Source organism: Pinus tabuliformis, chromosome 7 (assembly GCF_031772625.1).
Source record: "Pinus tabuliformis cultivar Carrire ecotype Pingquan chromosome 7, CPIR1, whole genome shotgun sequence".
NCBI classification, from domain to species: domain Eukaryota; kingdom Viridiplantae; phylum Streptophyta; class Pinopsida; order Pinales; family Pinaceae; genus Pinus; species Pinus tabuliformis.
Genome location: NC_142293.1, coordinates 1426231847 through 1426303935, shown reverse-complemented (window position 1 = coordinate 1426303935; position 72089 = coordinate 1426231847).

Sequence of the window (72089 nt, the reverse complement as noted above, 5' to 3'; positions counted from 1 at the left end):
AGCTACAGCACCAACTACAGCGCCATCCACATCAACAACAACTACAACATCGGAACAGGCTACTAGTTTAGACATGCAAAAGCTGCAAGCTGAGATCCAAGCCATGGAAACTCAAATGAAAGAGCTGGATGAACTTAAGAAAACCTTGGCTAAGGTAAATGAAAAGTTTGACAAGAGCAAACAGAATGAGGCAGCCAAGGAGAGAGAGGTAAGAGCTCTTAAGAGGAGAATTGCTGAACTAGAGAAAGAGCTTGCACTAGAAAAAGTGACAGCTGAAATGAAAGCAGTGCTATGGAGCAACATTGGGCGGTCCATTGCCAACCAGTGGCAATATATTGAGACCATGGATGAGCAAATGGTGCTCATCACTAAAGCAAACAGAGAAATACAGAGAGCCAGGGCAAGCCTTGGACACATGCCAGAAGCTGCTACTAGGATGATCAATATTCTGAACTATAAGACTAGCTCTCAATTAGCTGTCATGGGAATCACCAACAGGACAGAAACAATTGCTGTAGCCAAAAGAGTCATAACATTGAGGAACTTGGTTGGAACACTGGAGAGGAGGACACAGGATATGCAGACTGAAATCAACAGATTCCTGGAAAAATTCGTGGCACTACAGAACAGAGGCCTTCCCAGCATTTTAAGCAGTGTAGGAAGACTGCTCACCCTAGACAATTACAATAAGAGAATTGATGCCCATGCAGTAGCAGAGATTGCAAAACCGCCCAGCACTTCAGCAGACGCAGGGCCAGCCACCGGGCAGACTATGTATGACAGGGTGGAGAACCTATTTTTCCTCATGAATGAAGTTGAGCATCTGTTTGATACACCACCTAACTTCTTCAAATTCACAGAAGCAGATGAAACTCTAGGGGCAATCTTAGCACACCAACTGCCCACACAGGATGTCTGGAGAAATTTGACACAGACAATTTTGTCAGGCCAGAATCAGTAGCGCTAATTCTCCAGGCAAATGAGCATACATGCGCAGGCACAATTTTGAAGAAAGATATCTACAGGGAAGAGGCAGAGGCTGAGCCAACTCAGCAGGACCATTGACTCACCACAAGCAGCAGTCACAATCACAGGTGACAAGTCCAGGATACAACGTACAAGCCTTAAAGACAGGTCTTCCAGCATTTATTCAGAATATCTCGACCGACTTAGCTGTTTCCAAAGGCTAAAATATCTTCTGACAGAGCATTAAAATGCCTGTACTCTGTAATCAATGCTGTATTAAATTTTGGTCATAATATCTTAAGTGGTTGGTAAGAATGTAAAATCTGAGATAACTCAGAACTCAGATATTTTGTAAATCACCGCAAGTATATATTCACCCTTCACAGCAGTTGAAAGGGTTGTTGGAATTTCCTTTTGAGAACTCTCTCTTACTGTAATATTTTCAGAGAAGTAATACAAAGGAAGAATGGAATTTCCAAGGCTTGGTGTACTTTGATGTATTGTGGTGAAAGATGAATGTTACAGGATTCCAGGGTGTTGCATAAAACAATAAGTATTCTCAAATCTCTTTGTTATATGTTTTCGAGTCTTTTGTTCTCTTTTGTTGTTTAAATGTTTTACACTTGATAGCAAGGTGAAAGGATAGTTCCAGGACTTAACTCATGATTACCCTGGACTCAAACTGAGCTATTATACATGTTTTCCTCAGATACAGTGACAGAATTGTAATTCTTAATTGCTGCATTTCAAAACTGTGTCTTTTACTGTGATAGGCATTCTCAGGGATTCAATTTTTGCCCCTGAGACCTCTGTCTTTTCCTCTCAAACCTGTCTGTTGGGAATATATAAACAATAAGTGAAAATTCTTAAATGCTTTCACTGTTTGTGTTACCTGTTTCCAGTCATTTAATCAAAAATCTGTTCTATTAAGCACTCAAATGGCCTTGTAAGTTCCATCTTTCATCTCAAAGTTTCAAACACATACAGCCACAGACTCCATTGCCCAATGGTACTTGACTCTCTGAAAATCACATCACAAGAGATCTGAAGGATATTCTTCAACCAAAACATAAACAAAACCTGTGCATAATAGCTAGCCTAAAACCCTATCATAAACAGTTACAAATCATAAAGAGAGAGCCCTCTCTGATCACAGTTTGGCTAGAAACAGTGATCCAAAGATTGGTTAGTGGTTACCCCGGCCGTATTCCCTTGGGAGTCATAGGGAACAACCTGGGTGTTAACATAAATGGCGACTCCACTGGGGACTTAACATTTTGCAATTACTAACTATCTTCCAAAGCTACCATCAAGCCTGAAACTAGCCAAGAGGCCTTAGGATTGTTTCTCTGATACAGGGACAGCTTTAGGGAAGAGCTAGCTAGGGAAACTTCATCTTAGCTTTGAGACCTATATAGTCATTCCAGAATGCTTGTTCAGTCCTTGTACATATAAAACTTCTGTATAAAGTTCTAAAAGAATACTTAGAAGCTGGCTCCCAAAAGAAACCCAAGGCACACTAGGGCAAACCCTGACCCTAATCAACCCATCATTGTCGATAACCCAAATATCATACCAAAGAACATAAGGAGACAGCAAAAGCAGGACAAGCCTGCTGATTCAAATATAAGTTCGGACCAACCTATCCTCATTCCCACTCCTTGCAAAGTTCTTTTCCGTTCCACACCCAATTCCCCCAGTTCACCATCAACCCCTCAAAGTCCTCTCCTTCCATCTTCACCATCTGCACATACTCCCTCAACCAGTTCCCCACTTATTACCCATCCTCTTAACCCGGTTACACCTGTAATCCCTGTTGTCCCATTTGTTCCTATTAACCCTATAAACCCCATAAATATGGCTAACAGATATGCACCTCTGCAGATACCAGCCAATGCTCCAGCTCTACCCCAAGACTACCAAACTAGACTCTCATTTTTTGACTCCCATGGCCCTTTGACAGCCATCCAGCATGCTAAAAAGATGCAAGACCACTTTGAGACCTATGAAATAGATGATGACAGTGTCAGGATGAGAATCTTTGTTCAAAGCTTAACTGGGGATGTCAGAACTTGGTTTAGATCCTTAAATGCAAATTCCATTGCAACCCCTGAAGTTCTATACCAGGAATTTACCAACAGATGGGAGAAAAAGAGAGATCCGCACCATATACTTGGTGAATATAACACTATTAAAAGAGGTCCCCAAGAAACGGTTTTGGAGTATTGTGCTAGGTTTAACAACATATACAATGCTATCCCCCAGAACTTAAGGCCCCCTCCTGATTTGGCCCTTTATAACTTCCCTGATGGTTTTGATTCTGATATGGCCTATCAGTTGAGAGAAAGAGACCCTCCAACCCTTGCAGAAGCCCAAAGGGTTGCAGTCACTGTAGAGGCCAACCTAATTGCCAAAAGAAACAGGGCAAAGCTGGAAAAGAAGACTGGTTTCAAAGAAGAACCCTCGGGTTTTGATCAAAAGTTAGATGCAATACTAAACAGCATGAAAAGACTAGGTGAGAGAGTGGAATCAGTAGAAAGGAAATCATCATGGGAGGCACCACAAAACAACCCTCCTAGAAACCCAAATTTTAGGAGAGTCCAGAACCCCAATATAGGAAAAACAAGTGCAGACCAAGATATCAGACCCCCTTTTCAAGAAAATTATGCAGAAACTTCCTCAGCTAATCAGCTCAATGAAGATCCTGAGATCAACTTAATAGGTCTGGATGGTAAAAGCCAGGTTTTCTTAACACAAGAAGACCATGAGGAGGATGAAAGCAAAACATTCCAAACTCAATCAGGAGAATCCTTTGACTTTAAACAAGGATATGATACTGCTGTCTATGAAGTCCATAAGCAATACAAACTAAGGAGTAGGACTGTGAACGTGAATCAGCCCGAAAAGATAAAGGAGAAACAACAATCTAAAGAAACCTTAGTCACTGAACCTAATGACAAAACAAACTTGCCTACAAAGGAAGTAGTGGTTGAGGAGGTCACTGAACTACTGTCCCCACCACAACAGCCCATGGCAGCCTCGTCCTCTCACCCTAACCCAAACATTAACCCTCAAGACATCAATATAAGGGGCAGGTTCCAAAATCAGGATGAAATCCACCAAGAAGATCTAATGAACAGAGAAAGAACTGCTACCCGTGACTCCAAAATCCAAATTGATAAACCCTTTGACCTAGGAACAGAGATTGGCAAGTTAAAGATAGCAATTCCCCTTTCAGAGCTAGCCAAGCATGACATATATAAGCAACAGATCAAAAAATCCCTTCAGCTCACCAACAGCAAAGATGATGTAAATGTGCTAGATGACACTCCAGAATTACTGTTTGGCCCAGAGGTAGATGGAAAAACAGTAGTCACAGGGGTTTTACCTTTTTATGTCAGCTTGCATGTTCATGATAAAATACTGCATAATGCAATGTTTGACTCAGGTGCATCTCACAACCTTATGCCAAAAGCTGTCATGGAAAGATTAAACTTGGATATAACAAGACCATACAAAGACCTGTTTTCTTTTGATTCTAGTCAAGTCAAATGCTTGGGCCTAATTAAGGATTTATGTGTGTCCTTGGTTCAATTTCCCAACAAAACCATTTTAATGGATGTTGTTGTTGCTGATATCCCACCCAAATATGGGATGCTCTTATCAAGATCATGGGGAGCGAAACTCCAAGGCTCCCTGCAATTAGACATGTCATATGCAACCATCTCTGTCTTTGGACAACCAAAGAGACTTTATAGGGAAACACTCATGAAATATATGGTCAGCAGTGAAGAGAAACCCCAAAATTTCCCAATATACGCTGTTCATTCGGACATAGACTCCTTTATCCTCTTTAATGACAGTGCAGGCCTCTCAAGCAGTGATATTAAGACGGTGACACTTATACAAGAACAAAACCTTGATCAAACAAGTAGCACCTGTCAAACATCAATCAGTTCAACAAGACACTTTAGCCCTCCTCTAGTTGTCAAAGATTGTCAAACAAATGATGAAATTATCCTAGGAGACAAATGGGAAAAGAAACCTCAACTCATGCTCACATTGCCATCCCATGAAAAGAATGTTAAATCTCCTATTCAGCAAGATAGTCTGTGGGTCCTAGAGTTTGATGGCTCAGTTAACAAGTTAGGGGCAGGAGCTGGAGTATGGATACATAACAAAGAGAAAGGCTATGCAGAAGGCAGGGCTTACAGATTGAAGTTTAGATGCACTAACAACATAGCAGAATATGAAGCGCTGCTATTGGGTCTAAAGCTAGCAAAATCACTACAAGCTCCTAAACTCTCCATCATGGGAGACTCTGATCTAATAATTCAACAAGTGAAAGGAAATTTTGTTACCAATGACAAAAGATTGAGGTCCTATAGGTCTGCTGTAATTGAAATACTAGAGACTTTCTCCGAGTTTGTTATCACAAAGATTCCAAGGGGCCACAATCTCCATGCACACAGCTTGGCAACATTTGCCAGCACCTTCAAATTCCCACTACAACCCAACAATTGTTTCACGGCAGAGGTCAAATATAGGCCTTCTATTCCAAACAATGTCAAAGAGTGGCAAGTATTTGAGAATGACATGCAAATAAACAACTTTTTAACCTTGCAACAAGAGTTTACAGGATTAAATATTGACCTTGAGACAGCAAGTCAATCTCAAATAGTTGATGGAGCAAGTCAATCACAATTACAGTTTCAACAGTCTGACCACCCAATGTCACCTAGAACAGCCAAACAATTACTCAGTCCAACCATTTTCAACAAAGAAAACATTCAGCAAATTCACCAAATTGACTGTGAAGAGCTGAGCAACGCTGAAGATGAAATCATACAACTCAAAGACAATCTTCTTCCAGCAGGCCTTACCCCACTAGAGGATATTTTTGACTCAAATGATGTCCCCAGGAAACCAAAGATGCAGCCATTAGATGCAACAATTGAAGAATGTAACATTGGTACCACTGACAAGCCTAAAATAATAAAGCTATCTGCTGCTTTGCCCCCTGACCAAAAATCCAAATATATTGATCTCTTTAAAGAGTTCCAAGATGTCTTTGCCTGGGGTTATGAGGACTTGAAGTCTTATGATACCTCTGTTATCCAGCACACCATTCCCCTCAAGCCTAATCAAAAACCATTCAAACAGAAATTGAGAAGAATCAATCCTGTGCTCCTTCCTTCCATTGAAAAGGAATTACAAAAAATGTTCAAAGCTGGTATCATAGCACCAATCAGGTTTTCTGAGTGGATTTCAAATTTGGTCCCTACAAGAAAGAAAACTGGTGAGATTAGACTTTGTGTAGACTTAAGGAATTTGAACCTAGTGTCACTCAAAGATAACTACCCCTTACCCAAAATGGATCACATCCTTCAGAGGGTAGTAGGGGCCTCAAGAATATCATTGTTGGATGGTTTCTCAGGCTTCAATCAAATCTTGGTACACCCTGATGATCAAGACAAAACTGCATTTACTACCCCATGGGGCACTTTCAAGTATGTGAAGATGCCCTTTGGATTGAAAAATGCAGGGGCAACGTTTCAAAGAGCAATGGACATTGCTTTTGCAAAGGAAATTCATGACTTCTTGGTCATTTACTTAGATGATCTTACACCCTTTTCAAAATCTGACCAAGAACACTTGAAACATTTAAGACAAATCTTCATAACATGCAGGAAATACGGTATTTCCTTAAACCCCAAGAAGTCATTATTTGGCTTGGAAGAAGGGAAACTTCTAGGGCACATCATTTCGAAAGATGGCATAAGAATTGATCCAGATAGGATACAAGCTATCCTACAAATGCCTCACCCAAGGAATGTCAAGGAGCTGCAAGGATTCTTAGGAAAAATCAACTTTTTGAGAAGGTTTATCCCAAATTTAGCAGAGTTAATCAGATTACTAAACAACATGCTAAAGAAGGATTCAAAGGTCAAGTGGACCGTTGAAGCAAAGCAAGCCTTTGAAAGTATAAAATTGGCCTTGACTCAAACCCCAGTGTTAACTAACCCTCAGTTTGACAGAGACTTTATTATTTTTTCTTTTGCCTCCCAGCATACTATTGCTGCTGTATTATTACAGAAAGATGACCAAGGGAATGAAAAGCCCATTGCTTTTTTCAGCAGAGCTCTTAGAGATGCTCCTCTAAAGTACCAAATAATGGAAAAACAAGCCTATGCCTTAATCAAAGCTATCAAAGACTTTAGGATTTACATCCTTTACTCCCATGTTGTGGCTTATGTACCAAGTCCTATTGTCAAAGACATTCTCACACAAGAAAACTTAGAGGGTAGAAGAGGAAAATGGATTGCAAACATACTTGAATTTGACATTGAAATAAAGCCTACAAAGCTGATAAAAGGGCAAGGTTTGGCCAAGTTAATGACAGAAGCAAATTTCCAAGCCTTAGATATCAACCAACTGGACAGTGAAACAGAGCTGGCGACTCCAAAGATCAATGTAGCCTTTGAACAATCTCCTTGGTATTCTGATGTCTGTTATGTATTACAAAACCTGTGTGCTCCCCCAGGACTGTCCAGAACTAAGTCTAGGTTCCTAAAAATGAAAACATCTAAATTTTGTGTGATAGATGAGAATCTACTCTGGAAAAACCATGAAGGTATTTTGCTGCACTGTCTTCTTGAGAGTGAAACTGACAATATCATGCAAGAATTCCATGCTGGAGACTGTGGTGGACATTTGTACTGGAAGTCCACTGTAGACAAGATATTAAGGGCTGGTTATTACTGGCCCACTATGTTCTCTGATGTGAAGAAATTCACAACATCATGCCACAAGTGCCAGCTGTTTGAAGGCAAAAGACAGTTGCTGCCACTTCCTTTGAGGCCCATTGCAACAGAGAGACCTTTTCAACAATGGGGCTTGGATTTCATTGGAGAAATTCATCCCTCATCTTCAGGACAACACAGATGGATCTTGACAGCAACAGACTACTTCACCAAGTGGATTGAAGCTGTCCCATGCAGACAAGCAAATGATTCAGTAATCATTCAATTTTTGGAAAACAATATACTGGCTAGATTTGGCTGCCCAGACAAGATAATAACAGACAATGCTGCTGCCTTCAGATCCAAGAAAATGGTGAACTTTTGCCATAAATTTCACATTACTTTGGGCCATTCTACAGCTTACTATCCTCAAGGAAATGGCCTTGCTGAATCCTCAAACAAAAGCCTGATAAACATCATAAAGAAAGTGCTGGAAGAGAACAAAAAGAACTGGCATAAGAAACTAGTAAATGCTTTATGGGCAGACAGATTAACCACTAAAAGATCAATTGGGACCAGCCCATATGAGTTAGTCTATGGATTAGAGGCCAGATTTCCTTCATCACTAGGAGTGCCGGTTATGAAACTTCTACAAGAAAGCCAAGCAGAGCCAAATGACATGCAAAGAAGGATTAACCAGATAATCTGTTTACAGCAGACCAGAGAACAAGTTTTCAGCAGAGTGCAGATATTACAAGAGAAACTAAAAAAGGCCTTTGACAGAAGAACTAAAGCAGAGGATTTCAATGTAGGGGACAAAGTTCTAAAGTGGGATGCAAGAAGAGAAGAGAAAGGAAAACATGGGAAGTTTGATTCTTTATGGAAAGGACCATTTTCTGTCCAAGCAGTACAAGGTAATAACACCTACTTCCTAAAAAGTTTGACTGTAACTGAACTGGATGAAGGTCCTGTCAATGGCAGGATGCTGAAGCACTATTTTGACTGTTCACTATGATAGAAATACAGAGGTTCATTGTATATATGCAGCCTTACATATTATCTTCTATTTTAGAATGTAAAAAGATGGTTTTCCCAAATGCTGCACCTAGCAGCAACAGGCAGATAGAATCAGAGGTCTTCCAAGAAAGAAGCACACTATTTTGACAGATTATATGCAGCAAATTTCAAAGATTAAGATGGGCAGTCAAGGAATAAGGCAATCTGACCTGCTGTTCTTGGTCTTTCAAAAGAAAAACCATCCCCATGTGGAGCCACTGTTGGATACCTATAGTAATAGGTTTCATATTTCATGATTGACTATAGAAAATCCAAATATGCTCTGCTCTGGTATCCCAAAGATCCCATATTTCCTAGAAAGCAAGAGCTGGGTAAAGTGTTTCAAGTATTGAGGACCTTATTTCAAATTTTGTGGATGATTCAACAGTCTAAACTGGATCATGCCATGTTTCAATTTTGAGTTGTAGAATAGAGAAAGAAGTCTGTCCAAACAGCCTAATCTTGGCAGACAAATAGTTTAGGTAGAGAAGCAAAGGTTCCCAACAGTTTAATCTGGGACCTTGGAAGAGATAAGGGTAGAAATAGATAGAGAAAAGAATAAGGAAAAAAGCCAAAGAAAAGAAAAGGCAAAAAGGGTTTGCAAGTTCAAGTGCACCCTCCAAGGAGAAACAAAAAATGCTAGGTAAGCAGCTGGGTAGGTAGTTGGGGTCGCAGAAAGTGAGTCCTATCATTGCAGAAATGGTGATGATGGGCAGCAAAGTAAAAGACTACAGCAGGAGCATGACTAACTTCCCTCTTCCCCTTTATTCCATTACTAACACTCCCTTTCTTTCAGCTGAGATTTATGGAGAGAGATCATGGTTTTATGGTGGTTCTAGTTCATTCAGAATCCACATTTCTTGTCTAAGATCTTTTCATTTTGATCTACTCTCAAAACCAAGTCAATTTCAGATAAACTCAGTAAAATCCCTTTCATTTGCCCCCTTCATTCATATTAACCTCTAATTTTACTATATAACCTCCCCTATCTTACCCCCACCCCTAATAATACTAACACTAAGGTGTATAAAACCCCAAATCTTATGTATATTCCCTCCCCTAGGCATAATAGCCGTGTATTTTTCAAAAGGGACCAAAATGGCATCTGGCCACTTTGGTGAACCTATTCCACCCTGTTCCCCCTTTGCTGCAAGTTAATTTACCCTCAAATCACCTCTGCATTGATAAAACCCCCTCTCCAAACCCCTTTTGCCTATAAAAACCTTTGCAAAGGTTAATACCCGCCTCTGGCACGTTCCCCAATCCTACCACATTATTGGTTAAGCGAAAACATTTGAAAAACCCATAAAAACCCACAAACTTTAATCTTTTCCGCCCGCAGTATGAAGCGCGCATCTTTCTCCTCCGCCAGCCGTCGGATCAAGCCCATCAGATCCGACGGTCCACATTAATATCGGAGCGCATCCTATGGCGGCACTTTAACCTCCGAGAAAGTGACGTTGTGCCTTGTCACACCTCCTCCACGCGTCAATCGATTAACCATCTCGGAGCCGAGTCTGACAGCTTCTGCGCCGTACCTAAACCGCCCCGAGAAACCGCGGCGGTTAAGGCCTTAACCGTGACCGCTGCGGTTTGACTGCCACCTACCCGTCGCTGACTCGCCGCCACATCCTTATCTGCTCGTACCTGCCTTTGTTATTGGTCCACCTCACTGCTGACTGGGTTGCCACCTCACCGCCCCTTTGACCAGTCACCCACTGCCACGTCGCCCGATGACGTCAGCAGAAAAAAAAAAAAAAGCGCCAAATTGGTAAAATAACCCATATTTACCAATTTTCCCGTGTTTTTTACCACTTTCACTGTTATTACTGTTGGACGCTCTGCATGACCATTTGCACTCTAATTTTCGCCAACCAGTCTATTAGCCCGGGCGACCTCCTCAAGCAGCAACTGTGCACCTTTGCTTCAACCTCTGCTCATCGAATTACAGGTATTTAGACCGTTTCGCCCTCCATACGACCTTCATTAAGCTTGAAATTGCTCAGAGGGATAGTAGAACCATAAAAACGCTATTTGCACCGTTCATTTCCATTTGTTCATCCACCATTGTCATTGTGAGGGCCAAGAAGTACCTGCAGAGCTTTAGAAACCTGCAATTCACATAAAACCACTGTAATTCTGCGTTTTCCCGGCAGAGTTCCTAATAGATATAATTCACCCGATTGGAGAGTTCAGTTAGACCACAGAGAAGTTCTGTCACTAGACTCCAGTAGTATTTCAATTGCTATTGAGAGAATTCCCCTTGGATACTCAAAACATCAACTGTTTCCACAGAGAACTGCCTCCAGACTGTGTTTTTACCATTCCACCTGTCCACCTGCAATTCTTGCAACTTGAAGAGCTATGGAGACCCCTATTGCACTGAATATTAAGCCCATCAATGCTCCTCACCAGGAATTAGCATGGAAAGCCCTGGGAGACATGGACTACCAAATGCTGGATTGGTTCCCCATGGGAACCAAGTACAATATTCAAATGTTGAATGAATTAAGAGCCCAGCACCTCAGTGGGGCAAATATCTTGGGGATTTGGGAGTCAAATTTGCCCATATACAACCTTCCCCAAGTCAATCCTATGCCAGAGCTCATTTATAGCTGCCAGGAATGCTATGACCCCAGCCAAAGAGCAGTCATGAGCCCCACAGGCCTAGTCCTGTTCCAGATCACCCCAGAGAGCATAAACCAGATGCTGCGCTTCAAAGCAGCCAAGAAATTGACCCCTCTATCCATGCAGAATCTGATTAACAGAGGGATCAAGCTGTCCAGTGACCAGATTGTCAAAATCAACCAACTGTTTGTCACACCAGGCTCTGAAACAGTCAGAACCCCTCCTATTGGGTACCAATATCTAAATGAGTTGGGCAGAATGTTGGTGGATCTAATTGGCTATGTCCTAGGATTCAGGGGGTTGGAAGATGTAGATGACAGCATAATGGCAATGCTGTCTATATTTGCCCCTGGTAAGCCTCCAGCTGTGCAGTATGATTATGCAACTTACATAGCAGAGAAAATCCATGAGCAGTTCATGAATTTGAAAAGGGAGAGACTGTTCAGGTACACCTCCTATATATATCACTTATTCCTTTTCAACCAGCCAGCTACCTTCTCTGTTCCTTTGAGGCCACTCAATGCCCAAGGAAGCCCAAGATCAGTTGTTTTCTAGACCTCTGTTTTTCATTCTACCTCAGTATCACCCTATACATACTGTGAGTTTATTGATTTATTTGTTCATCCAGCCCTAACAGCGCTGCAAGGTACTCCTCCTCCTAGATTAACCGATGATATGAAGAGGATTCTACATTTGAACAAATCTTACAATATTGGCAACTGGTACTTCTACCAGAACCACACAGTCATTAGGATATATGGCTGTGAATTGAACCCATTTAGGTTGCCAAGGTATGTCCCCATGAGGCTTTTTGCCTTAGAATATTTCAGGCAGTTTGGGAACTCAGATTACCTTCACTTTCAGAGTAGAAACAAGAAGTCACAATTGAAGGTAAGAAACTAGCTAGGTTCCTTCCTATATAACAGGAAAGAGGAAGGGTGGAAAGAGGCAGACAGCATCCTGGAAGGCCTCAGATTGCAGACCAGTTTTGAATGGATTCCCTATGACCCCAATCATTCTATCTCCCTCAGGAGAATTAGATACAAATTGGGCAACTATGCACATAAAAGACAACCTGAAATTGAACAGTATGCCAATGCACTAGATTGGGAAGAGGGTACACTAGTAGAACAAGTCACTAAGGAAGAATTACTTGAGAAAGAAGCTAGGAATGTGCAAAAAGAAGCTGACTTGGAAACTTGTGGACAGGTGCCCTTCTCCTACAGAAAGCAAATTGGAACAGCTGCTAAATCTTCAGCAGCACAGCAGCAAACTACTGAGAAGACATCCCAGGCAGCAAGCAAAGACAAAGGAAAACAGGTGGAACAGCCACCTATATTGACAGAAGAACAAGTTGACACCTTGCTACAGCAGCAAGAAGAAATGGAACAGCAAGAACTGGGGCAGCAACAAGAAGAAGCACAGTCCAGTGAACAGCAGCCCTCGCAGCAGAAAAAGGGGACAGATCTACCTAGTCACACTGAGCAGCAGCCCCAAACAGAGGTGCCTCCCAGGACAGACACCAATGTAGACACCTCAGTCCTCCAAACACCACAGAAGGAGGACTTGACCAGGAAAAGGGAGAGAGAGACCCCCCACACCTCATCCTTCATCAGAGGAGAGAAGAGACAAAGACTGAATGACTCCCAAGAGGAGGACATAGCAGTAAGGCAAGCCATGGGCATGGGCCCACTCAGTGGAGAACTTTCGGCCAGCTCATCTCAGCGTGGACATGACATGACTATGGGAGGAGAGGTCAGCTCCTCCGGTCAACATAGAGAAGGGCAGTCAAGTATAAAGCAGCAATTCATTGACATCAAAAGGAGGAGTGATCCCATAAAAGTGCAGCTGTATAATCACTTGTTAAACCTAGCTCCTAGCAACCAGCAGAGACTCATGTCTGCTTTCGATGTGAGCGAAGGCAAAATGATAATGAGCCACTTCATGCCCACAACTTTGCATCCTCAGTCCACCTCGGACTATCTAAGAACCAACATGGAGGTTCTTGCCAAAGACATACACCCTATGGACAAGATTGAATTACATAAACAAACTGGTGAAATGGTGTATGCCTGCCTGGCAGATGAGACATTGGAGAACTACAAACTAAAGAGCAGCCTGGATAACACAGCTTCTCAGCTGGAATTAGAAAGAGCATCATCACAAGCCAAGGACAATAGAATCAAGTCCTTGGAAGAGGTAATTATAGATATAGGGCATGATCCTAAAGATGTCAAAGGCATCCAAGAACTCCTGAAGATAAGGGATGTAGACATGGCGGCCCTAAGAAAGAAAATCAAACTCCCGGCCACCATCCATCCACAAACAGATGAAGTTGCCCAGCAAAGGCAAGAAAAGGATACTACAGACCTGCTGGTATCCCTATACAAAGAGCTGGTTAGGACTCAAGACCAGCTAGGACAAATTGAAGCTGCAAAGGCAGCACTACAAGAAGCACTGAAGCAAAGAGAAGAGGGCCAACCCTCCCAGCCTCCTCCTATGATAATAAATCTTGAGGAAGTCCCTCCAAAGACTACTCCTCCTCCTCAGCAAACAGAAGCTACAGCACCAACTACAGCGCCATCCACAGCAACAACAACTACAACATCGGAACAGGCTACTAGTTTAGACATGCAAAAGCTGCAAGCTGAGATCCAAGCCATGGAAACTCAAATGAAAGAGCTGGATGAACTTAAGAAAACCTTGGCTAAGGTAAATGAAAAGTTTGACAAGAGCAAACAGAATGAGGCAGCCAAGGAGAGAGAGGTAAGAGCTCTTAAGAGGAGAATTGCTGAACTAGAGAAAGAGCTTGCACTAGAAAAAGTGACAGCTGAAATGAAAGCAGTGCTATGGAGCAACATTGGGCGGTCCATTGCCAACCAGTGGCAATATATTGAGACCATGGATGAGCAAATGGTGCTCATCACTAAAGCAAACAGAGAAATACAGAGAGCCAGGGCAAGCCTTGGACACATGCCAGAAGCTGCTACTAGGATGATCAATATTCTGAACTATAAGACTAGCTCTCAATTAGCTGTCATGGGAATCACCAACAGGACAGAAACAATTGCTGTAGCCAAAAGAGTCATAACATTGAGGAACTTGGTTGGAACACTGGAGAGGAGGACACAGGATATGCAGACTGAAATCAACAGATTCCTGGAAAAATTCGTGGCACTACAGAACAGAGGCCTCCCCAGCATTTTAAGCAGTGTAGGAAGACTGCTCACCCTAGACAATTACAATAAGAGAATTGATGCCCATGCAGTAGCAGAGATTGCAAAACCGCCCAGCACTTCAGCAGACGCAGGGCCAGCCACCGGGCAGACTATGTATGACAGGGTGGAGAACCTATTTTTCCTCATGAATGAAGTTGAGCATCTGTTTGATACACCACCTAACTTCTTCAAATTCACAGAAGCAGATGAAACTCTAGGGGCAATCTTAGCACACCAACTGCCCACACAGGATGTCTGGAGAAATTTGACACAGACAATTTTGTCAGGCCAGAATCAGTAGCGCTAATTCTCCAGGCAAATGAGCATACATGCGCAGGCACAATTTTGAAGAAAGATATCTACAGGGAAGAGGCAGAGGCTGAGCCAACTCAGCAGGACCATTGACTCACCACAAGCAGCAGTCACAATCACAGGTGACAAGTCCAGGATACAGCGTACAAGCCTTAAAGACAGGTCTTCCAGCATTTATTCAGAATATCTCGACCGACTTAGCTGTTTCCAAAGGCTAAAATATCTTCTGACAGAGCATTAAAATGCCTGTACTCTGTAATCAATGCTGTATTAAATTTTGGTCATAATAACTTAAGTGGTTGGTAAGAATGTAAAATCTGAGATAACTCAGAACTCAGATATTTTGTAAATCACCGCAAGTATATATTCACCCTTCACAGCAGTTGAAAGGGTTGTTGGAATTTCCTTTTGAGAACTCTCTCTTACTGTAATATTTTCAGAGAAGTAATACAAAGGAAGAATGGAATTTCCAAGGCTTGGTGTACTTTGATGTATTGTGGTGAAAGATGAATGTTACAGGATTCCAGGGTGTTGCATAAAACAATAAGTATTCTCAAATCTCTTTGTTATATGTTTTCGAGTCTTTTGTTCTCTTTTGTTGTTTAAATGTTTTACACTTGATAGCAAGGTGAAAGGATAGTTCCAGGACTTAACTCATGATTACCCTGGACTCAAACTGAGCTATTATACATGTTTTCCTCAGATACAGTGACAGAATTGTAATTCTTAATTGCTGCATTTCAAAACTGTGTCTTTTACTGTGATAGGCATTCTCAGGGATTCAATTTTTGCCCCTGAGACCTCTGTCTTTTCCTCTCAAACCTGTCTGTTGGGAATATATAAACAATAAGTGAAAATTCTTAAATGCTTTCACTGTTTGTGTTACCTGTTTCCAGTCATTTAATCAAAAATCTGTTCTATTAAGCACTCAAATGGCCTTGTAAGTTCCATCTTTCATCTCAAAGTTTCAAACACATACAGCCACAGACTCCATTGCCCAATGTTACTTGACTCTCTGAAAATCACATCACAAGAGATCTGAAGGATATTCTTCAACCAAAACATAAACAAAACCTGTGCATAATAGCTAGCCTAAAACCCTATCATAAACAGTTACAAATCATAAAGAGAGAGCCCTCTCTGATCACAGTTTGGCTAGAAACAGTGATCCAAAGATTGGTTAGTGGTTACCCCGGCCGTATTCCCTTGGGAGTCATAGGGAACAACCTGGGTGTTAACACCTGCCAAGACACAAACTCAACAAGGATCCAGGTGTCATCTAAGCTACCTACCAAGACACCAACTCAACAAGGATCTAGTCTTCATCTAGGCTACCTACCAAGACACCAAATCAACAAGGATCCAGGTGTCATCTAGACTACCTATCAATACACCAATAGGGATCTAGATATCATCTAGGATACCTGCCAAGATACCAACCCTAAGAACCATCAGACGGACTAATTATCTTAAGGTACAACAACTCATTATCATGATTTGGCTGGTGCCTTAACCTTATGCTATACAAATTAGTACAAATTCATCATTATCAAGTTCAAACTTCATAGAACATCTATTCTCAAGGAGTACCAGTCTCATATGGTTATGCATTTCTTTGGTCCTTGTTCTCTCCTCATGGTCATCACTGGACGTACGATTGTTAGTCCTGGCCTAGTTCATGACACATGAAGTAGATAATCATGTCCATCATCAATCCCTCTCAACCAAGGAGGATATACAAAGGGGAATATATATCCAAGCTCCCTCTGAACTAGGGAGATGTTTCCAACATCAGCTACTTTGTTCTTTCAATGGATATCATAGTAGTAGAAGTTACACAAGATCCTTCTTTAGCATCATCACGTCATCGGATAAATTCGATCAGCCTAATCATCATGGAGTCATTATTTAACACTTGTGACATGGTTTAGGTCATTAATCTTACGCATCGTTTTCATCTTGTCATCATCAATGAAAAAATTATATTGATCCTTTTCAAATTTCAATTTGATCATAACTTCCTTATGAAAGTGATCTCCTTCAAGTTATATTCTCCCATTGCTACCTTTTAATACCTGGATGAACATATCTTGTCTTCATAGTTTCCAAATATGTTGATATTGCCTCAACATTATTTATATATTGCTCATCATGATAACCTTCTTATAAATCTTCCTTCATGCATCAGAGTACCCAAGGATCAATCTTTATTATCAAGTTGTAATATCTTTCTTGGAGTTGTAAAGGTTAAATTATTTTCTTCATGATTTAGTTCCTTCTTTCCATTATGCTCATCATCAACAAACAAAAGTGTGCTTTGATTCGATCTTTCATCTTTCTCATCGTGCTTCGTTTATTATGTACCCACAATATTCACTGACAAGTAAAACAAAGAAAAATGTACAAAGACAAGAGCATGAAGTTGATCAATCTAGGGTTATCATTACAAAAAGTATGCATCTATGGTTTTGGTTGCAAACCCTATATATCCCATCACCTAACCCTTATTAGGGTTTTTACTTTGAGCATAATATTCTACACTTAGGGTTTTTACATTCAAGTGTTAGGTTTCACTTTTACATCAACCCTTGTTAGGGTTTTGTTAGATATCCTTGATTCTATTTGAAATCACTAGAAATCAAAAGCTAGGGAAAATAATAAGGATTTAGGGGTTTCACTAGAATAGGGCTTTCAACATAATTTCTTGTGAACAAATACATAAAAATGTTGAAGGCATGGCGCAACACTCTGGTTTCACCCGCAGCTGATCTCTTGACCTCCTGTTGAGCGCCTTTAACCCTACCTGCTTGTGTGTCAATCTCCTCTCAGCCTCTTGTTGAAGTTCCCCTCCCTTCCCTCTTGTTTTCCCTCAGTTCTTATTGGTCTTCGAGAGCATATCTTTTTGGTCTGGGCCGTGATGTGGTGCCAGCCCAGGCGAAGCCTCTACTGGTCGATATCGTTGCGTTCAATTCCTTAGTGGCATCATCTCCCAAGTTTCAGAATAAAGGTGCATCAAAGTTTGTAAAACGGGTCAAAGAGATCCCAAAGATAGAGATTAGCGCCCCTCAAGCACGCTCTCGTGCTTTTTAGCTCATTGATTGAGGGTTTATTATCCAGTTTATGGGCGTTTGGCCATCTCCGTGGATAGTTAAATCCTGGATAGAGAAGGATTGGAAACCCCTCATCAAAAGGTGATATCTTCCTTTTGTGGCAAAGTTTTTTATAACTTTTATTTTGAGAACAGATTGGGAAGAAATTTAGTGTTCAGAAGTAATCCATACTTCATGGGGGCCCAGGGGATGTATTTGGATCATTGGAGTCCAAGCTTTAATCTGGAAAGTGACATGCCTTACTTGGTTCCAGTGTGGGTGAAGTTGTCGTATCTCCCCCTTCACTATTGGAACGATGCTACTTTTAGGTTGAGAGGCTCCCTGGGAAAGTATATCAACTGTTCCGAACCGAAGTATGGAATTTTCTCATGTGTTAGGATCTTTGTGTAGGTCAACTTAGAGAAAGGTCTCCCTGCAACAGTTAATATATGTATGGATAGTTGGACGCATGTGCAGGAAGTCAAATATGATAAACTCCCATTTAAATGTAAGCTTTGTCATGAATATGGACACTTCGCTAAAAGTTGCCCAAAAATCTAGGATAGCTTGGAAAAACAACCAGGAGAATCAAATGAACAATGGCAGCAAGTAAAAAGAAAAAAGGGAAACCCAAGGCAGAATAATGGGCCAACCCCAAGTCACAAATCGACCTCCAAGGATGTTGGTCCAAGTCAGAGTGCCCCCTCCCCCCCCCTTTGGGTCCGCCAGTGGTGGGTGGTTCGGGTCATGAGGAAGAAAATCGATTTTCAGTCCTGGCTTCTGCTCTCAAGGTTGGAATCTCTTCCACCCCCCAAACACCCCCCCCGCAAAATAATCCCCGCGGATAATGCCACTGTGACCGCCATTCCCTCCTCTTCCTCGAAAAAACAAAAGGAAATAAGCTCTAGTCTGGAAACAGCTAGCAGTACAGAAGAATCTTCGGACGAAGAGGAGGAAGAAGAAGGTTTTTTATCATCAAAGGAAGTACCGGGAATGGAAATACCTTAGAGCTCAGCAGATGAAAAGTTAGAAGGCACAAGGGCCAAGGAAATGGATAGGAAGGTTAGAAGATTAGGAAGGAAATCAAACAAAGAAATAAGGTGAAAAAAATAGAAAAAGACAAAGAGTTGGGATTTCAACATACAATACCTCACCAGCTAGCTAGCTTGGGGAACAAAGGAGGAAAAAAAGGAAGTAATATGGGCCCTGTCAAGGGGGCGGCATCCACAAAAAAGTGATTTATGAATATAATCTCCTGGAACTATAGGGGACTAGGATATAGGAAAAGAATATTAGAAGTGAAATCTCTAATCCAAAAGGAAAGACTAGTAGTCACTCTCCTTTAGGAGACAAAGTTGGATGAGTCTAACCTTCACTCACTCCACAATAAAATCTGGGGCCGCAGTAATTTGGTAGAAGTAAGCTCGAGAGGAGCATCAGGAGGGATATGTATGATGTGGAATCCAATGAAACTTCAACTGGTAAGTTATTTAAAAACCACCCACTAAATAGAAACTTATTTTAATATTATAGATATGCAACAACACCATGATCAACATTTACATGTCGGCACATTTTCGAGAAAAACAAGAATGTTGGAAATCTTTTATGGAGTTAAAAGGTTCAGAGTATGGTCAAAAATGAATATTGGGAGGATATTTTAATACCACAATGGGCAGACATGAGAAAAGGGGAGGCTCAAATGTAATAGATTCCCTTCAGGAGAATATGGAGGATCTTATCCTAAATCTAAACCTATTTGATGTTAAGCCTCATAAATTTCTCTATACCTGGAACAATAAAAGATCTGGCACGGGTCACATTGCTGCTAGGTTGGGCCATTTTCTAGCCTCAAACAACCTTTAAATTTTAAGCATTTGCCTAGAGTCTTCCATTTTTTCATGGTGTGGCTCAGACCATCACCTGATTAGCCTCCTAATATCCTCATCCCTTAACTTGGTCCCTATCCCCTTCAGATTATCCCCTTTATGGTTGGAATCTTCTAGGTTCTTGGGTGTGGTCTCCCTCTCTTAGTCAGGGTGGGTCAAGGGAAGCCCAATCACTATTTGGGAAACAAAAATCCAAAGGTTGAAAGGAGACGTAAAAAAATGGATAAAAGAAAATAAATCTGAAAGACAATATAACATAAGGGAAATATAAGAAAACCTAGCATTAATAAAGGGACAAATGGAAACCTATCAGGTAAATCTATCAGACATCCAAAAATAAGTAGAGACCTTCAATGCCCTCCACACTAATATTAGAAGGGAAGAAGAGTAATAGAGACTAAAATCAAGAAACAATTGCCTGTTGGTTGGGGATAGGAACACAAAGTTCTTCCATAAGAAAGCTCAGTTCAAGCAAACCAAAAACAACATCACTGAGGTCAATTTTGGAGGGCAGTCCATAAAGAATTTTGAAGAAATAAAGAGAGCATCCCGGTTATGGTCTCAACGAACATGGACAAATCATTGGTCTTTACTCCATCGGTTGAGGAGATTAAGGAAGCAGTCTTCTCCTTCCCCCCTGATAAGGCCCCTGGCCTAGACAGGTTCTCAGTCAGCTTCTATTAGAAATTATGAGAGGTAATTAAGAAATATCTTTGTAGAATGGTTGGATACTCCTTAAATAGATTCATTATGGGTGGGGGAATAAATACTTCCTTCTTAGCCTTAATCCCCAAAGAGTCAAATCCTTCCCCCTTTTCCAAATTCTGTCCTATATCCCTCTGCAATGTTTCTTATAAAATTTTCTCGAAGCTACTAGCCTCAAGGCTCAAATTGTTGGCATTATGATTCTGATATGCCTCTATGTTACATATGTTGTACTTGATGGCAACACCCTCAAGTGGCAATGCTCTGATCAGGCTCTCAAAATGTTGAAAATTAAGAAGTACGCAGGAGAACAGTTCAGAAGATGCGTACACGCAGGTACACCGTGAAGGGACCGCGCCCAGACACGCAGGTCACCTGTTTAGAAGGTGCGTACCCCCAGTTTCACTTACTTCAAGGCAGAGAAGTGCATTCACGTGGGGTTTCCTATGTTTGGCCTGTAGTATTTAGCCCGCCGCTCTTGATTCTATGGTTTTGGCCCGTGGTATTGTTATTATTATTGAGCCCCATGTTTGGGCCCCTTGTATTGGTTATCTATGGTATTGATCCATGATTTTAGGAGGAGCTTGCCTATATAAAGCAAAGGAGATCACTTGGCTAAGTATCCTTTTGCAATTGAATATCTTAAGATCTGAAATATTGGGTTGTTGTCTTAAAAGCTTGATCTATATGTAAGTGAAGTTGAAAGTGAATCTGTGAAGGGTGATCTCTCGAGCGCATGATCAGATCTGGGCATCTGACTAACTATGCCACACTGGTGGACTGCCAATTCGGCCCTAATCAGAAGTACGCAGGTGATTAACGGTACAGGTGCGTGGGTACGCAGAGCAGAAACAGGAGAGCTGCGTGGGTATGCAGAGCAGAAGAAGGGGTACTGCGTGGGTATGCAGAGCAGAAGAAGGAGAACTGCGTGGGTACGCAGCGTGACAAAGGTTCAGGTGTGTACGCACAACAAAAGTATGCGGCGCGATAGTATCTTTGAGTGCGTGGCTTTGGTAACAGTACGCGGCGCGATAGTGTCTCTGGGTGCGTACCTACAGTAACAGTACGCAGCGCGATTGAAGAAGCAGTGCGTGGGTACGCGGTGCAACAGAAGGCTCTCTGCGGGTATACGCAGGGAAGCAGAAGGTGAAGTGCGTAGCGACGCAGGCCACAGAAAGAAAAACTGCGTATCTGTCTTAAGATCTTCTGTTGACTGAATTTTTCTGTTGATAAGGTGTTCTGGGTTAGTTCTGTTATTGTTGATCTGGTTACTGCAGTTGACTGTGTAATTTACATGTACTTGATGATCATCTGATGCTTATGGATCCAGTTTGAAAATTTATGAAAAGTTGTCCTTGTAAGAAAAGAAGTAGGGGGTTGTAGCTCCCTTCCAGGAAAGACTGGAAAACGAGAGAGAGTTGTAGCTCTCTGCAGGTTGCAGCCTGTGTACTGGTAAAGGACTGCACTAGTACAAAATCATTGTAAAAGGAGTTTCTAATTTGAAAGAAGATAGAGACATATTGCCGCAGGTGGTTTTCACCCACATTGGGTTTCCACCTTACATTTGGTGTTCTTTGGTGTGACTATCTGTTTTTCTTGTTCATGCTCATTATTTTATGGTACTGATATGCAAAACTAATTCAAAGTATAAATAAGGAAGATTTGTTAAAAGAACTAGATAATACTGATTCACCCCCCCCTCTCAGTATTATTTCCAACACAAATCTCTCTTGCTTAATTTGATATTGGCCAACCAAGGGGGGTTTGTTCCAGGGAGGAATTTTTTTGATAATAATATTCTGCTTCAGGAGACCATTGACTTTAGTTGGAGAAGACGTGATATATGAATGATCATAAAGCTAGGCATGGAAAATTCTTTTGACAAAGTCATGCACAACTTTCTATTAAAAAATTTAGAAAAAATGCAGTTCGATGAAACTATCATTGGGTGAACGACCCCTTGTATTTCTACTCCTTGGATCGCACCATTAGTTAATGGTAGAGTGGTCGATTTCTTCAAAGCCTCTAGGGGTTTGTGCCAAGGAGGCCCTCTCCCCCCTTTCTTTATATCATGATGGCAGACGTGTTGAGTAGAAAATTGGAACAAGATCGAGATTCTCTTCTCCTTCTGGGATCAGATATAAAGATGGAATCAGAAGTATTAATCACGGACATTTTGTGGATGACATAACTTTGTTGGGAGGTGACTCTATTATTATTTCCAAGTGATTCAAAGGAAATATCGATAGGTTCCTAAGTGCATCATAAGGTGCCATCAATGACAGCAAAAGTCATATATAAAGTTGGAACATCTCCCCCCAGAAAGAAAAAAAAAATAGAAGAAATTTTGGGGTTCATATCAATAAGGGACTAGAAAGACTTTAATTATTTAGAGGTTCCTATTTTCCTAAGACGAGTTTCTCCCTATGCCTTGAAAATACTCCTTAACAAAATCAAACCTAAAATAGTAAATTGGGGAGGAATCTGGCTCAACCATGCAGGGAGAGCAACCCTGGTGAATTTAGTGCTTTCAACAATCCCATTGTATCAGTTCTCTTCCCTGCAAGCTCCCAAGTATGTTTTGCATCAATTGGGGATTTATATTAGAAAATTTATGTGGGAGGGAGGAAAGACAGAAACCAAAAAATACCATTTGGTAAATTGGAAAACTGTTAGAGCACCTAAACAACATGGAGGGCTTGGAATAAGGGACCCAGAGATGATGAATATGGTGATGGGGGCCAAGCTCTACTGGATCATGACCACGAATCCGAATCAATGGTGGACACAGGTGATGAGAGAAAAGTATATAAAATAGTAGAACCACAGAGAGGTGAGAATGGAGGTGGCTTAGGATTCTCCAATCTGGAAACTGATGTGATCCTCATCAGACATTATAGGGAATAATTTATGTAAAATATAAAGGAAAGCAGACACTACAGAAAATTTTTCAGACTCAATTTTGGGGCTTCAACCTCTAGGTTTGGACCATTCCCTATTTCCTCTTCATATCTATTTGGGACAAATCAGGGTGGTATATTTAGACCAAATTTCAAGGTAGGATCTTCAGGGTCTGTGGAAGGGGTGGAAGCTAGATAACATCCTGGCCAATTTCTTACCATTAAGAGAAAACCTTATCAAAAATTTAAGAGGTTCATCCCCTATTATGTATTCAATGATGGAAAAGTGGGGACAGAAAAATGCCAATTTTACGCTTAAAGAAGGATACTCCCACCTGTTATTCAATGCTCAAGTCCCCCCAAAGTCCTTAATTTGGAATAAAATTTGGAAATCAAATTTTATTCCAAACATAATTTTTTCTATTGGTTGTTAGTATAAAAAAATTCTCACAGCCGAGAACCTTCATAAATGAGGTCACATTGGGCCATCCAAATCTCCTCTATGTGAAAAGTACAAATATTCTATTCCCCATCTCTTTCTCCATTGTTAGGTTGCAAAGGAATTTTGGCCGGTGTCCCTTGGTCTGCTTTTCCTCATAACAAATTGGCCTACTGATCTCTTTCAATTCTTTAACTCTTAGCCCAAATTATATTCGGGCTCCCTTCAGGCCAAAAGCACCTTCAAGGAGATATGGACCGCTCTACCCAAGTATGTTTGTTGGAAAATATGGGTAACAATTAATAAAGTGATATTCAGAATGTCATGCATGACAGCTAGTACCATAGCTCTTAAATCCCTTTCGTCTCATATGGAAATGCATCACCTAAAAATAGACCCCTTTTTTGGATCAAGTAGAAACAAAATGGATTGCTCCTTCAGTTTACCCTCGAGCTCCCCAACCGTCTGCAATAGCCTCTCCTTCATGACCTTCCTAGATTCTTATATTTTCTTCTGAAGGGCTTGTGGATTGGATGTGATCATCGAAAAATTGAACTCTCCAATTTTATGGAACATCAAATGGAAATCATGGGGTGGTAGGAAGGGGAGGAATTTTCATTAATCATGAAGGAATCACAGAAGATATATTTGCTTGGGGTTTGGGAATGAAGACAAATAATCAAGCTCAGGCTTATAGGTTTTTCCTTAGGCTTTCTCTGGCCCAAAAAAAGGGAATCATGGATACACATATCCTAGGGGGCTCCATGTTGATTATAAAGCATATGAACTACAACTCAACCGCTCAAAACATTAAATTGGACTAGATCATCAAGAGAACTTAGGGAATGATACCTCTCTTTGAACACATTAATTTTGCCATATCCGAAGAGGTAATAATAAGGAAGATGACAAGCAAGCCAATTTGGCCTGTAGGATGAAAGAAGAAAGCAACGAGGTGAATGGCATTGTGGGATCAATTATCATCCCCTAATGGTTGATATGAATCTCAAAATTTTGATAGTTAAGGTTGATTTTTGTAGGAAAAAGGGTTATAATAGGAGTGAAAGAATGGATTTCATTTCCTCTATCCACCCTAGATTTACTTTGTCCCCCCCTGCTTCCCCTTTCATCCCCTATAACTCTCCTCCCTCCCACCCCTCTGCCTCCCTCCCTTCCACCTCATCCTCCTCTTCTCCCTTCACATTTCGCCCCAACCACCTTGTTAGCCATTTCACCATCCCCCTCTTCCCTTCTCTCCTTGCCCCTATCCCATCAGCCTTCATATCCCCTCACCCCTCTTCTTGGTTTGTGGTGCCCCTCCTTAGAGTGATGTTTGGCTTATGATGCCGCATGACTATTATCCTTGGGCTGGTACTCGACTTGGAATATGGCAAAGTTTATGTGTGGGAGCCCTATTAATTTCTCCTCGTATTAGTTGTGGAAGTCAGTGAAATTGAGATGAAACCATGAAAAATTATCATGAGTGCGACGATAAATTAATCCATCTGGTCTGGGATTGTCAGTTCACATGAGGGAAGATGGTGTTGGAAAATTTGGTTGTCATTTCCATGATCAGAAGAATTATGGAAGAGCATTAAGATTTAAGAGGAATGAGTACTACTCAACTACTCTACATCAGGATTTAGACCATAATTCTCGATATAAGAAATAGTAATGGTATAATATTTTGTCACAATAATCAACTTTTTTCTTTCTTAGGGGTTCCTAGCCTAAGGACCCAGTGATTGGGTCAGGGTAGTCTTAGAAGTCTGGGTAGTGGTAGAGTCTGTGTAATTTGCATCGTGGTGGTTTCAGAGGGTAGTCGTGGGAATGAATTGGTCATTGTTGAGGGTGGCATAATTGGTGAATTAGGAAAAAGAATTTTTTGGAATTGGTCGCCACGAATGGTGGTGTAACATATTTTGTGAGTGTGAATTGGTTGCTATTGAAAGTAGTTCACTTCTTTCGGTCTTGTGTAGTCTTATAGAAGCTCATTACATCCTCTCTTCATTTTGTAGTCCTTTTTCTCCCTTTTGTCGCAGTTTTGGTCACCCCCCACTGTCAATATGGAAGCTTTGAGTCTAGCAAAGGAGGGTATATCGATTTCAAGTTCCTGGGGCCGAAATTGGCTTCATTCCGAAAGAACATCTGGGCGCATTGTGAATGATCGAGGGAGGTTCCACCATGCTTGTGGTCTCTATGATAAAGAGCATGTGGAAATAAAATAAGGGTTGGCGATAATTCAAAGGTGCATTCATCAACAACAGAAGGAGACACTTGAGATGCAGGAACAATATTTAGAAGAAAATGAGAGAATTCATCAACTGGAAGACGAAGTTGACACTCTGCATCTGCAAATTGAGCACCTTCATCTCAAGTTGGTTGAGAAAATCCCAAGGTCGGATGAAGAAAATACTGAAATTGATCTTAACAATATGGCGCCAATGCAGGAGTAGACAGTACCATGTGCCTTTTTTTTCTTATTTTATGATGTCAAATTATAAATGTAAATATTGTTTGAACCATTTCTGTAGGATTTATAGCAATAGTCAAGAAGTTAGGGAGAATTTTATAATTTTGGGGATAAAAATTTTTGGCTTGGTAGAACAGAATGAAAATTATGACGCGCATAGGTGGCTCTAAACTAAGTTTGCAAATCTCCTAGTTTTTGGTCACGTACGGGAATGGATTAATACATAAATCCTACTCTTTTCGGTTAAAAAATAAATATAGGTCTTTCAAATTCAATTCCCACCTAGGGATTATGAACCCTAGATGCCAAAATTGGTGAACTCTACAAAGCCTAGAATTCAATTTCATTTCAGTTCTACATACTAAAGAGTTAATTGTAAAACCCTAGAGATACCATGCCCTCTATTCATGAGATTTTGCTAAAATGTGAGAGGATATTTTAAATGTTAGGTATTTCTATGTCAATTTTGCAAACATTATATACATGATATGATAAAAGTATATGTACCTTTTTTTATTTTTACCTTGTTCATTTCTGCATATATCTTTGATTGTCAAATTTCTTCATTGAGCACATCATTAGAGGATTGAATTAGTGTTTTCCATGAAGCCTTTTCCTAATGACTTCAGTGTCAAACACCTACTTCATATTATTTTTTATCATAACAAGGTGACTTAATACGTCAAGCATCTATTTTTGCTACGACAAACACCCTCCAAAACTTGGTCTACACTTGAATTTTAGAGCCTACTATGGATCTTGTGATCGTTCATTCCATAATCACTTTATGGTTGATAGATTCTTTTTTAAGTATTCCAATATTTTTCTTAGTTTGTAAGTGTCAAAGTCACCTTCTCACACATACTCAGTTCACAGTGAGTTCATGAGCGCACTCTTTTATGCAAGATTGAATAGGCATAGCGCAAGTCTATCAAGATAGTGCTTGTGCTATGTTCAACCTATGCCAACATGTTAGTGTGCACTTTCATCAATAGTCTCTCACTTTTGGTTGTGATTGTTCTTCTATTTTCGGTGTGTTTTTCGAACTATTTCTTTTGTGCACCTTTGTTCTTGCAAGTATCACTTTCATGTTTATGACTGCCTCTTTTTCTTTTTTTCACTTTATTAAGTGTCATTTTTATGTTATCATCATTTTGGCATGTGTCTCTTTCAATGCCATTCACGTTTTGCAACTTTCTTTTCACTTTCCTCTTGTTAACGCAAGTGTCGTATTTTAGCATGGAAAGCATCACATATCACACAAATGTAGTTTTGGTTTTTTTCAAGGGGTAAAATTGGTGGTAATGAGTCATTCTTATCATGTAGACATGTATCACACTCATTCCAAAAGTTTCAATCATTGTCATACAAGTGTCATTGCAAAGTGTACCTTTAGTGTTGCACTTGGGAAAAGTTGTCACAATGTCATCACATTGAGGGAAGCATGTTGTTCTTGTGTTCTGAGTGATCAATGTTGTGTCATAAACTATTCTAAGTGTTTGATCATGCTTAAGTTTGATAATTTTTCACTTTGGTCTCACTGATCCCCCACTTAGCCAAATCAGGAAAAGTTCTTTCCCAAGCAACTTGGTCTCACTCACCCTTCTTGAATTGTGCACTGTGTAGTCTCAACCTTCAAGCTTCAACCTTACCTCTTGGAACTGTGCAATACATAATCTCTACTTTCTAGAACAATGCACTCTGCAGTCTCAGTGCTATGTCTCGACCCTCCAGCTCCAGAACTGTGCAGTCTCTACCTTCAGTCAACCTCATTTGTGCACTGCATAGTCTCAAGCATCAAGCCTCTAGCTTGAGTTCTTGAACTACACAAGCCTTGTTGAAAAATGCAACAAGAAATTCTCAATCTGATTTTTCCTTGATTAAATTGAGAAAATTCAAATTTCCACATCAGCAGACAACTTGGATGATGTTAACTTGTGTGACATGGATTTTGTCACCCAGTTTACTTAGTACATTCAAGTTGGAGGAGTTATACTTTAGTTATGCATGTGTGATTTCTAATTTGTACTAATCATGTTCTGTTATCTTAGGTTGTTTTCAATTAAACTAGTTCCAACTTTTGAAGGAACTAGTGGAAGGTCAGTTAAGCATTGGGACTTCAATCAAACTCATTGATCATCTAGTTAAATGATCAATCAGCCCAAAATAGCTACTTCTTGAGAGAATTCGAGTTACCCAGTTGAGGTGGATATTATAAGGCAATGTAACATTAGTTGTAGACTAGGCTTGAGTGTACAGGTGTTGCATGCAGTCAGAGGATCAACCTAGAGGAATTGCACAATAAATTTGAGGAATTTCATAAATAATAGGGGCATAATTCCTCAAGGAGTAGCGCAAGGAAATAGGAGCTCAAGAAGAGGAAAATTTTGAGTAAGTTTGGGTCAGACCCTTTTAGTGAGTAGAGAGAGAGGTTATGCACTTGTAGGTTGTGCTCAGTTGAGCAAAGAAACTGTAATACATATATATTCTTTTGTTTTAATGTAAGTAGGCATTGGGGTTTTTAACAGTTTGCTTTCCCCTGGAAAAATACTTGTTACATGTGTGTGATTTCTTATTGCATGTCTAAATTTTTTGTTCTAGATTGTGAATTACTTTCTGCAGAGCAGTAGAGTAGGTTTGTGTCTTGTGATCTTGGTTAAAATTTCATCATTAGCTGCAAATATAGAGCGTAATTTATACATGGTATTATAGAAGGATTCACATTATATAAAGAATTTGAATTTGATCTTAGGAGGTCCAATTTTGGAGCTCAATGCAGTAGGATTTATTCAAATTTGATAAGGTGGCCTTCAATGGACTCAGGCTAGTGTATGCCTTGGAAGGAACGTCTAATTTTTTTGCATGGAAGGATCGCATGCAAGCGGTATTGGATGAAAATGGATTGCTAGAAGACATCAAGATAGATGTTGCAAAACCTCAAGCATCTAATGCCCAGAACCTTGCTCAGTGGAAGAAAAATGTATCCAAGCTAAGGAGAATAATATTTGAGGGATTAAAGGATCACATTGTCTCAAATCTCCACAGAAAAGAAACTAGATTCACAATGTGGAAAGCACTAATGGAATTTTTCAAGAATAATAGTGACCACAGGAATTCGGCACTCAAGGATAAACTTCAAAGTATTAAGATGCAGAAGAATGACAATTTTTTTTAGTATCTGAGCAAGTTTACACAATGTCGTGATGAACTTGGTGGGGTCAGTGTACTATCCCTGAATAAGACTTGGTAATCCTAGCCCTTTTGGGACTTCCTAAGAGCTAGCATAGCTATCAATATTTGGTGAATGGAAGGGAGAAACTATCAGATTGGGAACGCTTATGGCCTGATTTGGTACAGGAGGAAATAAGGTGGAATACCACAGATGGGACTTCATCCAAGGGCGAGGATGAAGAAAACTTTGTATTGGCTAGAAAGAAAAAGAAGGGAAAAGAGAATAAATCCCAATCCAAACCATAATATAGTTAAGGGAGAAAGAATAAATATTTGTCCAAAATTAAATTCTTCCATTGCCATGAATTCGGGCACTATGCCACGAAGTGTCCACACAAGAAGGAAAGTAAGAATAACTCCATATGTTGTGGGGAAAAGTATCCGATGCGGATGACCCTATCCCTACTCTAAAGGTGACAGTCTTTAGCAACAACTGAAAGTAAAGTTTTGATGATTTCCTTTATGAAAGTACAGAGAGAATGAAGAAAGATTAACCAACCTGGTGTCTTTCGCTTAGTCGATCCTTGTCCTCTCTCTTTGTCTCTTGTTCCCAGCTCCTTGCTCTCTTTGCCGGTCCAGCTACACACAGATCCTGCACAAAACAAGAGAGGAAACTACAAGATACATGTACTCATAACTGATGCATGGATTAGAGTGAATCAAATATACAAGTAAATACAATACATCAATGCAATACAAGTATATAGGAGAACATGCAAAACTTTATTGATAGAAGTAACAGGGTTCTGAGAAGGTTACAACCAATGATGGCTCCAATCCAGCAGCACCTCCCCAACAGCAAGAACTCTCCTCTTCACCTCTAGTAAAACAATCACCCAATAGCTCTAACTGTAAACCAACAGCACCTCCTTGCTTTACACAAAATTCCAGCCTCCATAGACCTCATAGAAGAGCTCTATATATAGGATAGAAGAAGAAAGGATGAGTCAGCTTGAGACTGACATGAAGCTGCCTTGTGTCCTCTCCCTCTTCAGTTAATCTTCAGTTCTTGAGTCCACTTGGAGATCCTTGCTTACACATGGTGATCAAGTACCTCTTACTCATCACAGGGCGAATCTCATGAACCAAGTGTCAGTTTGGAAGCTTCCTGGGCAGTTGACACCTTGCAGAATGACTGTGCCACTTGGCCAATCTCGCCCAGCGCAGGTAGCCTTCATTAGATTTGACTTCCAGCGCAGGTACAAGGAGGATCAGTTGCATTCCAGCGCAGATGCTCAGTGGAGCAGCTGACATGATCCAAAATTAGCCTGTTTTGAAGTGTTTTCAGGTGGAGAACTGATTGGAAGTGCTGTGGTTTGATGACCTTGTTCTTTTAGGGGTAAGAACAACATGTTTAGGGACTGAGGATCCTTGTAATTATTGACATTTCATGCTCCATGCTGCGAGGCACAAAAATGTCTATAACAGTTGCCCCCTAAAGTATGAGGCCATTTATCGGGTGAAATGCTTTATCTAGAGGGTCCGAAGTTCATTCCAGTGCTGAGGAGGCGCCCTGTAATACAATACAATACAATACATTATTTTTCATTCTGTTTTCATGATCTAGCTGAGGCGAGCATTCCCATGCTCAACTTTATAAATACATTTTGGTACATAGAACAGACGATCGTCTGATGGTAGACTGATAATTTCCTGCTGAAATTATCATCCTTTGAGTAGGATGATCATCTGCTGCAATGATGTACATGACAAATGCTTTTATATTTCCTGAATATGTATCGCAGCCCGGATGGATGAAACTAGATCCGGGGTCTTCAAACTCGTTCGATCTTCACTCTAAGTACAAGTCGATCCATGTGAGAATTTCGCTGAAGTCGAACATGGAAAGACATCGCTTGATTACCGGTCAATGATGAAAACCGTTAACAAGCGCGAGAGGAATCACCGATAATGATAATGACCCTCAAGGTACTGCAGTACAATTCACGTGGCGTGAATAAGGGACTTGGCGTCGAACGCCACGCAAAATCTTCTGGTCGAAGGTCATTGATGTATACCTGTCGCCGGAAGTGAGAAACTTGCCATTGAGGCATGCAAGCTTCAAAGTACTGATGGGGGTGTTCCTAGATCAACTTCTTGGATAATGAGCTGAAGTCGACAAGAAGCGATCCGTCAAAGGAGGGCCTTAATGAATCCCACATCAATGACACGGAATGGAGCTAATGATTTTAGTGGAGGTGAAAACAAACTGTGATATATGATTCAGGGTGGCGATCATGAATGGATGAAGGATAATGTATGGTAGTGGATGGGACACGGTTGACACTTTTAGAATGACCCCTCTTGAACATATAACGACACTGATGTGATGGATCGGTAACATTACCCCAAATGTGGATGGTTTGGCGAGGACCATGGTGATGAGACCGGTGAATGAAACAACCCAACCCGATGTGGTACGGAGGAAAAGTGTCATGTTCAAGAGTGACTTGCTACCTTTAAACTTTGATGTTCTCCCAATTTTTCCCCAGTCATTTCTGACCAGTACCTCTTTATTTTTGTCAAGCTTGAGGAGGATAACATATGCTTGTTCTATAACCTGCCCTTCGGGCAAGCCCATCGCTATGATTTAACGAGCCTAGCGATAGGGAAACTCGTTCTCGTCTAAAGACAAGTTTGTCGCTATTTAATCATTTTAACGAGTCTAACGACAAAGAAAACTCGGTCCTTTTCATTTTTAGAGAGTCTGAAAAGGTACGGAAAGTTAACTCTATAATTCCTTTTTCGTCAGCAAATCCCTTAAGTCCAAAAAAGTATAAAACAATACAGAAGGGATGGCTGTTCGGTACTTTTAACGAGCCGAACAAGACAAGCGCTCGATCCTTTTGTGCAATAATCCCTCAGGTCCAAAAAGATTAAAATTTAGAGGAGGGATAGCGTTCCGGTCATTTAACGAGCTGGAAGGCCAAAACTCGGCAAACTTTTCATATTTTACGAGTCAGTGAAAAGAGCTGAAAGAAGACTCGTCTTTTGAGGAACGAGTGATAAACAGGGATAGCTACAGATTCCAGGTACAGGTTGGAATTTTCCAATCACGGCAGTGTTACGAGGATGGCTAGGTGGAATCACTCTTCGCAGCTGTTTCTCAAAAGAGGTAAACACACAAATGGAAGTGAATGATCAGCCAAATGAACGGTGGAGGTGATGGATGACAACACGATCAAGGCTCTTATGGCTGATGAATTTGCGATCTCAAAAGGTTATTTACCGGTTCATTTTTTCCATGAGCTTGAACTCTGGGGGAAACTTTTGCTCACACTTTTCTATTTTTTAACGAGCATAGATTCAGTCATAAAACTGCTCGAATTTTGCGTTTATTTTTTAACGAGCATGAACTATATGCTAAAACTGCTCGATATACCAGTCATAAAAAGAACGCCTCCCGTAAGGACCAATTTTTATAGAGCTTATGCCTTACCACAGCTATGCTCACTTTTGGCAAATTTTACTTTTGCCCCACAGGCTTCTTTCATGCAAGTTTGGAAACGGCTAATCTTAAAACCAGATAAATAACCGCCCCTAGCTTGCACTCCAGAAGGTTTGCATGCCCCCAGGTATAGGATAGAATTTCGAGGCTGCCCCTCCTCTCCCCTACCTCTGCTTTTCTTTGGGTGTTCACAGTTACTTGTCATCTTGCCAATCTAATGTTAATGATACTTGTCTTCTCGTTATTCTAAGGGGTCTTACGCAGTACTCAGGCTTCCCGTCGGCCCACTTTTAACAAACAGCTATTTGTGACAATGGAAGAACACTACTCAAAGATAAAACATTGGTATTATTGAGGGAGGCTTGCCTCTTTCTTATTATTCCAAAGACGGTTCGATTTGCTGCCGCAAATCAATCTCTTTCTTTGGCGGTGTCTATCATTGGGTTGTCCAAAGATGGTTACCTTCTGTCAAAACAATATAGTCCCCTTCCTTGTAGGCTGCCCCTGCTTATCCTTCAAAACATATGTTTCGATGGGCGAGGCTTGAATTCAAGGATGTTTACTATCTGTTGCAATAAGGAAATTCCCACTTGGGCATTGCCCACTTTTTAGACAAAGGCGAATGACTCTTTGGTCAAACACATAACTTTAACAAAAGATTATTATTCCAGAACAACCCCACTTCCTTCCGGACGGGGTACGGACTAGTCATATTCTTCTGCGGAAATTCTTCCTTATACCCGGGGTTTCTTCTGCCCGAAGCAGACCAGGGTGCATGCCCCCTGGGTTCCAGTTTTTCTTTCCGAATCACTCGCACTCATCGGGAAGAAGGACCGGGGGTGGAGGCGTATCTTGAGTGAACAGACCATTTAGGATTGGTATTTGACTATTTGCGATGCGAGATCCCGGAAACGAAAGTTGGTCTACGAGCTTGACCATCCTTCCTTCGTGTGGAAAACACATTACTCTAAAGAGTGAGGAGACTATCGCTCCTATGCAATAAATATAGTCGCGTCCAAGGAGTAGGTTATAATCCAAGGGTCCTTGGACGACCAACACGTTCATCTCGACGGTCTTCCCTTTCAATGTAACAGGTACATTGGGGAGGATCCCTAATGGTCGACTGGTTCCTTTATCAAAACCTGAGAGATTTCTCAACTCAGGTAAAAGCGCTGGGGAACCCAGTGCTTTCCAAGCAATAGAGGAAAGGATACTCACAGACGCCCCTTCATCAATGATAGTACCAGCCATGATCATTCTATAGATCTGGACAATGATTCTGAATGGTACGCTGGCTGGTAACCGGGGTCTGCCTAGTTGATTCCAATCAAAGGATACAACCAGGTTGCTTGGTGGTGGGACCGAATATACGGCCGGATATGACTCTGATGATGTTCCTTCCTGCGATAAAGGAATGGGCCCATTGCCCTGACGCTCATCGGAGTCGGTGCTGATGAAAAGAACCTGGATGGTGTCATCCTTATTCTCTTCAGTGAGGGTGTCGCATGAAGACGACTCTTCGGCGACGGTGTCATTTGAAGACGGGTCTTCAATGACGGAGTCATTGGACGATAGAACCTCTGAAGGAAGAACCGGGTCAACTGCCGTTTCGACCTTTAGACTTTCGTCTGGTCTGGATTCAGTAGGTTCATTCTCAATGACCGACACTTCAGCTGACCACTTGAGCGGGCCAGCTGGATTCTCAACTATCGAGGGATTAGGCACGAGTTTTTGGTATCCAGGAGGAAGTCGCAACGGTGAAACCGGGCGATCTTCCAAAACTCTCTTTGCCTCATCTAAGAATGGACATTTGTGGATGGCATGATTACCTTCACACAATAGACAGGGTGATCTTGGTCCCCTTCTTCGTCCTTCACTCTCATTAGTCGACGGATTGCAATCAACATGACAACCAGAGGTTGATGCTACCGGATTGTGCAACCTTGGGGACCAGTCCCTTAGTATCCGGGGAATACAAGGACAATCACGATGGAAGTGGATCCCTTTGCAAATGACACATGGCGATTTAGGCCCGGTCGGTGCAGTGTGTGGGTTTTTGTCAGCTTTCTTCTGCTTGCCCCCAGTCGCCTTCGCCATAGGCTCCTTCTGCTTCTTTTCTCTCTTCTTCTTTTCCTTCTTCTCCTTGAGAGGCTGGCTTTTGCCAGCTCTACCTTGCGAAGATGAAGGATCAGAGGAAGTATCATAAGAAGTGGAAGGCTGGTGGGTAGTTCTAGATTGTTCTGACTGTTGATTCGACTGCTCAGGATTAGTGGCAATCTGGACTACATTAGTTGAAAAGAGCCATACAGGGAGCCCGATTGTCAACCCTGGAAGTGACAATGTAGCCATATGAGGCGCACCAACATCTCCCCAAGAGGAGAAGGGGTTTGGACTTCCGCCAAGGTTATTTCCTTGGTTGGTGGGCTCCATACTTTTCAACTGAAAGATCAACGCGGGAATAACAGGTGATTATGTTCCGCTTAAAATAAATTTTATTAACGACGCTTTTAGACACAAACTTGCTTTTTCATGTTTTAAGAGTCGAGAAAAAGCTAAAGATGACTCTAGTCGCCTTCGATGTTTTAACGAGCCCGAAGTGACAAATGCTCGGTTGGACTTTTTCAGTTATAGAGTTTGAAAAAGGCCAAAAGAAACTGCTCTGGAGATCTAGGCAGAGGGTGTGCCAAACCTTTCGCGAAACCACAGAATACGTTTTACGGTACGGGTGGTCGATCTTCGTGAATGCTGTGTTCACTGCATCGCGATCAGTAGGGCGGCCGACACGGTTTCCTAAGGATAAAGGATAAAAGCCTATAGGGGTCTCCCAATATACGCGACGGTACGCGGGAGCACAAGTCCGTGTTAGTGCCACCGACTCTCAGGAGGAATCACCCACCTTCGTAGAGATCGACAGTCACTATGTTTAACGACGCCGGAACACGTCTCTACCTAGACCTCTAGATGTTTGCGTTATGTTACAAAGCGTTGTTATGTAAATTGGGTTTATTTTAATGTTGATCTTGCTTAACAGTTTGCCTTTCAGGGTCGCCACGAGATGTATATATACAACTTCCTATATGCAATCTAAGAATGAGAAGCAAATCTTTTCAATCTTTCAACTTTGAAAACCTTAATCTACTGAGGGAAAAGAAAGACACAACTTTTTCCATAGATCATAGAACACACACTAAAATGCACATTTTCCTAAATCGTCAAGCACACAATCAAATGCAAAATGCACAATGCATGTATTTCTTTTCGTTATCCTTAATGTTGATGTAAGACAGAAAGGAAACTGTTGTATAATTTTGAATCTAATTTCAAGTAGAAATAAACAAGCTTGTCCAAAATCAAAAAGACACCTTATGATCGACTTGTTTAAACACTGGAAATGTATAGATTCAAACCATAAAGTGAAAAACAAACAAACTCAAACAGCCATGAACAGTAATAAAACTATCTCTTAAGATCACAAAGACACTTTTACAGTTCAGGATCTAAGAGGTCACAACTATACTGGTTCGCTTTTCACAATGGGAAACTGTAACTGAAACAAGAAATACTGAAAGAACATTCACAGTTTCATCACACAACTGAGGCGGAATAATGTCAAGGAGAATGGTTTACAGCAAGTACAATGACCAGCAAGCAATCAGCAAAAATTCAGTGAAAACAGGGCTCAGACACAAAGGGAAACCTCAGCAAGACACTGGCTAACTGGACCAGCGCAGGCTCTGGTCTGTCAAATTGACTTCCAGCGCAGTTCCCGAAGGGAGTACCTGCGCTGTAATGCAGACTGCCTGTGGACAGCCTGCACTGAGACACGAGAGTTGCGTTTACAAGGAATTCCGGGTCATAAAAAGCTCAAAAATGCACTGTTTTTGCTGAAATAAAAAGCTATAGGTCAAGTACAGGCTAAGGGATGATCAAGAGGATGAAGATCTATCACAAAGAGTAAAGAGTCTTTTGTAGATAAGCTCTTTAAATCTTGAATTTGCTCAGCAAATGAGCAAGAGTAGCAGACCCTCTACTTCGCTTTTGATATAGTCAAAAGCTTTTCGATTTGGTACTCTTTTCTTCAAGAAATGAATAGCAAAATACTACAAACACCAACAAGATACTAGGCTCCCCAGCGGAGTCGCCAGTTTGTTGTGGGGAAAAGTATCCGATGCGGATGACCCTATCCCTACTCTAAAGGTGACAGTCTTTAGCAACAACTGAAAGTAAAGTTTTGATGATTTCCTTTATGAAAGTACAGAGAGAATGAAGAAAGATTAACCAACCTGGTGTCTTTCGCTTAGTCGATCCTTGTCCTCTCTCTTTGTCTCTTGTTCCCAGCTCCTTGCTCTCTTTGCCGGTCCAGCTACACACAGATCCTGCACAAAACAAGAGAGGAAACTACAAGATACATGTACTCATAACTGATGCATGGATTAGAGTGAATCAAATATACAAGTAAATACAATACATCAATGCAATACAAGTATATAGGAGAACATGCAAAACTTTATTGATAGAAGTAACAGGGTTCTGAGAAGGTTACAACCAATGATGGCTCCAATCCAGCAGCACCTCCCCAGCAGCAAGAACTCTCCTCTTCACCTCTAGTAAAACAATCACCCAATAGCTCTAACTGTAAACCAACAACACCTCCTTGCTTTACACAAAATTCCAGCCTCCATAGACCTCATAGAAGAGCTCTATATATAGGATAGAAGAAGAAAGGATGAGTCAGCTTGAGACTGACATGAAGCTGCCTTGTGTCCTCTCCCTCTTCAGTTAATCTTCAGTTCTTGAGTCCACTTGGAGATCCTTGCTTACACATGGTGATCAAGTACCTCTTACTCATCACAGGGCGAATCTCATGAACCAAGTGTCAGTTTGGAAGCTTCCTGGGCAGTTGACACCTTGCAGAATGATTGTGCCACTTGGCCAATCTCGCCCAGCGCAGGTAGCCTTCATTAGATTTGACTTCCAGTGCAGGTACAAGGAGGAGCAGTTGCATTCCAGCGCAGATGCTCAGTGGAGCAGCTGACATGATCCAAAATTAGCCTGTTTTGAAGTGTTTTCAGGTGGAGAACTGATTGGAAGTGTTGTGGTTTGATGACCTTGTTCTTTTAGGGGTAAGAACAACATGTTTAGGGACTGAGGATCCCTGTAATTATTGACATTTCATGCTCCATGCTGCGAGGCACAAAAATGTCTATAACACCATAGGAGCAGCAGGTGAAGCCTTCGCTTCATAGTTTTAGCTTGACTTTACCCTCATTTCATGCATGACCAACACAGTGATTGGGAGTGTGTGGTACTTGGCCTCACGTGCATTGTTCCACATGATGGGGAATAAATACTTTTTCAGTAACCCGGAGGAGAAATACTTGCATATGCACATTAAGATGGGGGATGATGGAAGGTATAACACAACCCGGATTGGTACAGTCACCTTTCAGACGGAGTCAAGCTCCCCCCTCAGGCTCAAGGATGTCATGTTTGTTCTGAGCCTAAATAAAAATCTCGTCACTATTGTAGTTTTGGAAGACTATGGTTATGATGTGATCTTCAGCAAAGGAAAATCATTCCTAAGACACATAGCCACGAGATAGGTGAAGTAGATCGGGGTTCATGTGAAGAACCTTCATAATCTAGATGTGGAATATTGTGTTGCATTAAGAACAAAGACAAAGAAGGTGCAGAGTCATGATGTCGGTGAACTTTGGCATAGAAGGCTTGGCCATTTGCATCATGGCACCCTTAAGATCATACAACAGATAACCACAGGTCTCACAAAAGGAGCACTTGAGGAGTAAGATGTAAGCAAGGGATATACTTTGAGGAAGTACAAAAAAGACACATTCCATGATCAGGACAACAAAGTGCATGCAATCCTTGAAATGATCCACTCTGATGTATGTGGACCTTTCTCGACAACCTCCACTACGAGGAACAAATATTTTGTCACTTTTATTGATGACTTCTCACAGAAGTGATGGATATTCTTCATGTAGAAGAAATATGAGACATTCTCTAAGTTCGTTGAATTCAAGGAACTAGTTGAGAAAGAAATCGGCAAGAAGGTGAAGGCTCTAAGGAGCGATAATGTAGGTGAATATGTGTCGAATGAATTTAAAAATTTGTGTGCAAAAGAAGGCATTCGACAAGAGTTGACAACACCCCACAACCCACCACAGAATAGGGTGGTTGAGATAAAGAATCATAGCATTGTGGGAGTAGTGAGGGTGATGTTGCATGACCAAGGCCTACCTTCGCATTTGTGGGATGAAGCATGCAATATAGCATTATATTTGTAGAATCGGAGTGATCATTAGACTTTGGGCATGATTACACTGGAGGAGGATTTATCAGGGAGAAAGTTTGACCTGTCACACTTCAGGATTTTTGTACCCTCTATTTACTGCTATGTCTCCAAAGAATCAAGGAAGAAACTATATTCGACAACAAAATTAGGGGTATTTTTGGGTTACACAGAAACTCCCCACAACTACCGTGTGCACTTGACATCCCTCTAAATGACAGCTGTGCAAAGTGATGTAAAATTTGATGAGGAGAAAATTATGTGGTTCTCTCTTGAGAGGGAGCTTTAGATCCCACTATTGGAATTGATGTGTGTTTCAGTGTTGCAGACGTGTTGTTGGTTGGAATTGATGTCAACCTAGTTTCTAAGGTTGCAAGTGAGTTGGTTATGCATGGGTATGTATGGTTGCAGGTGGCTTGTGTATGGATGATGTGTAGATGGTCTTGTAAATGGTCCTTAGCATGTATACTAGTTTGGACTAGCTTGGAAAAGTGATGATCTTCTTGATCATATTGCTGCATATAGGTGTTGGGTGATTGCGACAGGAGTTAGAGTTGAGGAGTCGTGTTGATTAGGTCTCCATGTCTCGGTTAGGTATCTCATGTTGAGGATGTTATACAATGGGATTGGAGATGATATAAAAGTGCCAATGAATGCTTGAGATGATTATATAGGTGCTGGAGGATGTCTAACATGTTTTGGAGCTACATACTGATGGCAGAGTTGTTTTGGAGCAGTTTGATGGCTCAGGTGCTAGTATGGTTATTGGTTGGCATTCAAGTCAACTTAGTTTGACTTATGATGATGATAGTGATGTGACAGTGACTTGGTGAAGTGTAACAGAGGTGTCAGTGACTTCCAGAGGTCCTACAAAGGATTGTCATGCTCTGGAAGAAGTTTGGGCAAGTTCTGAGATGAGGAAAGATGATTTTGACCATCCTTTGCCTAGTCGCATGGATGATGAGTCATCAAAGTGAATGAAATTCTCCGGTCATTAGGAGACAGGCTTGTAGGAGTGACTGAGGAGATTTATTCGAATTTAGCATGTGTTTTGTATGCGGTTGAGCTTTTTCATGATATTTTCTCTGCATTCCTCACGCAACCCAGCTAATTTCAGTATTAAGGTGAAGTTTATGTTTAGAATTTTCCAGAAAAAGGTCGAATCAAGTCGTGGGGTCTCTAGAAGCTTATCAAGGTTGAAGATATAAAAATGCTAGTGGATTTAGTGGTTGATTTGGTCAATAATCCTATCTTAACCAAATCCGAAGCATGTGAAAAGAATTGTTAAGTGATCCATAACATGTAGCATTTACTAGGTTAGTCAACATAGAAAAATGATAAATAGAGGAAGTCTTTGAGTCTATTTGGTTGGTTGTCTTGAGAGTGTGTAAGTATTCCATTATGAAGGCATTGAGAGTGAGTAGATATTGTAGCAGCTTCTCAAGGAGTATTTTTAGAGTTATATCAAAGAATTGTGTGCAGAAATTAGAGATACATTTGAGAAGAAGACTCAGAATTTGTGTGTTGTTTGTGGCAAAGAATTGGAAGCTTATTGTGTGTTAGAGAGAAGATATTGTTGTGAGTAGAAGAGAAGAAGTAATCCCCTCCAGGAATATTTTTTTATTCATACTTTGTGTTGTTAAACAATGATGTTATTGGGTTGCTCATGTTGAGCGAATTGAGAGCCCAATATGAAATATTTATGAAACGTGGTTCGCATGGAGGAAGTGAAGGCATGGAGGCTTCAAAGTAGACAGTGACTCATCATATTTAGTAGAAGCACCAAATTTCTCCATCCAATCAGTGTTGGATAGTCCAATGGATGTTGGGAGAGGATCACTGGTCGTGGGTGCTTCTAGCAGATAGATTTCCGTAGATCTGCGAGATAAACATATTTCCTATCTAATATTTGCCAGCATACTGTGAAGGAAGTATAGTCTTCCAACTTACCGTTGTAAGCTAATCCATGTAAATTTGTTTAGCAAATTAATAGAAGAATTGATCATCACAGTAGCAACAGAGTGGTTTTCTCCCAAAAGGGTTTCCACTAGAAATACTTGTGTCTTCGTGTGTGATTATTTTTGTTCATGCTTTCCATGATTATTATGCTTTGAGATTATTGGTATTTTCATGTTTAGATAAGATAATATTGTGTACGTGTGTTGAAAATTGATAATCTGACAAAAATATTTAAAATTGATATAAAGGCTATCACTATTGATTCACCCCCCCCCCTTCTCAATAGTAATCTAGTTTCTAACAATTGTATCAGAGTTGGTGCTCTTTGGTGGTGAATATTGACCGCTTGGAGAGTAGATCATGGATCATGGTCAGAAGCAAGAAGAGGATGTCTCAAAAGAAAAAGGGTTTGAAGAAGGAAAAGATTCATTCCATCGCAAATGAACCAACAAATTCTGAAATCTCATCCAAATAAGTTGTGTCACGAGTTAATATGTTAAAATAAATTTTGAATTATGATTATGATGATTATGTTGAGTTACATAGTGAAGAAGAAAATGATGTTTCTCTTGTTAAGGCTGAATATTAATAAAAAATGGTTGTAATTAAAGAATTAGCTTCTCAAGTGGATATACTAAGTGATACAGGTAGAGATCATGAGAAACTATTGCATATTTGTGATGAGAAGGAGAAAAATCTCAAGGAGGACCTCACTACCTTGAGGACCTAGCTAGTGAACTCAAAAATAATTCAATAAGTAATGTCCAACAAGCAAAAGGAAAATAAATATTGTGTAGAAGCACTAAAAAATGTAACAGATAAATTGAGAAAACAACTTGAAGAAAAATATCAAAAGGCTGAAAAAGTTAAGAGCAGCATAGTAGTGAATAGATCCCGCTCTAGCCTTCAAATAGGAGAGACAAGTTCAAATGTAAGAAAGATAAAAAGAAAAACATAATCAAAGAAGCCTACAATGAAGGTTGTGAGTAGCAATGAGAATGTTAGAGAAAAGAGGTAGTAAATTCATAATTAGTTGCAAAGAAGAGATTTGAAAGGATATTCTATGTCAAGAAAATCATACACTTATAGAGTTGATAGTAGCAGAGTTAAAAGGAGAAATCAGAACTCATTTTCCCCTTTGTTAAATGAGATTGTGTGTTTCAATTGTCACCAATTTGGACATGTGGCAGTTATTTGTAGGAGTAAATTAGACACATATATGCAACAGCTTGGAAAGAAAAAAGAAGGATCTTATTTTATGTATAAAAGTTTTTTTGATGGTTTATGTTATGCTTGTAACTTTTTGGGCCATAAGGCCATTGATTGCAGATCTAGTATCAGAATATGGAAATCTAACATGAGAAACAAAAGACCAAATCCTTTGACTTCTTATCTTGGTCATGTAGAATGTTATATGTGTCACAACTTTGGAAACATGGACAAGGATTTACAGATGCCTAGATCCATGAGATCTTTGGTACAAAAGAAGAAGCCAAAGAAACATGCACAAAAAAGGAACCAACCATGAGCTATGTGGAAGAAAAAGGAGGAATAGTTAGGAAACTGTGGTATTTCTTTTTGTTCACATGATGAGGATGATGAATTTTATATTTATAGTGGACTTTCACATCATATGTCAGGAGATGGGAGAAAAATTCACTTCTTGAAGAGAATCAAAAGTGGTCATGATGTTTTTGAAGGAAGTGAACCAGCGAGAGTATTGGGAAGTGGCAAGGCTCGTTGAGGGCTTAAAGAAAAATATTCTAAGTGTGAAACAAATAGTTGATGGAGGTAAATAAGTGGTATTCAACTCCATAGGTTGTTTCATCAGGAAATAAGGATCAAAGAGGGTAATTGCTAAAGGAGTTAAGACACCAGACAATGTTTATATATTGAAGGGAAGAGTAAGCAAAGGAAGGAGAAAAAAGAAGTACTAGTCATCTTCAGATTCAAAGTAGAAGAGATCAACACATATTGCAGTCCTCTGTTGCATGATAGATCTTTTAAACTGCAAAATGAAAGTGACACCTTCATAGGCTCAGGGGGAGTATATGGCTCATCTTGTTTTTGCATGCAGTTAAGTTGTGATGATCATGATGCTTATCTTTTTTATTGCGATTTCTTGATGATGTATTTTTGCTACTAATGTTGTTTTTGCTAAGGTTATTGTGATCATGAGATTTTTTGTTGTGATGAGTGGAGATGGAACATGTTGAAGGGGAGCACTTCATATGCTTCCAATATTTCAGTAGTTCTGATGACATACATTTCCTTGGAGGAGTTGGTTATGCATTTCATGTTATGTGCTTATTTGACATGAGGTTTTTGTAGGAGCTTGCATTTTGGTTTGCATGGATTATATGCTACCTACATTAGTTTACATGTGGATGGATAGAATTATGCATTTTTTTTAATGATATTATGCATGTGATGCTTTTATGAAGTAGTATGATGGTGGATGATGTTCATAGTTCTGAGTATGGTTGTTGATGTGATATCGTTGTTGTCACTACATCTTGTTGTTACTGTCAATTCAGTTTATATTGCAAAGATTCATGCTACATATGATGATTATTTTTGTTGATGTGTCTTACTTTAGAGAGTTGATATAGTGGGTTTATTGGTGTGCTATGTTGTTGGTTCATGATGTTGTTGATACATGTTATTGTTGGGCCACTATGTATTATTATGTGTTGTTGATTACTATTGCTAAGATATTGATTTATGGTTGATGATTTTGAGAGGCTAATACATGTCTCTTGTGTGATTTATATTGATGTTATCTTGCTATCATAAAGAGGACATGTTGTGAATCATACGCTCTATGTACTTGCATTATGACATTGTTTTAGACATGCATGGATGAGAGGATTTTTATGACAACTATGTATAAGAGAGTCTCATTCTTGTATGTTTCATGCATAACGTAGAGAGCCATGTTTGGAATATGCGTTTAGTGAGTTATGAGAGTTGGTGCAGCTATGTATGGGTAATTAGTAGTGTCATTACAACCATGTATTTCATGTATTATTCGTGTATACTCTCACATTTATAATGGAGAGACTATCTAGAGGCATGTATGCATTGAGAGAGATTCATGTGAGTCATGGTTCAGCCATATGTATGGGCTTATTTTATCATTGTACAATCATGTATTTTCATTTTGGTAGGCATGTAATAGGCCTATGAAGCCCTGTACTTTGTTGCATATCATTGGGTCACAGTCCTTAGTCCATGTGGAGTAGCCTCTTGCATATGTCAAGGAGGCATTGGCAGGATATATATATCAATACATATTCAACCATGGAGATGTTTGCACTCATTGGAGTATGGTTGGTCATGATGTTATAACCGTTTCATCATATATTGTTGCTATCATGTCTTATTCAGAGGAGGTTGTTACTGCTCATTGAGATAGGGGTGAGAGATGTTGCTTCTAGATAGTCATTGTTGTTGCTTATGTATGAGTTTTTTGTTGCTGGATAGTACATTGTGGGGAGGATGTATTTACTACTGTTTCTTCAGAGTTGGTCGGATATACATTGTTGCTGCTATAGATTTCATCAGAGTTGTTGTTGCTAGTTGGTCACATTATGTTGTTGTTGCTATGTGTTGGTGACTTGATCTGCTGCTATTATTATGACATACTGAGATAGTAAACAAATGTTTACTATCTCAGTACATCCTGCAGAGGACGTATTGATATGTTTACTAATGGTGAAAGGGTAGTAAATGAAACTCATGATGAGAAAAAAAGAAATGTTAATCATGATTTCATAGACTCTAATGTTAGATTGAAGACCCACCATGTTCCAAAAATCGATATGAGTAAGCTTGATGGCAAGAATCCTGGAACATGGATACTACAGATGGAGCAATTTTTCGATCTCCATAATGTGCAAAACACACAAAAGGTATGTATTGCAACTTTATATTTGGAACCAAATCAGTTTGTATGGTATCGATGACTTTGCTCTCATAAACAAATTGTCAGTTGGGCAATTTTTACAGAAGAAATGATAGCACATTATGAGGATACAAAAAGCAACACATTTTTTAGCCAATTGATAAATCTCAAACAAAAGGGTTCAATGATGGAGCACATTGAGGACTTCCAAAAATTAAACATAAGGGTAAAATATATTCTATAGGAGTATAGTATTGATGTGTTCATAGGGACTTTAAAGGATAATATCCAACAAGAGGTTCGCCTTTGGGAACCTGATTCATTGGAGAAGGAATTTAAGTTAGTAAGAAAAATGGAAAGCAAAATTATGGCAACCAGGAAGCCTACCACTCACAACTATAAATATGGAAGTGTTGTTGCCCCTACCCTTCCACAACCTACAAGGTTGAAACCACAACAATTGGAAGAAAAAAGAGCAAAAGGGCTTTGTTACAGTTGTGATAGCAAATACACTAAAGGTCATAAGTGTGCTGAGAATAAATTGTTCTACATAGATTGTGAAGAGGAGGAAGAAAAGGAACAAGAAATGTCAAAAGAAGAGGATATGCTCCAAAAAAAACCCTAAATAAAGAAGAAATGAATCTAACCATATCTTGTAATGCATTGGCTAGAATTACCACTCCTCAAACTATCAAGATAGAAGGACATATCAAGATGAAAAAGGTAATAGTGTTGATCGATTCGGGAAGTACCCATAATTTTATTCATTGTAATATAGCAAAGGAATTGAATTGCTTCCTATATCGAGCACCAGAGTGCCAAGTGATGGTTGCAAGTAGAGGAACCATAAGTTTCTCTGGAAAGTGCCATAATATCAAGCTATCCATGGGAGAATATGTATTGAATAGCCCAATGCTTTCCATTCCAATGGGTGGTGCTGATGTTGTATTAGGAGTCCAATGGCTACAATCCTAGGATACAATAGCTTTTAATTTTCAAGAACTTTTCATGAAATTTTGTGCGGAAGGAAAGGAAGTTGAATTAAGGGGTATTGTAGGGAAACCGGGAAATATAATCATCTCTAACAATATGAAAAATCTTCTAAAGAAGGAACAATGAGGTGTAATTGCACAATTATGTTCGCTAGAGGTTCCCACATCAAAATCATCTATTTCTCTAGATCTCCAAAAAGTCTTGGACAATCATTCCAAGGTATTTGAGACTCCCAACAGTCTCCCACCTATTCGTGATCATGACCATGCTATTCATTTGATTCCAGGAAGTGTTCCTCCAAACATCAGGCCGTATAGATATCCCTATGCCCAAAAGAGTGAAATTGAATGTATGGTTGCAGAAATGCTAGAGGTTGGTATAATTCAACCTAGTCAAAGTTCTTTCTCTGCTCCAGTAGTATTGGTGCACAAGAAGGATGGATCATGGTGAATGTGTCCGGATTATAGGGAGCTCAACAAGCTCACTATTAAAGATAAATTTCCTATTCCTATCATTGATGAATTATTGGATGAATTGCATGGATCAATTTACTTCACCAAGTTGGATCTTCATTCAGGATATCATCAAATTAGAATGAAGACTAAAGACATCCTGAAAACAACATTTAGAACTCATGAGGGTCATTATGAATTTTTGGTCATGCCTTTTGGCCTTACCAATGCACCTTCTACATTTCAAGGTTTGATGAATTCCATTTTCAAACCCTTCCTTAGAAAATTTGTGTTAGTATTTTTTGATGATATACTAATCTACAACAAGTCTTGGAAGGATCATGTTGAACATGTTGACAGGGTGCTCAAACTATTGGAGGAGAAATAATTATATGAAAAAAGCTCCAAATGTTTCTTTGGAGTACAAGAGGTGGAATATCTGGGTCATATTGTATTTCATGAAGGTGTTAAGGTAGAACCTAGCAAAATTAAAGCCATTAAGGAATGGAAAATCCCCACATCCATAAAGCATCTGCGAGGATTTCTCGGGTTGACAGGGTATTATCGCAACTTTGTTAAGAATTATGGGAGAATAGCAGTGCCTCTAACAACATTATTGAAGAAAGATGCATTTTCATGGACTCTAGAAGCAACAAATGCCTTTGAACATCTTAAAGAGGCAATGTGCCAAGCACCAGTCTTAGCTACGCCAGACTTCACAAAAACCTTTATTGTGGAATGTGATGCTTCAAGAAATGGAATTGGTGTTGTTTTAATGTAAGATGAAAGACCCATTGCTTTTGAAAGTCGTCTAATCAAGGGAAAGTATTTAAACAAAGCTATTTATAAGAAGGAAATGTTGGCAATACTACATGCACTTAAGAAATGGTGACCGTACCTAATGGGAAGACACTTCAAGGTAAAAACGGATCATGATAGTCTTAAATACTTTTTAGAACAAAGATTATCCTCTGAAGAGCAACAAAAATGGATCACAAAGATGTTGGGTTATAACTTTGAAATCATCTACAAAAAAGGGAAGCAAAATGTTGTGGTAGATGCACTCTCAAGAAAGGATGAGGATGTGGAAGCATTGTTTTTTGCCATTTCTATTATCCAACCAGATTGGATAAATGAAGCAAGGGAGGAATGGAAGAATGACGAAGAAGTGTGGGAACTCATTCGAAAAATACAACAAGATCCCAGTACATCTGATACATTTAGCCGGAAAAATGATTTGTTATGGTACAAAGATCACTTATACCTATGTAAGAATTCCCAACTCAAACAAAACATTCTTATGGAATTGCACACTTCTCCCTTAGGAGGGCACTCAGGATTTTTAAAAACTTACCACAGGGTTAAGAAGGAATTCTTTTGGGATGGCCTTGAATCAGATATTCAAAAGTTTGTGGTAGAATGTTTGGTTTTCCAACAAAATCAAGTTGAAACAATTAAGACCCCAGGTCTAATACAACCTTTACCCATTCCAAGCCAATGTTGGGAGGAGGTTTAAATGGATTTTATCACAGGTTGACCCAAGTCCGAAGGAAAGAGTGTCATCATGGTGGTAGTTGAAAGACTTACCAAGTATGCACACTTTTGTGCATTATCACATCCATTTAAAGCCAGTACAGTTTCTGCTACATTTATGGAAACAATTCAAAAGCTACATGGAAACCCAAAGATTATTGTAAGTGATAGAGATCCCATTTTCACTGGAAATTTTGGATAAAATTATTTTTTTTGTCTCAGTACTCAGTTAGCTCATAGCTCATCTTATCATTCTCAATCTAATGGGAAAACTGAGATAGTAAACAAATGTTTGGAAGGATATATTCGTTTCTTTGTATCTGATAAATAGACACAATGGGTCAAATGGTTGCCTCTGGCTGAATGGTGGTATAACACTTCCTTCCATACCACAGCAAAAATGACCCCATTTATGGCACTTTATGGATATGATCCACCATCCATCACATCATATTTAAGAGAAAACTGTAAAGTTCAAGCAGTGGAACATCACATCGAGCATCAACAAAAATTTCTCCAACTCTTAAAGGATAACCTCACATTGGCACAGAATAGAATGAAACAACAGGAAGATCAACATCGCAGTGAAATTAGTTTTGAGGTAGGTGACTGGGTATTCCTACGGCTACAACCATATAAACAAATGTCCCTCAAGCAAGCTAAGAAGGATAATAAATTATCACCTAAGTATTATGGTCCGTACAAGGTGTTGCAAAAGATTGGTACTATGGCGTACAAATTGGAGCTTCTTGCAGCTTCCTGAGTGCACCCAGTTTTCCATGTTTCATGTTTAAAGAAGGTTAAAGGTGACAAGCTCCCAGTTCAAACAATATTTCCAAAACTTGATGAGGAAGGAAAAATCATATTGGAACTAGAAGTAGTCACAGAAACAAGAACTCGACAGCTACGAAATAGATTAATTTTGGAGTATCTCATCACGTGGAAGAACTTATCCGCTGAAGATTCCACATGGGAGGATGAGAATTTTATACAGAAGCATCCAGAATTACTCAAGCATTGAGGACAACGCTTTTCGAAAGGAGAGGAGCATGTTAGGCCCCTATAATACTAGTGATTCCCCCATTACTATTGTCATTGTATCCCTTATTGTTATTATTGTGCCCCTATTGTCCCCATATAGTTATTAGTATGCCCCATAGAAACCCACTATTGTTATTTTTGTGTCCTTATGTTATTACTGTTATGTTGGCTTGATTATATTGTGACCCCTGAGACTCCTATATATAGAAGGGAGGTTTAGTCATTTGTATCATCCAGGAATTGTTCATTTGTGTTGGCATTATGATGCATGTGTTGTACTTGATGGCAACCCACTCGTAGAAGAACAACTCACTTATATATATCTAGATGAATCTACATAATAGATATCAGATGTGACAGAATACATGAGATGCAGGACAACTCAAAGGAATCAGATGATAGTTCTCAGTATGACAAGTTAGCTTTGCCATCAAGTCCAAAGGGGGAGATTGTTGGCATTATGATACAAGTGTTGTCCTTGATGGCAAGATGACAGATTATAGTGCAGCAGGTCAGTAGCAAAGAATTGATGATCAGACTACAAAAATGAAGAAATAATAGTATATACGCAGGTTCACTATATACCAAGTTGCGTACATATGCATGTTATACGCAGGTTCACTATGTACCAAGTCGCATATATACGCAGGTTTGCTATATACCAAGTAGAGTATACACGCAGGTTATACACGCAGGTTCACTATATACAAAGGCACGTATACACGCGAGTTTGTTGATCAAAAGTCACGTATGCGTATGCACGCACTTTCATGCACGGAAAAGCGCGTACATGTGGGAAAGCTTATTTTTGGGTCCGTGGTATTTAGACCTATGGTTTTGGTCCTTGGTATTTCATCTGAAGTGTTGAACCTAGGTATTGGATCCCTAGTATTGGTTCTAAATGGTTTTGGACCATGGTATTGAGTAAGGCCTAAGACTATAAAAGGAGAAGAAGATCATTAGGCAAAGGCAATTTTCGAGAAGTGATGAATATCTGATGAAGTGTGAGATCTAGTATGCTGGTTATGGGTTTGTGATGCTGTGATTGATCTAAACCAAGGATGCACCCATGTGAATGATGATGAACGATGGGTCGAGATCTTAAGGCTTGGAATGCTTTATCATTATATGGTTTGATTATGGATAGAATAGATCTGAATTATTAACGCATGTTTTATTGTATGAATGTTATGATCTCGGTATGACTGATGTCTAGAAGAGCTGCAAAGTTATGAGTAAATATTTGCAGATCTGTACGCGGGTTGGCTTTGGCGAAAGCGTGTATGTACGCTGGTTTGGTTCATCATAGTAGTGTATACATTATGAGACATGATATTTGAAGTTGCAGTTGGATCTGGTTATTGTTGCAAAGTTCTGTTGTTTGTTCTGTGTTTTAGTGATTGTGTTGTTGACAGGGTTTCAGTGTTTCAGTATTGGGTGATTCAGAGATTGATGATGCAAGTGTAGTTGATGGGTGTTTTATAGTGGTGATTGATTTTGTGCTTCAATGTTGTTGATGGGTCCAATATGAAAATTGGATGAAACATGGCTTTTAGATTATGGTGTTGTGCTTCAGGAGTATCCAGTCTGAAAATTTATGAAACGTGGTACCTGGAGGAAGAAAGAGAAGGTTGTAGCCTTCTGTAGGTCGGCACCTATGTGCTAGTACATCAGCTAGTACAAGAGCTAAGGGGGTGGTAGCTCCCTTCCAGTAGCAGCTAGAAAACGAGTGAAGGTTAGAGCATTCAGTAGGCCGACACCTATGTACTAGTAAAAGGATCGGCTAGTACAAGAGCTAAGGGGGTGGTAGCTCCCTTCCAGGAGAAGCTAGAGAATGAGAGAAGGTTGTACCCTTCTGCAGGTAGGAGCCTGTGTACTGGTATAAGACTGCACCAGTACAGAATCATTGTAAAAAGAAGTTTCTTATTAAAAAGAAGATTGAGACGACTTGCAGCAGGTGGTTTTCACCCACATTGGGTTTCCACCTTCCATCATGGTGTTCATGTGTACTTCTTGTGTGTGATGATCTATTCCATTTTACTGCTCCTGTTTACTGTTCATATGGTTAATAATGTTCTGATACACTCATTAAGGATCAACTAACTGAATCATAAGTCTACTAGATATATGTTTGTTGCATTACACATGGTTGCGTATACACGCGATTTGCCTTAACTAAAGTAGCGTATATGAATCTTAATATGGAAATGAAAAGGTTATATTGATTTGATAATACTGATTCACCCCCCCCCTCTCAGTATTATTTCCAACAATTGGTATTAGAGCAGGTCCTTTGGTAGAAGCTTGATCGCTTGAAGGAGATCCGTAGATCAATGGGAACGAAGCTTAAGAAGAATCGCCTAAGAAGAAGAAGACATCTTAGAAGAGCTATGATAGTGGGAGAATCGATTGGGGAATATGTGGAAGAAGCACTTCAGATTCAGAATCACTTCATAATGAAGATGAAAAAGCAAAAGAACTAGCAGGTATGAGGTTGTTATACTCTGGTATCCATCCATTTGAAGATGATGAAAGTGATAGCGAAACAACTGAATTTGCTCTTATGGGTGAGCAAGAAAGATATCAAATAGAGGCAGAATTTAAAAGGCTTACAAACAAAATTAGAGATCAACAAGATCTATTGAACAAAAGGGAATGTGCCTTCAAAGAAAAAGCTACCAAACTAAAAGCTCAACTAGAGGAAGGAAACAAGGTGTTGATGCCTCGAAATCGCTGCAAAACCAATGGGGGATAACCACCTGGTCCGGACCTTAAAGCAGCTCCTTTTCCGTTTGGTGTGGTGGCTCCGACTGGTTTAACTAGGTCCAGTTACCTTTTCCCTATTGCTATTGGTTTATGATGTATCTTTACCTACCAATAGACAGGGATATCAGATTACTTCTTCTTGTTGATCAGGCAAGAGAATGACCCTTAAGCTGATTTGGGTTCAGCCAAACCACAACTAAAGTTTTGCCTCTTTGAGAAGAGGTCTTAAAAGAATGTAGAAATTACTCTAAATGCAAGCTTATTCTATGATGCAAGTAAAATAAATTAATCTAAATCCTATCTTAATTAGGCAGATATAGATCTAACCCAACAAAGAGCAAGATAATTAAAGTATTGGGATTTAAATATGTCTTGTTTATAATGAATATCGAGTTAATGAAGTAGTTCAATTCACTGATATTATGGTTACCAAAATACATCCTATTGAGACCTCTTAACTGAAATAATAAACCAACAACATTCAGGAAGTAGTTCACAAAAAATGATATTAATTATCAAATCAGTAAATCCAATAATTGAATAATGATATGTGGAAATAGTTCACAACACATTACCATTCAATAAATCAGTTTTATAAGACAGATTTCTGAGTAAGTAGTTACTCAAAAATGAGAAATTAATTCATAAGAACAGAGATACATAACAACAACATTGAGACAAATTACCCATATTGACAATAGTGCACAAACATGAATAAAATGACACATTCCTATTACCATAAAAATAACAATGATATTTGAAACAGTAGTATTAGAAATACCAATTTATTGCATCCATCTCTCTATCCCTGGTCTCCAACAGCTCTTTAAATTGCTTGAACTTCTACTTTCTAAGCTAAAGCCACAATAGTGCAAACTTTGCCCTTCATGTATAATTCAAGATACAAAGGGAAAATCCTCAATAATCCCCAGATCTGAGATTTTCTCTCCTCTCTCCTACAACTCTAAATTCCTATTACAGTAGTGCTTTTAGAAGTCTAGAATTGCAGAGGAGAGCAGCCCCTTATTACATTCTGTAATCTGTTATTTATAATATTTGTGAAGGAATTCTTGAGAGAAGAGTTTGTTGAAGAGAAATCTGCTAAATCTAATTTTATTTGCTCAAAATTCCAATCTTTAATTGCTGGAGCCTTCTCATTGATTGAAATCCTTTTCTCCATATTTCTTCTACTATTTTCCTGCAAAAAGAAATCAAAATGAATTAAGATGCAACAATAAAATCAAAATATCATTCTTGGAATTAAAATAAATCCAATCAAATTCAATTAAAAAAATAATTGAAAATAAAGTGTAAGCTTTCTATTGATGCTTGGGATGGTTTGATTGGCGAAGGATATCATTGACGAATGGATCTGCAATTAGAAGAGGCTTGGACAAATGAAAATGCAGAAAATAACTCAGAAAATTGATTTTGTTTTAGAAATTCGGAGCTTGATCTTCTGCATGATTTTCGACCCAATAAATGACCAAATCTGTTAGTAAAACCTCCTCAAAAATGTTCTCCTTGATTTTATCTTTCCAATGAGCCGTCCTGGGCCTCATTTGATCAAGTAAAACTCATTCTATGGGCTTTCAAAGTTGATGAGTCTAATCTAGCATAAATCTGGAAATTCTGTTGCTAGGCTAAAAATCAGAATTTTAATTAAAAATCTAATCCTAAATTAGTCTCTAATTAATTCTAATTTAATTGTTAATTATGAATTAAACTAACTAACTAATCTAACTAATTGATATATAATTAATTATTTACAAACAAATTAAATTTAATCAAAAACTAATTAATATTAATCTAAATAATAATTAAATTTTAATTTAATTAAATTAATTAAATTTTATATATTAATTAAATTAATTAATTTAAAATTTATTATTTTAAATATTAAATAAAACTAAAAAATAAATAAGTTAATTAATTGACCATCCTTCATATTATATTCATTCATCACCTTTTAACTCATTTGTATGAACGAATGAGTTCAAAACTTAAAAAACCAAATGTGTTATGAGACTTTGGTTAATCGCTTGAAGTCTTTATCGCAATCGGTGATTGGGAAGTAAGGTCTTTGGGGTTTTATTAAAATGTTGCGATGAGAAACGTCGATCTGATTTCCCGATAACGTAATTAAAGTTTATAGCGAGGGTTGGTTAATGTGACATGCCTTTTCGCAATCGGCATTGGGAGGGGTATCGGGGTTTTAAGAAATGTGTTTATTAAAACGTCCCGATGCGATCCTCCGATTGCGAAACAATTTTTTTATATATATTTTTTATATATTAAATTTTAATTTAATTTAATTAATTAATTTAATTAATTTAAGATTTAATATTAAAGATCAATTTTTATTTTAGTTTTATTTTATGAAGTTTATTTTATAAACTACATCTACTTTTAATAAAAATGAAAATTAAACTAAGGCTATTTTGAAACTAAATGAAAAAAAAATAAATTATAGTCACTTCGAAATTATGATTTTTCGAGATTAGTAATTTATTGGAGTAAATTACTAAAATCCGGTTGCTTCATGATTTGGTTGTATAAGTTAAAAAACGAAAAAAAATGTTAGTAAAAACTAACTAGGGGTTAATATTTAAAATAAGTACATTATTAAACTAATTTATTCACAAAATGCAATATTGTACATTTTATGCATTTTTAACCTAGGCTAGATAAATGACGAGATTTCAAAGGAGTACCATTTTCAAACCAGTTGATCAAATGAGACGAAACAAGCATCAATGAGAAGCTTATAAAAAATTGATTTTTACAAAGCAATCAAAACAAGAATCCAAAGAAACCGAAAAATTAACAAAAGCATAGGGCAATCAACTAAATAAAAATCCAAAAAGGTGTTTAGCCAAAAAATTTATAGAAAGGGTCCTCATTATTTGAAGTGAACAAGTCAAAAATGGGGGGGTTGTGTTTTTACCACAACAACGGCGACACACGGGAGAAGAACCAGTTATCTCTGTTTGATATGAATGAGATTTTCCTAAAACTAAAGTAAAAATAATTAACGAAGAGAAAATTATTTTTTGGAATGCTTGACTAGGTTCATTAATCTGAATAAAAACAAGAATCATCTAACTGTAATTTTTCTTAAAACTTCTTATAGATTAAGATATTTCAAAACTCTATATCAGTCCTTAATTAGTCGTAGAGATAAAGCAGGGGTCACTTTACAACTTAGCTTTTAAAATATACTCATTTGTCACAGGTAGAGCCACTGCTGCCAGCAAACATCTATAGTCTCGGCAGGGTTACCTTTTAATCATCAATGATTCAGAATCTCATCTATTTAAGAATTATTGATCTAGAGATAAATCCATTTATATGTTTATTTTCTTTTTTATTTTTTTATTTTTATTTTTAGTTCTTAAAAGTCATTGTCCTGGTTTGGTAGCCAGATAGTTGACAATGCCATTCACTGGTTATAATTAGACCGAACAAGTTGGCTCGTGATGAGACCCCTTGTCTTATAATTGTTTGCAATCATAAGCCATTACCCTGGTTTGTTTAGCAGTGTTGGTAATGGCAGCCTATTTTTCCCCTATGATTATGGTAAGCAGGCTCATAATGAGGCCTCTTATCTTTTAAGTTTAAATATACTTCTGGATCACACTCTAGAAAAATAAGACTTTCTGGGACAGGGAGAATAATTGACTCCTTAAGAGTTAAGAATTATAATTTCAGAGTTAAAGGTGCTTTGCTGTAAAGTGTGTTTACTTGGTTAAAAATAAATTTTCTTGACTGATAATAGAACTTTGAAAAATCCTAACAAAATTTTGAAATCTAAAAATGATTGCAATTTCGATGAAAAAGAAATTTTCCACATTTTATGATACTTTTCCAACTTCTCTTGAATGGTAATCTCTTCCTTAAATATGTCTATCTTTATAATAAGAAAATCAAACTTTACTAAGAGATTTAAGAAAAAGCCAATAGGTGACTATTAACAATTTTTCTCCATGTATGCTGACCATTGATAGGTAATAAATAGGCCTTCCATATAAATCATGGCAAAGTCACCAAAATCGAAATTGAAAACCAAAAGAAAAGAATTCTTATGCTAAAGTGAAAAAAGAAATCAACAAACAAAACAAAATTGAAGAAATTTTAAAAGTAGAAAGGAAAATCCAAGTTTCAAAAGATAAACTCAAGCAAGAATATTTATATCAACGTCTCAACAATATGAAGAAAAATAAAATAATCATGTAATCATTTCCTCTTATGTCGAGATTTAGAAAAATCATACCTTGCAGGGTTGTGAATGTTTTAGGCTTTAGATAGCAGTGATTGTAAAATTCAGCCACAATGAAAAATCTCTGTCTAATGCCAATCTTCTTGTTTCAAAGCATCATCTTAATTGTTTTCTAACGAAAGGAATGCTTGAAGAAACAAACTAAAGGTTCAGTAACTTCCCGGTATAGCTGTTTCAATAAAGATTATCACTGCTTCTTGAAATAAAGCCAGGAGAAGAGTATAAGACTTTGAAAATATGATCCGGCAGAAGATTAAAAGATTTTATGAAGAGATGCAAAACGGATTTTTATATCAGCGTAATTTAAAAACAAAAATGAAAGTAAATTGACGAAATGGAAATTAATGAAAGTGGGTAAATGAATCTTACCATTGGATAATTGCTTTTGATCTTACCTGAAAGGTATCAGTTTCTCCAAACTAGCTGACTTCTTATTTTAATTAATATTAAAAACATGAAGAAGTCAAACTAACCAAAATCTTATAACCCAAAATCATTATTTATTTTATTTACACTAAAGCAAGCAGTCAAATATAAAATGGAATGCTTAATGTTCAAGGGAAAACAAATGCATCAAAAATAAGAATGAGAATTTTGCAATAATCACTGTTTCTCAAAATATTATTAGTTTCATATGAACTCCATGATTTTATAAATTGTTCAAAATCAAGACTAAGTCCAAGATAATAAAATTTAAATATGAAGACAGAGAGGTCTTGAATTCCATTTTTAATTATGAAATTATATATTTAAAACTGAAATGTACGAGAAATTGAAATGATTTTTATATGCTGCAAATTTGTCATTAATTGCTTTCTTCCCATAGTGGTTACCCAAGCTTGCTTTTAAAATAACACATCGCTGTATCCGATGATTCACATAACATGTTTCTTCACCATGCTTCAAGTTTAATTTGCAAGACTTCACCTTTGTTGCTATGCCATATATTGATTAAATGTTAATGGCTCAAAGGCATGCATTGGAAGCTATTGCATCGGCGGTTGAAATAGCAAATTTCAAATATGAGATCATGCGAAGAAATTATGTGCGATGAGATGTAGTGATCACACTATTGAAAAACTGTTATACCGCGAATCGGGGATAGTCATGCTGCAATTCGCAGATCGCACACCGCATCTCGCGATTTGTATTTTGCACATTGCACATTGCACATTGCAAATTTGGAATAGTGATATAGCCATAAAAAAAAATGCGAGGAAACAATTGCAATATTGGCGATGCGATGGATGACATAACTAATTGGCGATTGGCAAACTTAAGCATCCGATGTAACACAATATATTTCTTGCGATGCCGATATGCGATGAAGAGCGGACCCGATAACTTTTATGATGAGATTTTAATAACATATCGGATTCGAGACATCGGCCCTTTTAAAGTTGTGCTCCTACCATTATTGCGATTAAACGGACGCGATATTTTTTATGAATTTGATTTGAATTTCATATCGGGTCCAGAATTATGTGGTCATCACAATATTGGTAAAGTCGATTATCGAAGATCGGCGATTCATGATAATGAAAGTATACTTCAACTGCAAAGCTCCGATATGCGAAATGCAATATAAGTGAGGTAATACATTGGAGATCTTTTATTAGCAATATGAAAATCAAGTCGAAATATTTCAAACATGAATCTTGCGATAATGTTTTAAATTTCACTTGGGTTTTCTAATGAATGAAAGCAAAGCTAAAAGAAAATGCTTAAATTCTAATGAATCACAAATAAAATTTCCCTGAACCTGTTGCAAATTTGAAATGGGTTTGCTGCTTACTTTATGTTTTGAAAACAAATAAAAACTTGCAAATAAAACAGAACACGAATAAAAAATAAACTAAGGAAAATAGAAACTAATAAGAGATGAGAACAAACTTGTAAATGCGTACCTGGAAGGAAATTGTCTGCAGATTGTACCTCATGAATCTTCAAATCCTTCCTTCGATTAAAATTTTAACTTTGTTCAAAATCATCTCATTATTTATTCTAAATTAGAGTGGGCAATTAAGCTGAAGGAAACCAATTATTCATGTTCAGGAAATATAAAATTTACCAAAAATAAATATGAAAATAGGCTTCCCTTTTGAATTGAAACAACAATTTATTACCTCTGCTTATCCCGAATAACTTGAGAAGAATCTGTATTGTTATAGTGACTATTCAATCATGCCTTTAGTAAATGAATATGATGCGTATTGTAGCATCAAATAATAAACTAAAGGTCCGAATGGGATAAAGCCACTAGTCGTGGAGAATATCAACACAGATTTAAATGTGTGCCAGGTGCATACTCAATTAAATTCTGTCAATACATTATTCAAAAATAGGCAGAGATGTATTTATGGGTAGAGGTATTGTTGCAATAGATTTTGATTTAAAAATGGGAAGGAAGAATTAGAACTTTCTGATAGGAGGAAAATATTTTCACTGAACATGTATGAGAAGGGCTGATTGCTTTATTTTATTTTTTAATCTACAAAACTGTTAAAAACAAATTAACTACATAAAACAAACTATCTAAATTAATTCTACTCCTATTCTAACTATATATATGAAAATGACTAGGTATAGTCATATTTCCAGTGTAACCATTTTCTCATTTTAATTGCTGCATGTATGTACAGTTCAAATGTTAGTAATAAAAATACAAATCTAATTAAACTAAGGAAAATAAATATGAAATCAGAATGTACAGTTATTGTTAGCAACTTAATTAAAATCTCTTTCTCTTGGAATTTCCTTTCCAATTGAATACCAATTGGATCATAGAAACCTGGATGGATTTCTATTAATAATTGAGAAATGTTTGAAAGAGGAGATAACAGGCCAGATTGTGAAGATGAGCTTTTAAATTCAAAGACCTAGAAAAAATCGTTAGTGTTATGTACAAATGTTAAATTATTAACAATCTTTTTTGAGAGAAAAATTTTCAAATATTTTTCAAATGAGTCAATGAAAAATGAATGGAAATCTTTCAAATGAAATGGAAAATTATTAATTAAATTGGATTGCTGTCCAGATTGTAAAAATACATTCTCTTGATGATATCACCTTTGAAAAGATAGAAGCTTTTGATAAGAGATGAACATCGATTGACATTGATATTGAAATAGCTTTTGATGCTCATGATTATAATATGAAACTTTAATTTTCCAATAGGGCAATGCATCAATTGAATGTTTGATATTAAAGTGCTCAATATGGCAGCGTAAAGTATAAAAAATCTGAAAAATAAAATTAGAAATAAAATCTGATTTTAAACAAAAGAAGTGAGGAAACAAAAATAAAATGAAATTACTATTGTTACAACTAATGTTACAGCACAATTGGGATCTTTTTGAAATGATTTCTTTTTCACAAGGATTAGCCAGAATTATGGAATTTGAGTAATTTCGAATTCCAACTTGTGAACTAGAAAATGAATTATGATTATGAGTAGGAATGAGAGTTTGGTCATGATATGAATCATAAATTGGAATGTTTTCTTGAATAGTGAAATCATGAAGATAATTTGTTGCTTTAGAATGAGGATTAGTTTGAATAATTTCTAAATTGAAGCGTTCCCCATTCTCAGATGTTATCTGAATTTTATCATGAGGATTCTCTTGAGAAGAATAAAAATCAACATCCTCGATGTTAGAGTAATTATCATAAATGACTTTACAAGATTCTTTAGAATTCCCTTCAATCTCATCCAATATATCCAAACAAGGAGGAACAAGAATTTCATGTTCATTAATGGCAAAAGAATGATCATTAATTGCTTCTCTATTTTGATAAAAACTTAATGGTAATTCATTTAAATCACCCTCTTTATTTTCTGAAATATCATTAATACCAAGAGGGGAAAAATTACCATTATTAAAAATATCAGGATAAAGGGAAAAATGTGAACCTGAAACAATGCATTTAAAACTGTCTCTGTTTGAGAACTCTTGTGCATTATGCTCATTGTAAATTTCAAATTGCAGACCATTCCTTTGCGTGCTCATGCTTTCTTAAAGAACGTTGCTTTGCTGCTCTGATTTCGGCATTTGTTCATCATGGAAAAATTCAGAAATTTGTACAGCAGTTTGCATTTTATTATTTACTTTGATTACTGTTTGCACTTGCTGATTTCCAATCTGATTTTCTGAATTTATCTCAAAGTAGCTTTCAGATCTCAAGGCAGTTCTTTCTCCAAAATCGTTGTTATTGTTCTTTTCCAAGCTTTGTGAAACCACTTCATCACAATTTATTTGCACATCCAAATTGGGATTTTCATTTATATTGAAAGGGGATGGAACAAAGCTTGAATTAATTTCATATGGATTGGGAATGGGTGGAAGAGAACAAATATATTCAAACCAATCTAATGATTCTTCTTCCGTAGGTTTATCTTCAACTTTAAATCTTAAACAATTCAAGTGAAATCGAATATTAAAATCTCTAACAGACTCATTTTCAAATCTTCGTAGATATTCAATTTCTTCACATACCTGTTCATAATCATAGCCGTCAAATTTACAAATGAAAATTGTAACAAATTGATCCCAGCTGCGAATTGAGGCAACTAGAAGAGTTCTACACCAGTTTCTGGTTTTTGCCGCAAATGTGAGAGTAAAAATTCTGCATAAAATGCCTTCATCAATTCCTTGAAAATTATAATTTGAAACATTTTGAATAAATTGAAAGACATGATTAAAAGCAGAAGAATTTTTCTTACCATTAAACTTTACCTGAGACAAGAGTCTTACCACTTCGGGTGGAGTATTGGAAGATGCACGTCCATGGATACAACTCCAAATTGGAAGTTTAAGAGGAGCCATCATAATAAATAAAATGTTAAATTGAAAAGACTCCAATAGACAAAAATCTCAGGCCCTCCTTTTAGCGCCAAAAATGTTGATGCCTCGAAAATCGCTGCAACAACAATGGGGGATAACCACCCGGTCCGGACCTTAAAGCAGCTCCTTTTTCGTTTGGTGTGGTGGCTCCGACTGGTTTAACTAGGTCCAGTTACCTTTTCCCTATTGCTATTGGTTTATGATGTATCTTTACCTACCAATAGACAGGGATATCAGATTACTTCTTCTTGTTGATCAGGCAAGAGAATGACCCTTAAGCTGATTTGGGTTTAGCCAAGCCACAACTAAAGTTTTGCCTCTTTGAGAAGAGGTCTTAAAAGAATGTAGAAATTACTCTAAATGCAAACTTATTCTATGATGCAAGTAAAAGAAACTAATCTAAATCCTATCTTAATTAGGCAGATATAGATCTAACCCAACTAAGAGCAAGATAATTAAAGTATTGGGATTTAAATGTCTTGTTTATAATGAATATCAAGTTAATGAAGTAGTTCAATTCACTGATATTATGGTTACCAAAACACATCCTACTGAGACCTCTTAACTGAAATAATAAACCAAAATTCAGGAAGTAGTTCACAAAAAATAATATTAATTATCAAATCAGTAAATCCAATAATTGAATAATGATATGTGGAAATAGTTCACACCACATTACCATTCAATAAATCAGTTTTATAAGACAGATTTATGAGTAAGTAGTTACTCAAAAATGAGAAATTAATTCATAAGAACAGAGATACATAATAACAACATTGAGACAAATTATTCATATTGACAATAGTGTACAAACATGAATAAAATGACACATTCCTGTTACCATAAAAATAAAACTGATATTTGAAATAGTAGTATTAGAAATACCAATTTATTGCATCCATCTCTCTGTCCCTGGTCTCCAACAACTCTTTACATTGCTTGAACTTCTACTTTCAAAGCTAAAGCAACAATAGTGCAAACTTTGCCCTTCATGTATAATTCAAGATACAAAGGGAAAATCCTCAATAATCCCTAGATTTGAGATTTTCTCTCCTCTCTCCTACAACTCTAAATTCCTATTACAGTAGTGCTTTTAGAAGTTTAGAATTGCAGAGGAGAGCAGCCCCTTATTACATTCTGCAATCTGTTATTTATAATATTTGTGAAAGAATTCTTGAGAGAAGAGTTTGTTGAAGAGAAATCTGCTAAATCCAATTTTATTTGCTCAAAATTCCAATCTTTTATTGCTGGAGCCTTATCATTGATTGAGATTCTTTTCTCCATATTTCTTCTACTGTTTTCGTGCAAAAAGAAATTAAAATGAATTAAGATGCAACAATAAAATCAAAATATCAGTCTTGGCATTAAAATAAATCCAATCAAATTCAATTAAATAAATAATTGAAAATAAAGTGTAAGCTTTCTATTGATGCTTGGGATGGTTTGATTGGCGAAGGATATCATTACCGAATGGATCTGCAATTAGAAGAGGCTTGGACAAATGAAAATGCAGAAAATAACTCAGAAAATTGATTTTGTTTTAGAAATTTGGAGCTTGATCTTCTGCATGATTTTCGACCCAATAAATGACCAAATATGTTAGTGAAACCTCCTCAGAAATGTTCTCCTTGATTTTATCTTTCCAATGAGCCGTCCTGGGCCTCATTTGGTCAAGTAAAACTCATTCTATGGGCTTTCAAAGTTGATGAGTCAAATCTGGCATAAATCTGGAAATTCTGTTGCTAGGCTAAAAATCAGAATTTTAATTAAAAATCTAATCCTAAATTAGTCTCTAATTAATTCTAATTTAATTGTTAATTATGAACTAAACTAATTAATTAATCTAACTAATTGATATATAATTAATTATTTACAAACAAATTAAATCTAATCAAAAACTAATTAATATTAATCTAAATAATAATTAAATTTTAATTTAATTAAATTAATTAAATTTTATATATTAGTTAAATTAATTAATTTAAAATTTATTATTTTAAATATTAAATAAAACTAAAAAATAAATAAATTAATTAATTGACCATCCTTACTTCATATTATATTCATTCATCACCTTTTAACTCATTCGTATGAATGAATGAGTTCAAAACTTAAAAAACCAAATGTGTTATGAGACTTTGGTTAATCGCTTGAAGTCCTTATCGCAATCGGCGATCGGGAAGTGAGGTCTTCGGGGTTTTCTTAAAATGTTGCGATGAGAAACGCCGATTTGATTTCCCGATAATGTAATTAAAGTTTATAACGAGGGTTGGTCAATGTGACATGTCTTTTCGCAATCGGCGTTGGGAGGGGTATCGGGGTTTTAAGAGATGTGTTTATTAAAAAGTCCCGATGCGATCTTCCGATTGCGAAACAATTTTTTTTTTATATATTAAATTTTAATTTAATTAAATTAATTAATTTAAGATTTAATATTAAAGATCAATTTTTATTTTGGTTTTATTTTATGAGGTTTATTTTATAAACTACAGCCACTTTTAATAAAAATGAAAATTAAACTATAGCTATTTTGAAACTAAATGAAAAAAAAAAAAAAATTACAGCCACTTCGAAATTATGATTTTTCGAGATTAGTAATTTATTGGAGTAAATTACTAAAATCCAGTTGCTTCATGATTTGGCAGTATAAGTTAAAAAACGAAAAAAATGTTAGTGAGAACTAACTAGGGGTTAATATTTACAATAAATGCATTATTGAACTAATTTATTTACAAAATGCAGTATTGTACATTTTATGCATTTTTAACCCAGGCTAGATAAATGACGAGATTTCAAAGGAGTACCATTTTCAAACCAGTTGACCAAATGAGACGAAACAAGCGTCAATGGGAAGCTTATAAAAAATTGATTTTAACAAAGCAATCAAAACAAGAATCCAAAGAAAATGATAAATTAACAAAAGCGTAGGCAATCAACTAAATAAAAATCCAAAAAGGTGTTTAGCCAAAAATTTTATAGAAAGGGTCCTCATTATTTGAAGTGAACAAGTCAAAAATGGGGGGGTTGTGTTTTTACCACAACACAAGGTAAGGAAGTTATTCAAGGACAAGGAAGATCAATGTCAAAAGTTGCAGGATGAAGTGACATCATTAAGAAATGAAGTCAATGAAAGGAGCACAACAATCAAGAAACTCAGAGATAGATCCAGCTACTATGAAAGTCTTAAAGCTACGATCCACTCGCTAAAAGAATATCTTGAAGAATAAAAAAGGTAGATTAAAGAACTACTCCAAGCTCTTGAAAAACAAGAAAACGAAGTTCTTGAACTAAGACATCAGTTGGAAGAAGGAAGAAAAGCTGAAGAAAACATGAAAAAGCAGTATCATGAAAAGGAGGAGCAACATCAGGTTGAGGTAAATATTCTTAAAGATAACTTAGAAGAAAATGATAAGCTCTTACGATTTCAAGATAGTACTAAGATCTTGGATGATATTTATAGTAGTCAAAGGTCTCCTACTATCAAAACTGGCCTTGGTTTTTATGAATCTGTTGAAGATGAATCTAGCTCACAAGGAGAGGCAAGGAACTCTAATGAGAAATCTAAAATAATCAATAAGGAGATGAGAGGACAACCCCATCAACAGCCAAGGAAAGAAATTCTTCAAAGAAAATACTTTACTCTGATGAATAACGTTGAATGTTATGTATGTTATAATCTTGGACATGTTGCAGCCAGATGCAGAAGAAGAATGGTTCAAGACTATCACTCAGAAAGATCATCACATTCCAGGTACTTTAAGGGATATTGCTTTGCTTGCAATATGTTTGGTCACAGAGCTATTGATTGCTATAGAAGGAATATGAAACATGTAAGATGTTATGCATGTAACAAGCTTGGACATACAACAAAGGAATGCAGGAACAAAGTACGGGCACCATACCAAAAGGAGAAAACATCATCACACTTGAAGATATGGAAGAAGAAGGAAGTACAGTCAGAAAGATGTGGCACAGCACAATATACAGACATAACAAACTCAGAGGGACCTGAAAGTGCAAAACTTCAATGTCCTAAATCTCATACGCAAGTTTCATAAAGGGAAGTCGCGTATATACGCGAGTTGGTTACTGCACAGTCGCGTATATGTTAGTTTGAGGAAAAGCAGTGGGACAGGCTCAGGAAAAGGGGTCTGATATGATTCAGTCCATTATTTTCTCTGTTTCATAATGGTTACAATCTGTTGATGTTGTAAGATGTTTAGGGATGATTTGATCCTAACTTGTGGATGATGATACTTCTTGCTGATATATGCATGATGACATCTGACAGTAAGCAAGATGGCACAGGTTTAGGGGGAGCATATGCTTTTAATAATGCATTGTTGGCATTATGGTTAGTAGTCCTTAGTGATGATTCTTATATGGTTAAATGATACATCTTGCTATGATATGGTTATGAGTTGTCCATGACAAAATCTCATATGATTCTTGGATTTACATAGTTGGTCTTCTACATGGTGATCTTCATAAGGATAAGGAGAAGTACAAAGCTTGAATACACTTGATGATGAGTCACTCATATGCTGTTGTCATCATATGCATAAAGATCATATAATACAATTATGATGCAGGATTCCTATAGTTCTTGGTGCTCATGTGGATGAGGATTGTTGCTGTTGATGATATCAAGAAGTCTTGACAAATGATCTTGAGCTCAAGATACATAGTGTTGGATACATGAATGTTTACTCAAAGTTGCATTGTTGGAGACATGATGATGATAAGTTCTTACCTATATGATGATAGGTCGATACTTACATATGTTGATTGATGCAGATGTTCCCATGTGATGATACTTGGATCATGCAGATCTTGATGTTGATGAGATGGCTATGGTGTTTTTCACATATGATATAATGTGAATGATTTTGTATGTCATATGTAGAATTTTGTTCAAAAGGATGTGTTGATATCTATATGTAGACATACCTTGTTGATGACTTATACACTAATGAACATATACAGGTTGTTGGTCTAGATGCTGTTGAAAGATGATTATGGAACAGATCATACATTGTGTATGATAGTTGTTGATGACTATCATGATCTTATTTAGATATTTGGTCTCTGTTATAAATGTCATGTAAAGGTCATATCAAGACTCATGATGTAATAGTTTGTCTCTATCTATTGTAGTCATTTGATGAATCCCTTTTGGTCATATGATGTAATTTGTACCCCCACTATGCATGGGAAGGATGATGTAATAGTTCAGTCTTGTATAAACATTTGGTATCTGGTATATCCCCACTTGGTTGGGTGGATGAGTCAATATTGGTATATCCCCACTGGGTTGGGTGATGGATGTATGTATGAGTCCTTGGTGATAGGAAGGTCATTTATGAGAGAGTCATGCTCTTCTTGTAGAACATCTTTTTGCAGACCTTGCTTACAGTCAGGGGGAGCATGAACGACACACTTCCGCAGAGCAGAGACTTCAGCATGTACTCAGAGGGAGCATGGTCAGATTGGTACACCTTGGTATATACAAATGGGGAGCTGATTCAGAGATTTCAGCAGGTACTCAGGGGGAGTATGGACAACAGAATGTTTATCAAGGAGAGAGAATATCTTGGTCCGCCCTTTTCCCTTGATGTCAAAGGGGGAGAGTGATTTGGTGTTGCTACCATCAAGTCCAAAGGGGGAGATTGTTGGCATTATGATGCATGTGTTGTACTTGATGGCAACCCACTCGTAGAAGAACAACTCACTTATATATATCTAGATGAATCTACAGAAGAGATATCAGATGCAACAGAATACATGGGATGCAGGACAACTCAAAGGAATCAGATGACAGTTCTCAGTATGACAAGTTAGCTTTGCCATCAAGTCCAAAGGGGGAGATTGTTGGCATTATGATACAAGTGTTGTCCTTGATGGCAAGATGACAGATTATAGTGCAGCAAGTTAGTAGCAAATAATTGATGATCAGACTACAAAAATGAAGAAAGAAGAGTATATATGCAGGTTCACTATATACCAAGTCGCGTACATATGCATGTTATATGCAGGTTCACTGTGTACCAAGTCGCGTATATGCGCAGGTTCGCTATATACCAAGTAGGGTATACACGCAGGTTATACATGCAGGTTCACTAACACAAAGGCGCGTATACACGCGGGATTGCTTTTCAAAAGATGCGTATGCGTATGCATGGAAAAGCGCGTACATGTGGGAAAGATTATTTTTGGGTCCGTGGTATTTAGACCTATGGTTTTGGTCCTTGGTATTGTGTCCGAAGTGTTGAACCCAGGTATTGGGTCCCTAGTATTGGTTCTAAATGGTTTTGGACTATGGTATTGAGTAAGGCCTAAGACTATAAAAGGAGAAGAAGATCATTAGGCAAAGGCAATTTTTGAGAAGTGATGAATATCTGATGAAGTGTGAGATTTAGTATGCTGGTTATGGGTTTGTGATGTTGTGATTGATCTGAACCAAGGATGCACCCATGTGAATGATGATGAACGATGGATCGAGATCTTAAGGCTTGGAATGTTTTATCATTGTATGGTTTGATTATGGATAGACTAGATCTGAATTATTGATGCATGTTTTATTGTATGAATGTTATGATCTGGGTATGACTGATGTCTAGAACAGCTGCAAAGTTATGAGTAAATATTTGCATATCTGTACGCGGGTTGGCTTTGGTGAAAGCGCGTATGTACACTGGTTTGATTCATCATAGTAGCGTATACATTATGAGACATGATATTTGAAGTTGCAGTTGGATGTGGTTATTGTGGCAGAGTTCTGTTGTCTGTTCTGTGTTCTGGTGATTGTGTTGTTGACAAGGTTTCAGTGTTTCAGTATTGGGAGATTCAGAGATTGATGATGCAGGTGTAGTTGATGGGTGTTTTGCAGTGGTGATTGATTTTGTGCTTCAATGTTGTTGATGGGTCCAGTATGAAAATTGGATGAAACGCGGCCTTCAGATTATGGTGTTGTGCTTCAGGAGTATCCAGTCTGAAAATTTATGAAACGTGGTACCTGGAGGAAGAAACAGAAGGTTGTAGCCTTCTGTAGGTCGGCACCTATGTACTAGTACATCAGCTAGTACAAGAGCTAAGGGGGTAGTAGCTCCCCTCCAGTAGTAGCTGGAAAACGAGTGAAGGTTGGAGAATTTAGTAGGCTGGCACCTACGTACTAGTAAAAGGATCGGCTAGTACAAGAGCTAAGGGGGCGGCAGCTCCCTTCCAGGAGAAGCTGGAGAACGAGAGAAGGTTGTAGCCTTCTGCAGGTAGAAGCCTGTGTACTGGTATAAGACTGCACCAGTATAGAATCATTGTAAAAAGAAGTTTCTTATTAAAAATAAGATTGAGATTACTTGCAGCAGGTGGTTTTCACCCACATTGGGTTTCCACCTTACATCATGGTGTTCATGTGTGCTTCTTGTGTGTGATGATCTGTTCTATTTTACTGCTCTTGTTTACTATTCATATGGTTAATAATGTTTCGATACACTCATTAAGGATCAACTAACTAAATCATAAGTCTACTGGATATACGCTTATTGCATTACACATAGTTGTGTATACACGGAGTTTGCCTTAACTGAAGTAGCGTATATGAATCTTAATATGGAAATGAAAAAGTTATATTGATTTGATAATACTGATTCACCCCCCCCCCCTCTCAGTATTATTTCCAACAATTGGTATCAGAGCAGGTCCTTTGGTAGAAGCTTGATCGCTTGAAGGAGATCCATAGATCAATGGGAAAGAAGCTTAAGAAGAAAGTGCCTAAGAAGAAGAAGACATCTCAGAAGAGCTATGACAGTGGGAGAATCAATTGGGGAATATGTGGAAGAAGCACTTCAGATTCAGAATCACTTTAGAATGAAGATGAACAAGCAAAAGAACTAGCAGGTATGAAGTTTTTATACTCTGGTATCCATCCATTTGAAGATGATGAAAGTGATAGCGAAACAACTGAATTTGCTCTTATGGGTGAGCAAGAAAGATATCAAATAGAGGAAAAATTTAAGAGGCTTACAGACAAAATTAGAGATCAACAAGATATATTGAACAAAAGGGAATGTGCCTTCAAAGAAGAAGCTACCAAACAAGGAAGGAAACAAGGTAAGGAAGTTATTCAAGGACAAGGAAGATCAATATCAAAAGTTGCAGGATGAAGTGACATCATTAAGAAATGAAGTCAATGAAAGGAGCACAACAATCAAGAAACTCAGAGATAGATCCAGTTACTATGAAACTCTTGAAGCTACGATCCACTCGCTAAAAGAAGATCTTGAAGAATCAAAAAGGCAGAATAAAGAACTACTCCAAGCTCTTGAAAAACAAGAAAACTAAGTTCTTGAACTAAGACATCAATTGGAAGAAGGAAGAAAAGCTGAAGAAAACATGAAGAAGCAGTATCATGAAAAGGAGGAGCAACATCAGTTTGAGGTAAATATTCTTAAAGATAACTTAGAAGAAAAGGATAAGCTCTTACAGTTTCAAGATAGTACTAAGATCTTGGATGATATTTATAGTAGTCAAAGGTCTCCTACTATCAAAACTGGCCTTGGTTTTTATGAATCTGTTGAAGATGAATCTAGCTCACAAGGAGAGGCAAGGAACTCTAATGAGAAATCTAAAATAATCAATAAGGAGATGAGAGGACAACCCCATCAACAGCCAAGGAAAGAAATTCTTCAAAGAAAATATTTTACTCCTCTAATGAATAACGTTGAATGTTATGTATGTCATAATCTTGGACATGTTGCAGCCAGATGCAAAAGAAGAATGGTTCAAGACTATCACTCAGAAAGATCATCACGTTCCAGGTACTTTAAGGGATATTGCTTTGCTTGCAATATGTTTGGTCACAGAGCTATTGATTGCTATAGAAGGAATATGAAACATGTAAGATGTTATGCATGTAACAAGCTTGGACATACAACAAAGGAATGCAGGAACAAAGTATGGGCACCATACCAAAAGGAGAAAACATCATCACACTTGAAGATATGGAAGAAGAGGGAAGTACAGTAAAAAAGATGTGGCATAGCACAATATACAAACATAACAGACTCAGAGGGACCTGAAAGTGCAAAACTTCAGTGTCCTAAATCTCATACGCAAGTTTCATAAAGGGAAGTCGCATATATACGCGAGTTGGTTACTGCACAGTCACGTATATGTTAGTTTGAGGAAAAGCAGTGGGACAAGCTCAGGAAAAGGGGTCTGATATGATTCAGTCCATTATTTGCTCTGTTTCATAATGGTTACAATCTGTTGATGTTGTAAGATGTTTAGGGATGATTTGATCTTAACTTGTGGATGATGATACTTCTTGCTGATATATGCATGATCAGATCTAACAGTAAGCAAGATGGCACAGGTTCAGGGGGATCATATGCTTTTAATAATGCAATGTTGGCATTATGGTTAGTATTCCTTAGTGATGATGCTTATATGGTTAAATGATACATCTTGCTATGATATGGTTATGAGTTGTCCATGACAAAATCTCATATGATTCTTGGGTTTACATAGTTGGTGTTCTACATGGTGATCTTCATAAGGATAAGGAGAAGTACAAAGCTTGAATACACTTGATGATGAGTCACTCATATGCTGCTATTGTCATATGCATAAAGATCATATAATACAATTATGATGCAGGATTCCTATAGTTCTTGGTGCTCATGTGGATGAGGATTGTTGCTGTTGATGATATCAAGAAGTCTTGACAAATGATCTTGAGCTCAAGATACATAGTGCTAGATACATGAATGTTTACTCAAATTTGCATTGTTGGAGACATGATGATGATAAGTTCTTACCTATATGATGATAGGTCGATACTTACATATGTTGATTGATGCAGATGTTCCCATGTGATGATACTTGGATCATGCAGATCTTGATGTTGATGAGATGGCTATGGTGTTTTTCACATATGATATAATGTGAATGATTCTGTATGTCATATGCAGAATTTTGTTCAAAAGGATGAGTTGATATCTATATGCAGACATACCTTGTTGATGACTTATACACTAATGGACATATACAGGTTGCTGGTCTAGATGCTGTTGACAGATGATTATGGAGCAGATCATACATTGTGTATGATAGTTGCTGATGACTATCATGATCTTATTTAGATGTTTGGTCTTTGTTATAAATGTCATGTAAAGGTCATATCAAGACTCATGATGTAATAGTTTGTCTCTATCTATTGTAGTCATTTGATGAATCCCTTTTGGTCATATGATGTAATTTGTCACCCCACTATGCATGGGAAGGATGATGTAATTGTTCAGTCATGTATAAACATTTGGTATCTAGCATATCCCCATTTGGTTGGGTGGATGAGTCAATATTGGTATATCCCCACTGGGTTGGGTGATGGATGTATGTATGAGTCCTTGGTGATAGGAAGGTCATTTATGATAGAGTCATGTTCTTCTTGTAGAACATCTTTTTGTAGACCTTGCTTATAGTCAGGGGGGAGCATGAACGGCACATTTCAGCAGAGCAGAGACTTCAGCATGTACTCAGAGGGAGCATGGTCACATTGGTACACCTTGGTATATACAAAGGGGGAGCTCATTCAAAGATTTCAGTAGGTACTCAGGGGGAGTATGGACAGCGGAATGTTTATCAAGGAAAGAGAATATCTTGGTCCGCCCTTTGCCCTTGATGTCAAAGTGGGAGAGTGATTTGGTGTTGTTTCCATCAAGTCCAAAGGGGGAGATTTTTGGCATTATGATGCATGTGTTGTACTTGATGGCAACCCACTCGTAGAAGAACAACTCACTTATATATATCTAGATGAATCTACAGAAGAGATATCAGATGTGACAGAATACATGGGATGCAGGACAACTCAAAGGAATCAGATGACAGTTCTCAGTATGACAAGTTAGC